Below are 72089 nucleotides of genomic sequence, written 5' to 3'. Positions count from 1 at the left end.
AGTGGCAGAAGCATTCTGATTCACTAATGGTGGGTGAAACTACCTAGTGCAGTGACTAGAAATGAATTGGTTTAAGTTTCATCCCATTGGAGGCATGTTCAAAAAATGTATAAAAAGTGATACATACAGATGGCTAATTTTTTTTAAAAAGATTCTAACAGCACAGGAGGATGAAAGATGAAGTAAAATGTTCTTCCCTAAGGCTGTTCCAAATCTTACTACCCAATTGGGAGTCTTTCCAAAAACCTTTCCAGGCATATACAGATATCTCTCTATGAATGATAAGGGATTTCTTACTATTGGTTCAAGTCTTTCAAAATCTGTATCAATTTCCTGTTGTTGGTTGCAAGAAATTACAAGTACAGTGTCTTAGAGAATAAACAAATGTATTACCATGAAGTTCTTGAAGTCAGAGGTCTAAAATGAGTTGGCAGAGCTTTCTGGGAGAAAAATTTCTTTATCTTTTTCAGCTTCTAGAGGCTGACTGCATTCCTTCTGAGTAGCCCCATATCCCTCTGCCCTCTTTCAGAGGAGTCACATGTCCTCTGACTCTGATCCTCCTGCCTTCCTCTTTTAAAGACTGTAGTGATTACTTTGGGACTACCCAGATAATGTAGAATAATCTCTTTATCTCAAGATCCTTAAATATGATCTGCAAAGTCCTCTTTGCCAAGCAAGGTAATTTGTTCACAGGTTTCAGGAATTATAACATAGACATCTTTGGAGGGCCCTTATTCTTCCCACAGTAAAGCTTTTATTTTCATTCAGATCCTATACTTTTCTTATTTTGTTTATTCCTAATTATGTTATCTATCTTTGCTGTCGTTGTTATGGCTGACTATTGTTCATATTCAGATTTTCATCTAACATGGGTTCTTTGGAAATTTGGAAAACATTGATTTTTCTCTGGTGACAGGGCTTTCTAAAGATCCTCAATTAAATGCAGGAAATGAACTGCCCACCCCAAGAACTCCTAAATCCAAAGAACTATTTCCTGGAAATATTTGTCCTTTTATCTTCATTTGGACTTGTCAGCATCAACTGATGGTTTCCTCCTGCTTGAGAAGCTTTTTTTCACTTGTTCTCAAAACGCCTTTCTCTCTTGATTCTCTCTGCTTCCTTTGTTGCTCCTTCTTGGTATCCTTTGTCATTCTACCACACCCTCTCTACATTTGTGTGTACAGTATTTGCTTTGCTAATCTTCTCTAGGTGTATTTATTCTCTGAATAATCTCCAGTCTCAAGCCTTTAAATACCACCTCTGTTCAGAAAACTTCTAAATTTATGTATCCAGCTCCAAACTCTTCCTTTAATCCCAGATTTGACAATTCAGTCTCTCTCTTTCCTTTTAACAATCTCTTCATAAATATCGAATCGGCATTTTAAACTCACATGTCCAAAGCAGAATTTTTGAACTTCTTTACCACCACTCCTACTAAATAATCCTCTTCCCTCCCTCGTCTTCTCCAGCCTAATATGACACCCTCTTTCACCCTCCTGATTAGGAAATAAACACACACTCACGTGTGCATACACACAAAACATATTTGCCTCTTCTTTTCTTACATCCCCTTCCAATTCAACATCAAATGTTGACAGTTCTACCTTTAAAAATATTCAGGGCCTCACCATGTTTTAAGCACCTCTAATCACTAACATGCTAGTCCAACTGACCATTATCAATCACTTGGATTATTGAAATATATTCCTTTTTGTGTTTACTCACTTATGTCACTCAGAGTGGCTCTTTCAAAACGTTTAATAGACCATATCACTTCTCTGTTAAAAACCCTCTGGCTTCTAATTTATTCAGACTAAAAATTCTCCACATTTTGATATTTTGGTAGATTTGGTAGATTGGGAGGAAGGACATTTTCTGCTTAGATGGCTACAGGGAATGTGGTGTTTTTGGAGAGAGATGTTTCCTACGAAATCTAGATAGTAAAGGTAGTATCCTGTGAAGAGGGTTAGCGTGTAAATGAATGATCTGTTAGGCAGAGTGGAAATGACAGATGGGTCAGAGGAGAAATTAGGAGCTTGTGCTTGGATTGTGACCTACGGTGTCAAGAACACGAAATCTGGTGGGAGTGACATTTCTGAGAGTCCAAATTTAACACAGGTTTCAGTTTAGACTAAGGCTTCATAGACTCGGATTTAGGCTAAAGGAATCAAGGCAGGGCTGTTTGTATACTAAGGGGAAGCCTTGGGGACCAGCATATTAATGGCAGTAGGAAAAATAGAGAATCCCAGATAGAAGTAAAAACCAAGGAAACAGAATTGGTAACAATGAATACAGCAACCCCTTTCTATCTGCTGATTCTCCAATCAATGCCAACTGATGGAAGTTCTTAGATTCATTTTATTTAATGGGATCACTTCACTTCTAAAATGAGCTATTCTTACTCATTTATTTACCTTTTGAATTCCTGTCATCTCCGTGATCCTTCCAAATCCCTTTCTCCATATTAATTTTTTATTGAAGTTTTTTTATTTTAGTAACAATTTGTTAATGAAACTTCCTTTCTTCAATAAACAGGGGTTAAACAAGACAGTAAGGCTTCTTCCGCTTGGGTGTTTTTTAAGGTAGCTACATAACCTCAGTACTTTGTAAGGCCACAATGTTCTGTCTATGTGTAAGAATGTATTTTGGTCAGTTCATAAACTTTTAAGTCATTAGTACATTAGGACAGTTCAATTTCTCATGACTCATATTCACAAAAAGATCAATTCCTGTTAATATCTTTAACCCCATCTCCTGGACAGCAAGGGCAAGGTTTTCCGTGGCAAAATCTTTTTGCTTTTGTGTGATAGTGTTATGTTTGAATATTCCATATAATTATCTTTGGCCAGAGATATCATTTCACTTGTATCCTTTTATAACTTTTCTTAATTATGATCTTAAAATAAATGTCTTACAGAGACACCATCAGAAAAATTACCTGTATAATGATGCCTTAGGTCTACAAAGTGGCTTTGTTTATTTATTTATTTTTGGTGTACAAACCATCTGTACCCACATTATCTCTTTGGTCTTCAGAAGAACACGGTAGGCTACATCTGGATCATCACACCTGTTTAAAGAGAAAAAATAATAATCAACAATGTTTAGTAGCTGGGTAATAAGCATCAGCAACAATTCTAGAACACAGACCTTCTGATTCCTAGTCTATGGTTCTTTTCATTTTGTGATACGATGGTCATTAAGGAATTAAACAGGCAAATCCATGAGAATATATAATTTAGAATATGAATAATTACATTGTATTATAATGTATGATATTGTAATGTTATGATATTCATGTTTTTGCCCAATGGAGATTCCTTTTCAGTCGATATCCAATCAGAAAATTATACTTTGTCATCATGAAACAGAGGATAAAATTTCTTCCCAGGGAAGCAGTGCTGAAAGACCAGAGAACACTGGGGCATCTGGTGAAAGAACAGACATCACTCAGAGTAGAGACCACCAAGCAGAGTGTTCGTACATAAAACTGGTGACAGGTATTTTGCAGAGCACAGGGAAGAAAATCAGAGCCCCACAGACAATACAATAGTTAATGACTCTCTTTTAAAATGAACCTTGTGTAATTGTAGAAGTAGAAACCAGGTATTTTTTACAGTGTTAAATAAGCTTTCTGCTAAAAGTAAATGGCATTCAAGCACAGACATGTGTGACAGAACAGTGGAGAACACGTACACAAATCAGCAGCAGCAACAAAAGAAGAGAAAAATAGGTACCAGATAGAAACAGAAACAAACAGGTTAACCTCACGGGGTTAAGAAGTTCTCCAATTCCTGAAGAATGGAAATCCACATCTGTTGGTAATTTAAATATATATGATATTCAGTATATACTTACATTTAGCATATCATATATATCATATATATTATGTATACAGAGAGAGCAGTGATTTCTTGTGTGTGTGTGTGTGTGTGTTTGTGTGTGTGTGTGTGTGTGTGTGACGGAGTCTCCCTCTGTTGCACAGGCTGGAGCGCAGGAGTGCAGTGGTGCAATCTTGGCTCACTGCAAGCTCCGCCTCCTGGGTTCTCGCTATTCTCCTGCCTCAGCCTCCCGAGTAGCTGGGACTACAGGCGCCCACCACCACGCCCGGCTAATGTTTTGTATTTTTGGTAGAGACGGGGTTTTACCATGGTCTCGATCTCCTGACCTCGTGATCCGCCCGCCTCCGCCTCCCAAAGTGCTGGGTTACAGGCGTGAGCCACCGTACCCGGCTGAGAGTAGTGATTTCTACGTGTACATTAATTATGTGTTTGCAATTGGATGAGATAATTCAGCAGAGGATTTGCTATATAACACCCACTTGGAAATTAAGTTCCCTTAATTTAGGATCCTATGTGCAGGTTGTGCACTGCAAATCTCTGAAGGGCGCCATTCACATAGACTGTGCTAGGCATAGACTGTATAGTGAATGACCCCCATCTGCTTCACTGTATTTCAGCTGCTGTTATGAATGTAAGCCTTATCTCATCATCCTCTGCTCAAATTAACTTTGTGTGTGTTGGAGAGTGTGTATTTTCTCATCCTTGTTTCAGCTCAGTTGTCATCTCAGAAAGACTTTTTCTAAACACTTGATTTAGTATCCTTTCCAACCTCATTCAGTCTGTACTTTCTTACTCAGTTACATTGTCCTTGAAGGACTTCCCATTACCTGAAATTTTCCTACTCATTTATTTGTGGTTATTGTGATTTTCCTGCCCCATTAAAGTCCAAACCTCTGTGAATGAGCAACAGCTGAAGCTGAAGTCCTTGCCACCTAATAGGTACTCAACAAATATTTGTTCAGTGAAATGAATGAATACAATATCAAATAATGTTTTGAAGATTAATGATATAATGAATGATATCAATGATATAATGATAGAAGATAATCTATCAGGAACAAAGTGTCTGAAATTTACTAAGAAATCTATGAGTTTGTTTCTTTTCTTTGTTTTGGTTTTGGGTTATTTTTGGCCATGTTCTGACATTGTAATCACTTCTTTATATACAAGCTCAACTCTTTAGCCCTCTTTTCCTTCATCATGTTTTCCTGGGAAAAAAATTCCAATTCCAGTTAAATCCAACTCTTCACATACCCCTCTCTGCTGCACCTACACATCTGAATGTAGCTGGAGAAAATCACACCATCTTGTGGCTTGGTCTTTTTTTAAATTCATGACTTAAATACACATAGGGCCCTTGAACTGTTCTCTCTAGTTCATTTCCTCTCTCTTCTACTATTCCTAAATAATTTAATTTCTTTTTGTCTTCTAAGAGCACCACCACCAATTCTTTCTTTAGTTGATCATCTCTTTTTATTGAGAAAATAAAAGTGATCAAAAATTCCTCAAGCTTCCCTAAGATACTACCTATCTCCATCTGGCCTGGGTTACACTTTATGACTGTGGTACCAGCACAATCACCTATGGACCCATAATCAGAAGGGACTGCACTCACTTTATGGCTGTGGGACCAGTGCAATCTCATAGGGACCCAGACTCAGAAGGCACTATGTTCAGGGTTTAATCTTCTGTGGATCCCATCTTAAAATAACAATTCTTAATACTTTTGTCTTTGAATTTGTGTTTTGTGTGAAGTCCAATATGACAACAGAGCACCCTTGAGGGACTTGGAAACAGCTCACAGGTCCTGCCTTGTACTGCTGCTCTGCCTCGCCCAAATGGGTTCTTGTTCACTCAATCTCTGCCCCAGCCTTCCCGTCCCCTGACAACCTCCACATAGGGCTGCAGGTTCGGTTGGACTGATGGTCTGAATTCTGCTGTCACCCTCCATGCCAGGAAGAAGACCTGGGCCCTAGTGCAGGGTGGGTCAGGGTCAGGCACATCCCTGTGGGCATCTTGGGGCAAGGCAAGGAAAGCTGGTATGGCAACTGGACAGTTCATGCAACAGTCACCTAGGCAGGGGCCTCTCGCCCACTCCTAATCCAAGTCCTGAGCACATCTTGGGGAAAAGATGTGGTCTCTTCAGGGGTTACCCATTCTGAGGGTTAATTTTATATGTCAAATTGGTGGGACCAAAATGCCCAGATATGTGGTCAAACATTATTCTGAACTTTTCTATAAGAGCGTTTTTGATGCAATTAGCATTTAAATTGGTAGATTTTTAAAGCAGATTGCCTGCCATAATGTGCATGTGTGCATCTCTTCCAATCAGTTGAAGGCTTCGATACCACAAAAGACTGACTCACCACAAGTGAGAGGGGATTCTTCCAGCAGATTACCTTTGGACTTGAACTGCAGAATCAGTTCTTTCCAGGTTTCCAGCCTGGGAAGGAAGATTTTGGACTTTCTATGCTCCATAATTTCACACACACACACACACACACACACACAATTTACTTGTTCTGCTGCTCTGTAGAACCTTAACTAATATGCCCATCCACTGTAGTTGGGACAGCCAGCTCCTGAGGGAAAGATTGACTTCCCTTAGCCAGGGCCCTACATTTTCATTTTGTATTTGGATCACAAAGTATGTAGCCAGCCTCAGTCTGTCCTGTATAGGCTCTGTCATTTATCTGTTGTTTCTACAGATGAGTCTTTATCTAAGGCTAACCTCACCACTTATGCACTATATTCCATTTACTCTAATCTGCTCAAAGACATTGCTTCAACAATTCTTTCAACTTTCTTCTACGTGATTTCCCCTCTCTGACTGAATTATACCCATCATCATGCCAATTTGCTGTAATTTTTCTCATCTTTGAAAAAATTCTCTTCTGGTCCCATATAATCCTTTGGCATGCCTCATCTCTCCACTGTCCTTTAGATTAAAGCTTCTCAATAAAGTGGTTTATACTGCCTGTTTTGACTGTTTCAGATTCTTCCCTTGGTCTACAGTTAACTGGCTGGCATGGGGTTTATTGAGTTATTCTGCCGGTCTCTAAAGTATTAGGAAGGTCCATAGCAACTCTCACTCCACTCAGTGCTGATGATCATTCCTTCGTTTTAACGTGCCTACTTACATTCTGCAGATGCTGTCACAAGACAGGCAGAGGGAGCCAGAAAGATGGAGTGTGCACCATTACACTGAATATTCTACAAATACCAAACGTATGGGAGCACACTGGCAAGGATATAACAACTATCATCCATAGCCAAGTTGTTATTATATCCCATCTATGTATCTTATAATAGGATTTGACAATTTTTGTGAAATAGTCTAGAATGTCAAATCTTTGGGGTTTTTAAAAAAATCTTTTTAGACAAAGAGGAAATAAGTCAGTTATTCCTATATATGTAATAAATAGCATCATATTGCTACCTGAAAGGGATATGGATGCAGACCCCAAGAGAGGGTTTTTGGACCTCGTGCAATAAAGAATTTGGGGTGAGTCCATAGAGTAAAGTGAAAACAAGTTTATTAAGAAAGTGAAGGAACATGAGAATGGCAATTCGAGAGGCAGAGCAGTGGCATGGACTGCTCAACAAAGTATACTTATAGTTACTTCTTGATTATATGCCAAACAAGGGGTGAATTATTCATGAGTTTTCTGGGAAAGGGGTGAGCAATTCCTGGAACTGAGGGTTCCTCCTCTTTTTGACCATACAGGGTAACTTGCTGATGTTGCTACGACATTTCTGAACTGTTATGGCACGGCAGGGAGCGGGGAAGAGGGAGCATCTTTTAGCATACTAATGCATTATAATTAGCAGATAATGAGCAGTGAGGATGACCAGAGGTCACTTTTGTCAACACCTTGGTTTTGGTAAGTTTTGGCCAACTTCTTTAGCACATCCTCTTATCAGCAAGGTCTTTGTGACCTTACTTTGTGCCAACCTCCTATCTCATCCTGTGACTAACAATGCCTAACCTCCTGGGAATGCAGCCCAGCAGGTCTCAGCCTTATTTTACACAGCTCATATTCAAGATGGAGTCGCTCTGCCAAACACCTCTGACACTATCATAGTCTCTGTTTAGCTGACATGTTAGTGCTTTCTAAAAAAGAATAGCCTGCTAAATGAATTGAACTTTCCATTGAGACAAATACAGTAGGCATCAGCAAATATTTTTATGCCGGAACTACTACTACTGTCGTTTTTACTTTGAGTGTAATGTTGGTTTTCTGTATTTTTCTATGTGCTGGAAAACCTAAAGCTATAGTTGATTTTGGACAGAAGATTTTTTTTTTTTTTTCTTTTTTTTTGGCGGAGTCTCGCTCTGTGGCCCAGGCTGGAGTGCAGTGGCCGGATCTCAGCTCACTGCAAGCTCCGCCTCCCGGGTTCACGCCATTCTCCTACCTCAGCCTCCCGAGTAGCTGGGACTACAGGCGCCCGCTACCTCGCCCGGCTAGATTTTTGTATTTTTTAGTAGAGACGGGGTTTCACTGTGTTAGCCAGGATGGTCTTGATCTCCTGACCTCGTGATCCGCCCGTCTCGGCCTCCCAAAGTGCTGGGATTACAGGCTTGAGCCACCGCGCCCGGCCTGGACGGAAGATTTTTTATGAGCGCTTTATAATGAGACATTTATTCCAGGAAGCCACATGCCCCAAGTCTTCAGGTCTCAGAGTTTGTGTTTACCATTTGTTTTATATTGAAGAATAGCGGTAATGAAAGTACATAGAAATCAGACAAGCCAAGCTAAAAGCAGCATGAATACATGGAAAACTACAAAAGAACATGAAAGAAGATGAGTCAGTGAGTAAGAAGCAATCTGGCAACATAAAATCCACCAAAGACAAACATACGCATGGCCTCGGAGAACAAATAAATATTTGATAACAATCAGTTATGAAACCATCTATCCTTAGGAGAAAAATTCCAACTCAATTTTTTCTCATCTCTTTTCTCTTTTTTATTATGTTGTTTATTTTATACTTGAAGAATTAAAATCGTGCTGTCAGCATTGTAAAATATTCCTTATATATATGTATTTTTAAATACAATAGATTTTTTCAGAACAGTTTTAGACTGACAGTGAAATTGAATGGAAGGTACAGCAATTCCTTATATACTCCTTTTACTCACATATACATAGTTTCTCTGCTATCAAAATCCCATACCACAGTGGTACATTTGTTACAATCACAAGACTACATTTAGGACATCATTATCACCCAAAGTCCGTGGTTCATATCGACGTTTATTCTTGGTGTTATACATTCGATGTGTGTTGACAAATGTATAATGATATGTGTTCATTGTTATAACATCATATAGAATAGTTTCACTTCCCTAAAAATCCTCTCTGCTCCACCTGTTCATCCCTCCCTCCTCTCTAACCCTTGGCAACCATTTATGTTTTTTCTGTCACCATATTTTCACTGTTTCCACGCTTTTTCCAGTGTCATATAGTTGGATTCATACAGTCTGTAGCCCTTTCAGATTGCTTTCTTTTACTTAGTCACATGCATTTAAGGTTCCCCCAGGTTTTTTCATGATGATAACTTATATCTTTTTAGTGCCAAATAATGGTTTATTGTCTGAATACACTACAATTTATTTACGCATTCACCTACTGAAGGACATCTAGGTACATCAGTATGCAGGTTTTTATATGCCATAAGTTTTCAACTAATTTGAATAAATACTAAGGAGTACAATTGCTGAATCATATAGTAATAATATGTTTAGTTTTGTAGGAAAATGTCAAACTGTCTTTCAAAGTTGCTGTATCATTTCGCGTTCTCACCAACAGTGAACAAGTGTTCCTGTTACTCCATATCCTTGCCAACATTTGCTGTTGTCATTGTTCTAGATTTTGGTCATTCTAATAGTGTTTAGTGGTATCACTTCCTATATTTCTATAATTTGTTTCCCTGGCATTCTGCATTTGCCTCTTAGGAATAGACAAAGTTTGATTACCCAGGTTTGAGCTTTCTTTTTTTTTTCTCTCTCTCTATTTGAGCCTTTTTTCCCCTCTCTCTTCAAATATAACTATCTTAGCCTGAACATAAGTAAATAAAAAGGTAGGTAACTACATTTTCTGACACTAGTATTGACAAGGATGGAACAAATCTTATCCTTAGCTTAGCATACATTATATTTCATCTACATGTCCCATAACAAGATTTGGCAACTTTTCTGAACTAGTCTGGTAGGTCAAATTTCTCATTTTTTATTTCCTGAGGCAAAGGGTGAATAAGATGGAATTTGATCTCTTTCGATAATTGCTTTCTTTTTTAGTCAAGGACTAGTAATGTGTTGGTGATAAAACTTTTCAAATGTAAATACCTACAAGAGGTATAACTTACGTTTATTAGCTAATTTAAAGACAGCAAGTTAGTGGTCGGGTACAGTGGCTCACACCTGTATTCTCAGCACTTTGGGAAGCTGAGGAAGATGGATCTCTTGAGCTCAGGAGTTAGAGACCAACCTGGCCAACATGGCAAAACCTCATCTCTACAAAAAAATTAGCCAGACATGGTGGCATGTGCCTGTGGTCCCAGCTAGGGCTGGGAGGCTGAGGTTGGAGGATCACTGGAACCTGGATGGTGAAGGTTGCAGTAAGCCAAGATCGTACTACTGCACTCCAGCCTGGGTGACAAAGTGAGACCCCATCTCATAAAACCTCAAGCAACCGAATGTCCTATTTGATTACTTAAGTAATGCTTTTTCCGTCAGGAAAATTAAACAACAGCATATGACATATCTAGCTATCTATCTCAACCATAATCTCACCAAATCTTTGCTTGCTATTGGCTTTGAATGTGTATTCTTCTAGTTATTGCTGCTTTGATTTGTATATATGTGCGTACATTTTTTGAGATGAAATTATATGGTTTTATTTTGATATTTCAGTTTATGCATTACTTATTCCAAGTCAAATGTCATATACTGGAATGCTTTGTCCAGTCACAAATTCCAAGGATATCTTGCCCTAGCCTATCCAAATGAGCTGCCAAAAACCATCAATATAATCTCCATTTAAATTATTTCTAATTTCCATTTTTGCTTTTCAGTTTCCCAATCAAACTATATTGAACAAGTACATACTCTTACAAGGTAATTTAAGAGACACTTTTAAGCTTCTTTCACTAACTCTCATTATAATGAGGAAGACGGTCCCCTTTGCACTTTCTCCAAAGCTTACTTATCCCCCGCAATCCATGCAATAAGGCCTTATACTAAGGTACATTAAAACCCTTGTTATCGTCTAAATCTCTGTAATCACCCCTGAATCATCATTCACATAGTTCATATAGCTCTGACTCCCTTATACTCTGAAAATGCTGAACAATCTTCACCATTTTAAGCATACAACAACTCAATTCAGAGCAATACTTTTTAAAAGCCACCTAACAAAAATACCAGAGCACAAATCCCCCCTTTATGGATTTCTATTTACTTTTCACCAGTTTAAAACCTTTAGGGGTACAGCTTCACATGAATTCTGTGTCCAGTGCCCTTAATAGGCAGATTGCTTCAGAATTTGGCACAAATCATGCCACCGTTTCCATGGACACAAGTTACCTTTTCCCAGATTACTTTTGTTTTGTTTGGTTTACCACCGACGTCACTATGTTGTGATTCGCTCTGTATACATAAGCACATCTCTTGCCCAAGTAGAATTCAGTTTCATCTCAGGCACAACCACCTGCAGTTTTAAGAAGAGCTGTGTTCTCCCTTTGGTTTTAGAACCCCTATTTATAGTCAAGAAAACTGGCCTTGGCATTGGACTATAGCTTTCCAGAAATGTTTTAAAAGTCCTGTTTCCAGTAGACTGCCACAGGTTCCAAGATGGCAGGGAGAGCAGATTTTTAAAAATTATTTCTAAAAAATCATACTTTGTATTTTTTCTATGACTCGTTTTGTTCATGCAATAATATGAGATAACCTTATATTGTTACAATATATTTTTATTGTCTGCATATTATTTCACTGTATTAATATATCAGAGTTAATTTTAGCAATCTCTTATTGATGGACATTTTGATCATTTACACTTTTAAAATTATGTACAGTTGATATCCTATAGTTGATTTTGTGCACATTCCTGATTGTTTCCCTACTAGAAAATTCCTTGAAGTAAAATTTCTAGGTCAAAGAGAATGAATTTTTTAAAGTCTTTTGAAACATAGTGCCAAATTATACTACTACAAGGCTGTGGTATTACAGTCCTTTGAGAAGTGCATGAGAGTTATCAGACAATATTTAAACCATCACTTAATATTTTTATGGGTTTGTAGAATCAGTCACAGAAAAAAACACCAACATATGGGAGAAAAAAAAATTGAGTTGTGGGAGGTGGGTAGGGACAGAAAATGAGTACTGGAGCCTTAGTCCAACAGATCATGCAATTGGTCTTTAGATTACAGAGAAAATAGGCTCTATATGCTGTTTACAATTTTATTATGTTCTTGAATTCCTGTTAAAATCTTTCTTCTAACATTCTCACCTGCAACATCATAACAATCACATTGTAATTACCTAGAAGTATAACCAAGCACCCTTTTTTCTTAAAAATAGTTGTTTCTTTTTTCTCCTTTTCTTGTTTTTCACACGTACTCACACCTTAGCTCTCAGGAATGTGATTATAACCTTTGCTCCTTGTGCACCAGGCACTCCTTACACCCCTAGCTTATATAACTATATGTTTCCTTCAAAGTTTCAGAGAGGAGATCTTAAAACAACCCAGGTGCCTATGAAATTCTCCCCCATCAGGAGATCACTTCAAGGTTGTGGTTAATTTACAACCTGGCTGTGCCCGCCATGGCACCAGCCTATTCAGCGGATGGGGCGATAACTCAAGATATGTCATCAGAACCAGTCACTTAGACCTGTACTGCCTCGCCCCCTTCTGCATCTCCCTCATGCCAAACTGCCCTTTTTAAGCTCTTCCTTTCTGCCCCAAGTTTAAAGCAATTCCATTAAGGCAGGAGCCTGAACCAGTTCCCCATTGCTAGCTTTGGCAAATAAAGTCACTTCCTTTCTATGGAATCTCGTCCTTGTTATTTGACTTCTCAAGCAGTGAGCGGCTGAACCTGCATTCAGTTACAAAGCAAGGATATGGGCACTCGTTCTTAAATTTTACTATTAATAAGCTAAATTCTGTGGGTCTCTCATTGTCCTCTTTTCTAACATGTTCTATCAGTAATGAAGCTATTTAGATAAGATGGTGGTTAAGAGTCCATTTGGCTTTTGGGCAAAAGTGAGTTGCTGTTGGAATTCAGTGGAGATTATGCCCTAACATAATGCTTCCCTTAGAGTGGGGGAAAATTTTGACAATTATCACTTTGGAATGATTTGCACAGAGAGCTACCAGAGAGCTGGTGTCGGATAGCTTTGCAATAATATGGCTGTCACAAGCCCCAAACCCCTCTGTCATCTATCTGGAATTTTCTTTTCTTTTCTTCTTCTTCTTTTTTTTTTTTGAGACAAACTCTTGCTCTGTCATCCAGGTTGGAGTGCAATAGCGAGATCTCAGCTCACTGCAACCTCCATCTCCCGGGTTCAAGTGATTCTCCTGCTTCAGCCTCCTGAGCAGTTGGTACTACAGGTGCTCACCACTATGCCCAGCTAATTTTTGTATTTTTAGTAAAGACGGGGTTTCACCATATTAGTCAGGCTGGTCTTGAACTCCTGACCTCGTGATCTATCCGCCTAGGCCTCCCAAAGTGCCGGGATTACAGGTATGAGCCTCCGAGCCTGGCCTTGGAATTTTGTTTATTTACTTCTTTCTCTTGGACCAAGCCAAAATTTAATAATAAAGAGAAAAAAAGATAGGAGTAAGAACAATATACAACATTGGGAAATGTGCTTACTTTTCAATAACTGTGCTTAGTGTTTCTAATTTTCTGGTAAGTTGGTATAGAAGTGTGCAAAATTTTTGGTTTCAGTGTTGATCTAGAAATTGCAGAAGAAAGATGAAAAGAAAAGTATTAATCCAGGATTGGAAGCCCTCACTGACAGGAAAACCCACACATGGCAGGAGAGAGGAAAACATGGTATCTCTTTATTAGTAGTGAGTATGCCTGTGTGTAGCCACCTTAGGTGACTGTTTGTTGTCTTTAATAATGAAAAAAGAAAGTATGTGTCCATATTGAGACTGCAACATAATTATTCAATTTGCAACTTTTTACCAGGTTACATGTTTTAGGTATTCTCAAACAGTGCCAATTCACATTCCGCCTGAGTATTTTGCCAGTTACTTGATTTTTGCCAAACCCTGCTTACACACACACACACACACACACACAAATAGTTCATATTAATTTAATAGTTATTTGCTAATGTACTCTTTTGAGAATAAAGAGCTGATCTTGCCATTGCACATAATGCTTTTAGGAAACACATTTAACACCTTTAAGACCTGGCATTGTTCACTTTTCACCAGGACAACATGACCAGTTAAGAACAAGTGGCTAGCTCTATCTAATAAATCAGCCAGATGCTTGATTTGCTTTATAATATTTTAGGAAACATCGCTTCTCTCCAACCAGGTTGCTAGGGTGATATGTGACCTCTGTCTTTAAAATCTTCCTTGAAGCTGTGAAGCCAAAGAAGTGAACTAAAGCCAGCAGGACTGTTTTTAAAAGAGTGAAAGCACAAGAATAATTTGAGATGAAAGGTTCAAGGAAACCAAGAAAACTCTAATAGAGTAATAGTTGATGCTCTTTTTTTCCAAATTGACAAAACATCCTCACTTAGCAACAAGTCTCATGGTAAGCAACTGATTTATCTATGTTCTGTTGAACTTTTGAACTAGATACTTAATTTTTCAACCATAATAGTTTAATTGAAATGTTAGACATATTACTCATCTGTGGAATGCACTTTGAAAACCCTATTGGTAATTCATTTGCCTCAAAAGAAAAATAATGAAAATAATGCAATTAGTATGATTTAATATTTATTTTATGAAACCTTAAAGTTTATCGCTGGAGAAAATCACCTGAAAACAATAGTAAATGAAGGGAGAAATGTATTTTTCCTTTTTTCTGTGAAAAGTACCTATTCTGCAAGTCAAGGTTTTAAGAAAACAGCAGAATTCAATACATCTTTATATTATGTATTTCTTACAGAAAGAAACAGCTATTGAAATGGCTAGGTATACTCTTTTCTTTTCAAAAATTGATAAAGTCCAAACCCAAACACAGATTTTCAGCTACAGAGTTCCTGTAAAGCGTATCTAAACTCAGTATGGAAACGAATGAGTTTTGGAAGTATTGTTAGCTATGAGTACTATCAACAGATTTCCACATGGTACCATGCAGAAATTAATTGGAGAAAAAAGTTCATGACCATAAACAGCATTGAGAGAACTTTTTTAAAAAGAACAAGAAGCAAATAATTTATTTCTCTTTTCAATGTAAACTGTTAGGGAAGCCCTGTCATGGTACCTCTGTGCTGATATAAGGGCTAGTCCTTGTGCTTTGAAAACGCAGTACTTTCTTAGTCCAGGCTGGTAATGACTATTATTGTCAATCACAAGGTTTTTGGCCTTCTTGGTCTTAAACTGAGCATTGTAGCAGAAAATTATGAACAATATTTTGAACTACAGAAGAACGGCTTGTGAATATTTTCTACTATAAGAGATAAACAGAGAAATTTTAGAGCCTCTGAAATTAGCCAAAAATCAAGGTGACTGTTCTCATGGAGTATTGCAGTCATCATAGAATATTAGCAAAGTAGATGAATGAAGAAGAGGGACTAAAGGGAACCAAAATAAAGGTATTATGCACTACTAATTATGTTACCCTTTCTCTCTCTTTTTTTTTTTAAGACAGAGTCTTGCCCTGTCATCCAGGGTAGAGTGCAGTGGCACGGTCCCTACTCACTGCAACTTCCGCCTCCCGGGTTCAAGCCATTCTCCTGTCTCAGCCTCCCAAGTAGCTGGGATTATAGGCACGTGCCACCACGCCCAGCTAATTTTTGTATTTTTAGTAGAGGCAGGGTTTCACCATGTTGGCCAGGCTAGTCTCGAACTCCTGACCTCAGGTGATTTGCCCGCCTTGGCCTCACAGAGTGCTGGGATTACAGGTGTGAGCCACCATGCCCAGCCCCCTTTCTCTTTTTAAAAAGATCTATTACTGATACCACAAAACTTTTTCGTTTATATTGAATTTGAAGTTAGATATGTTTGGAGTCCATATGACTCAGTCTTTACGTAGAATAGTATTCGAAAAGGCACAGGCCAGAAAGCCAAAAATAATTAGAAACAAATATTAACACTTATTTGATAAAAGCTTGATATTAAAAAAAAGGCAACAAATTGGTAGTTAACAATACTTCCAAAACTCATTCGTTTCCACTCTGAGTTTAGATATGTTTTACAGGTACTTTGTAATATTTATATATATTATTACATATGTAAATATATATCATATACATGTAATATGTATATGAAGACAGAGTCTTTCAGATGCTCTCCAAATACTCATTTAAACCCACCTGTATGGTTTTCTGTCTTTCTTCTCCCTCCATGTCAACCCTTTATTGTGTAGATAAACTTGGCCTCTTAGCTCTCTTCATTGTACAGGTTCTGCTTCATACAAAAAGTAGGTAAATAAATACTACTACTTGATGTAGGGATTGGGGCACATATGTGAGTTAATAAAGACCTGAGCTAGAGGTATGGGGTGGAGGAGGCAGTCTGTCAGATAAATTAATACACATCATTACTCCTCAACCATTCGAACAAAATTATTATTTTAACATGATAAATACAGTCAAACACTTTAATATCATGCTTTGCTGTAACGTGAGTTTGGATGCTATGTGACTGTCAGTAGGCATGCATCATTTATCTAGCAGCCATGCCCAAATGGGAGGAAACTAAGGTATGAGGGGTTGTTTGGAAGCAACTGCTTCGTTATTTTTTTGGAATGGGACTTTCTCAGTTCAATGTAAGGTCATTCACGTACTCTATAAGTTTTACTATTATACAGTTATAACATGGCAATCTAATTGATAATAATATTTCTACTTACTGTTTTAATAGCATAACACATTTTAAGAGACAGAATTTTGTGTGTCCCATATATATTGTTATAATAGAATACTTCATATGGATTGTGTGAAAATAATGTATAATACATGCTCATTCTAAAGAATTCAAATAATATAAAAAAAGAAGTAAAAAAATTACCACAAGTCTTATTACCTACTAACTGATACAAATATTAAAAACCATTTCCTAGACAACATTATAATTGAACACCCTAGGGAGAACACCATTCTTTCTGTGTAATACATTTAACTATGTTTCATTAATAATAAAAGGATTTTTAAAAAGAATGTCCTCATATATAAAAGATAGGTATATAAAAGATGATGTCTAAACCAGATGTATTCTTGTGCATTTTATCTGGCCCACAGGGTAATAAACTTCCATTATAGGTTTTCAGCTTAAGAAAGGGCCTTCTGTCTGTGTGAGTATCAAATAAAAGTAGAGCAATAGGATCTGAATTTATAGTCTGGTTCACACAGCTCCTCTCAATAAATCTTTTCTGTTGATAGCACAAAATTGCAAAATAAGGAACCCCTCCAGGTATTACAAACAGACACAGGCTTCAAGTGATAATAGCAATAAAGATTCTCATGCCCAGGAATTAGCAACTCAGCTAAACTACAGCCCTTACAAAATGGAGCTTGAGTTGGGCCTCTTTGGCCTGGATGTTACATTTGTTTCAATGGGTTTTTCTCCAGTAGTGTAACCCTGGCATGAGTGGTGGGGTTGAGTGGGGTAGGGTGGTCTTGGATTATTTACCACCTGTTTGTAAACCTTAAGGAAATGAATTATATTTATATATCTTCTTGTGAAAAGTGTCTCTTCATGTCATTTGCCCACTTTTTAATGGGGTTATTTCTTTTTCTCTTTTTTTGTCTAAGTTCCTTATAGATGCTGGATATTCGACCTTTGTCAGATGCATAGATTGCAAATATTTTCTCCCATTTTGTAGGTTGTCTGTTTACTATATTGATAGTTTCTTTTGCAGTGCAGAAGTTCTTAGTTTAGTTAGATACCAGTTATCAAGTTTTGAGAATAGAGGGTGGAAGGAGGGAGAGGATCAGAAATAATAACTATTGAGTACTAGGCTTAGTACCTGGGTGACAAAATAATCTGTACAACAAACCCCTGTGACATGAGTTTACCTATCTAACAAACCTGTGCTTGTACCCCTGAACCTACAATAAAAGTTTAAAAAAAAAACAGTAGCAAGAGTCACTAAAGAATATTTGTGTATATAGAGGCAAAGGTGGATAAAGTCAGTTATTTTATTTAGAGCAAGAGGAACAAAGGTCTTTTGTTGTTTTTGTTATTTTATTGTTGTTGTTTTAAGACAGTATAGCATGGAACAAAAAGAACAGTGACCTTGACCTCAGACAACAGAGTCTCAAATTATGTCTCTGCTGCTATCCAGATGTTGATATATGTGAGTAATTTAGTCCTATAAGCCACTGTTTCCCTATCTCTAAAATGAAGATAACTCTTCATTAAGTTGTTATGGCAATTAACTACAGCAAACAAATGTTAAATTACCTAGTTCATCTTCACCTTTGTCTCTTTCTTCGTTTCTGATTAATCCCAGTATACTGGTAAGAAAATAATATGACATATATCAACAGTGCAGAATTTAAATCAGATTATACAGATGATCATGTAGGATCCAGAAAAATAAACTACATCTCCCACCTCTCAAACTATTTCTGTGTCCTCTGGAATATGTTATTTCTTTCAAAGGATGCTATATTCCCCTTCAGTCACTCGCAAGAGTGAGTCCTTTTCTAACTTCCTGGTCATGAAGACTGAATTTAGTTTCACAGCATGAAAAAGGAAAAAGTCTTCTGTATTTCTCTCAGATACTGAATCTAGCTGCTTCTAAGGAAAATAATTCAGTGTTTCTTGATGAGTGAAGTTAATGGATGTGTTTCTACTACTATTCAGGAAGTGAAGGTCCTAGATTATTCAATAAGAGGCAGGGAAGCTTACTGAAGTCCAGAGAATATGACCACCAGCAGGTTAAAGATACTGAAAAGAAGAAGAAGAAAAAAAAGATGTGTGGGCTTTCGAATTTCTGAATAGTAATCATCACAGTCTTGCTGGGTTTGGGGAAGAACACCTGCTTAGCTAGGTTTGAACTTTTTGTAGAAAAGTCCAAGTACTATTTTTTAGATGATCAACATATGAAATCTTGTTTCTGTATCTGGACTTAAAACAAATAGCATTTAGGGAAGATTCATTTGTCAATGAGAAGTTAGTCTACAGGATGAAGGTGAGTGTGCAGAGACTAGAAATTTTGGGGAATACTTTTGTATTATACATATCCGCCACTCATTGTAATCATCTGTTCAATGCTGATGTTTAGAAGTTTGGAATTGCTAAGTCAATCTTTAATAATATTGGTAGTAGAGGTAGTAGTGATGGTAATTATATTTGTGGTGATAAGTGTCGATTGCTGCAATTTTAGCACTTACTACCTAAGGTATCCTTTTAAGAGCTTTCTATACCCTAGTTTACTTAGCCTTTACAATGTCTAACAACAGTCATAATACAATAGTTGTTATCATCAATTGTGGGCTTTTCATATGCTGGAAACTGGGCTAAATTCCTTATACACAGAATCTTATTTAACTTTCATCTTAACTTGATAAAGTTTGTATTATTTTCTACAACATGGATGTGGGAACTTATTTTCAGAGGTGTTAAGTAACTTGCCATAGGTGTGAATATATTCTATGTGTTTACATAGTTTGTAATTGGTGTAGCTAAGATTTAAATACACATCTAGATGATTATACAGCCTGAGCCAGGTTTTCATCATTATTTGCTATTACATGATTTAGACATGTCTTATTATTGCTGATGCCATTAATAGTAGTTAATTTTTATTTGGGGCCTGCTCATATCAGACATTATACTAGACACTTATTAATGCTCATAACCCTTATTACAATAGAAAGAATCTCTCTCTGATGCTCTCCTATCCTCCTTTCACCTGCCAGAGAGTGTCCTGCCCCATATCCCAGAAGAAAAAAATGCTGCACAGAGAGGCCAAAAAGAATCTGCACCGACAGGCATTACTGGGTTTAGTTCGTACCCTTTTGTCCAATCATATTTCCCTATGGTTGTATGTTTCAATCATGCCTAAGTGAAAAAGCTACCATAAAAACTCAAGAGGGCAGTGCTAAGAGAGTTTCCAGACAGCTGAACACATGGAGGTTCCTGGAGGGTGGCGCACCCAGGGAGGGCATGGAAGCTCTCAGCCCTTCCTGCTATGCACTGTGTCCTTTATAATATTCCTTATAATAAACTAGTAAGTGTAAGCGAGTGTTTCCCTGAGTTTGGTGAGCCATTCTAGCAAATTAATCAAACCTAAAGAGGGAGTTATGGGAACCCCATCTTGGAAGCTGGTGGGTCAGAAGTTCTGGAAGCCCAGACTTGTGACTGGTGTCTGAAGGGGTGGGATGCAGTCTCAAGGACTGAGCCCTCACTTGCCAGATCTGATGCTATCACCAGGTAGATAGAATCAGAATTGAATTGGAGGACACCCAGCTGATTTCTTTTTTTTTTTTTTTTTTTTTTTTTTTTTTGAGACGGAGTCTCGCTCTGTCGCCCAGGCTGGAGTGCAGTGGCTGGATCTCAGCTCACTGCAAGCTCCGCCTCCCGGGTTTACGCCATTCTCCTGCCTCATCCTCCCGAGTAGCTGGGACCACAGGCGCCAGCCACCTCGCCTGGCTAGTTTTTTGTATTTTTTTAGTAGAGACAGGGTTTCATGGTGTTCGCCAGGATGGTCTCGATCTCCTGACCTCGTGATCCGCCCGTCTCTCGGCCTCCCAAAGTACTGGGATTACAGGCTTGAGCCACCGCGCCCAGCCCACCCAGCTGATTTCTGCTGCAGAATTGGTTGCTTACTTGGTGGTGCAGAGAACCCCACACAATGGGTCACAGAAGTCTTCAGTGTTGATGATTGCTGTGGTGGTGGTGTGAAAGCGAAGCAAAAAAGTGGCTTGTGTTTTTTCCAAACAAGTATACAGACACCTACTGTCATGTTGAAATAAGTGTTAGTTAAATCTCTAACATCCATAAGACAGTCATATTAGTTGTGAAATCACCAAGCTGCGCTGATGTATGTCAACTTACAAAAAAAAAAAAAACCAAAAAACAACAACAACAACAAAAAACACCCACAATTTATACATTTGGAAAAGAAGACTTTATTTCTTATAAAAAACAATCCATGGTCAGGAGAAAGTGACTGAAGTCAGTCTCCTGTCCAAAGTAAGCTATAGTTATGGCTGATGAAACAGGGGTTACAGTTTGTCAGTGTCTGTGCTGGATGAGTTGTAATTGTTTTAATGTTGCTGATCACGAGGCCAGTGCATGTTTAACTTCTAGAGAAAAAGAAAAATCTTGCGGCAGTCAGAACATAGTTTATTCTTCAAGTGTAGGAGTGTGTGACTTAACCCTTGCTTGGCATGGCATTAGGTCCTATTTATAACTTGTTTTTCATTGCCATAAAGAGTCTACTCTGTGAATCTTATGATCTCTGTTTTAACATTAATGCTGGTCAGTTGTTGCATCTGAACCATAAAAGGGAGGGGAGTTATTATGAGGTGTGTCTGACCTCCTGTCTTTGTCTTATGGATAGATTGCAAAATTTTTCTCCCATTCTGTAGGTTGCCTGTTCACTCTGATGATAGTTTCTTTTGCTGTGCAGAAGCTCTTTATTTTAATCAGATCCCATTTGTCTATTTTGGCTTTTATTGCCATTGCTTTTTGTGTTTTAGTCATGAAGTCTTTGCCTAAGCCTATGTCCTGAATGGTATTGCCTAGGTTTTCTTCTAGGGTTTTCATGGTTTCAGATCTTACATTTAAGTCTTTAACCCATCTTGAGGTAATTTTTGTATAAGGTGTAGGGAAGGCATCCAATTTCAGCTTTCTGCATGTGGCTAGCCAGTTTTCCCAGCACCATTTATTAAAGAGGGAATCTTTTCCCCATTGTTTGTTTTTGTCAGATTTGTCAAAGATCAGACGGTTGTAGATGTGTAGTGGTATTTCTGAGGTCTGTGCTCTGTTCCATTGGACTACATGTCTGTTTTGGTACCAGTACCATGCTGTTTTGGTTACTGTAGCCTTGTAGTATAGTTTGAAGTCAGGTAGCATGATGCCTCCAGCTTTGTTCTTAGGATTGCCTTGGCTATGAGGGCTCTTTTTTGGTTCCATATGAAATTTAAAGTAGTTTTTTCCAATTCTGTGAAGAAAGTCAATGGTAGCTTGATGGAGATAGCATTGAATCTATACATTACTTTGGGCAATATGGCCATTTTCACAATATTGATTCTTCCCATCCATGAGCATGGAATGTTTTTCCATTTGTTTGTGTCCTCTCTGATTTCCTTGAGCAATGGTTTGTAGTTCTCCTTGAAGAGGTACTTCACATCCTTTGTAAGTTGTATTCCTAGGTATTTTATTCTCTTTCTAACAATTGTGAATGGGAGTTCACTCATGATTTGGCTCTGTGTTTCTGTTATTGGTGTATAGGAATGCTTGTGATTTTTGTACATTGATTTTGTATGCTGAGACTGCTGAAGTTGCTTATCAGCTTAAGGAGATTTTGGGCTGAGACAATGGGGTTTTCTAAATATACAATCATGTCATCTGCAAAGAGGGACAATTTGACTTCTTCTTTTCCTAACTGAATACCCTTTATTTCTTTCTCTTGCTTGATTGCCCTGGCAAGAACTTCCAATACTATGTTGAATACGAGTGGTGAGAGAGGGCATCCTTGTCTTGTACTGGTTTTCAGAGGAAATGCTTCCAGTTTTTGCCCATTCAGTATGTCATAAATAGCTCTTATTATTTTGAGATACATTCCATCAATGCCTAGTTTATTGAAAATTTTTAGCAAGAAGGGCTGTTGAATTTTGTCAAAGGTCTTTTCTGCATCTATTGAGATAATCATGTGGGTTTTGTCATTGGTTCTGTTTACGTGATGGATTACGTTTATTGATTTGCGTATGTTGAACCAGGCTTGCATCCCAGGGATGAAGTTGACTTGATCGTGGTGGATAAGCTTTTTGATGTGCTGCTGGATTCAGTTTGCCAGTGTTTTATTGAGGATTTTCCCATAGAAAATTCTTGATAATAAAGGATAATTAGGAAAACATAGTGTACTAAATTTAAAAATGGATTATGTAACTAGATAAACTAAGTGATTTTGGTGCTGGCATATTTCGGGTCTCTTAGAGTAAGAAAGCTTAGCTTCTTTGGGCAGCTGACATTTTTTTTAATTTTTAAAATTTATTTGCTTATTTATCTATTTTTTACAGATGAGATCTCTCTCTTTTGTTTAGCCTAGAGTGCAGTGGGGTGATCAGAGCTTACTGCAGCCTTGAATTCCTGGACTTAAGTGAGCCTCCTGTCTCAGCCTCCCAAGTAGCTAGGACTACAGGGAAGCTCTACTGTGCATGACTAGTTTTTAAATTTTTTTTGTAAGATATAGTCTCATTTTTTTGCCAAACTAGCTGCAATCTTTAATCTATTTTATGCCCTTTGTCTAATCAGGAATTCAGCTTTCTAGTTGTCATAATCAGACTACTGACCCCAATCTTCTCCTCTTACTCCAACTCCACTTCTGAATTCCACATTTTCCATTTCACTGTTTTCTTCTCAGTCCATTCTTCAATGGGATTAGCATTAGGGAAGTCCATCCAAGGCGGGTTGTGAAAGTATACAGCTTATTGCAGGTGACGTGGGGATCTGCTGGAGCAAGGAGGTAGGTTGTACAGTTTGTATTTATTTTGTCTACTCTGAACTAGATTTCCCCAGTTCCCTGCTTTGGTCAAGAGCTGCAATAAAAAAGTATAATGACTTTATTGTGTTCTCCAGTTGCCACATACACACTTACAATTAAACCAAGCACCATGAGTCAAATGCCAGCTTGTGTGTCATTCTTGTTTGCAGCCTCTTCTTCTCTCCTAGCTGGCAGATTTAATAGGTCCCTTTGGAAACAATGTTAAATCCAATGATTTTATTTCTATCATTTGACTAAATGAATAACCCAGGAACTAGCAGTTTAAAGAGATGTTTCAAACATGATTGTGACAATAAACAGATTACTCAGGAATTAAAAATACCAAGGAAGACAGACACACTTGCTCCTATAAAAGACTGTTCTGATCACTTTGCGAATCTCAATAATGAGGAGGATAGATGCTTACTAAAAAGGCAAAGTCTAAAATTGTAATAGACATCGTTAGTTGCCCTAAATATCCATTACCCTCCTCCTTTAGTAATTTTTTAAAACTCTGATTTTTTGTTAAGAGTGTATGACAGAGAGAAGTTTCCACTTAACAGCCTCTCTAGCAGATAGGAGTAATCATTAGACTGAATGTGGCAAACAGGATTAGTCAGGTATTGCCAAAACAGTGTTGTGTAACAAGCTCCTCTAAAATTCCATGGTTACAAGTATAAGCATACATTTCTTACTCACATATCTGTGAAGTCTCCTGGAATTCAACTAATATAGAACTGATTTAGAACTTCCGGGCTTGGCTATAAGCTATGGATAGGGTTCAGGTCAGCTGCCTGTGTCTCTTATCCTGAACCAGCAGTTCTCTAAGGCATGTTCTTCTCATGACAAAAGACAGAGAACAAACCCAATTACACAGGCACTGTTCAAGCTTCTGTTCATATTACATTCACTAATATTTCACTGGCCAAAGCAAGTCATATGGTCAAATCTAAAGTCGAGGAGCAGAGAAATATTTTCTGTCTGCTATGAAGCCAAAGCAAGTTACATGGTGTATTAGTACATTTCAGCACTGCAATAAAGAACTGCCCAAGACTGGGTAATTTATAAAGAAAAGAGGTTTAACTGACTCACAATTCTGCATGCCTGGGGAGGCCTCAAGAAACTTATAATCATGGCAGAAGGCACCTCTTCACAAGGCGGCAGGAGAGAGGAGAAGCATGCCGGAGCAGGGAAAACTGCCTTATAAAACCACCAGATCTCGTGAGACCTCACTCACTGTCATGAGAACAGCATGGGGGAAACCACACGATGATCTGATCACCTTCCACTGTGTGCCTCCCTTGACACGTGGAGACTATGGAGATTACAATTCAAGATGAGATTTGGGTGGGGACACAGCCAAACCATATCACATGGCCAAGCACAACATCAATAGAAAAGGGAATAAACTACTCCCATGAAGAGGGATGGGTAATGAATATTTGCTGCCCAACAATCTAACCTACCACAAAACCTAAGTAAAAGTCTTATGGGTCAGTCTTCTTTAAAAGCTATCTGGCTCATGCTCTTTGCCCCAGTGATGACTATAGTTCTAGTTGTCATCTTTGCTCATGAGACGAAGGCTCAATGCCACACCTAGAGATGGCAGAACAACAAAGCAGAAAATGGGTCTCTGAGATCTTTAAACAGAGCCACCACTAGCCCTGTTTTCAAATCCTCTGAACTTTAAATGATAGCCTGAAATTGACCATGTTGGAAGTATGTATATTACATAAATCACGAGCACTCCAAGTCAGGGCATTCCCACCCTCCTGCAGAAAGTCATTTTTTAAATGTTCACCAGAACATTCTGAGAGGCTCTGTTAATGGCATAAGTGTTCTGAGGATAATTCTTGACAGTAAAATTATTGGCAATTGGCTTATAGACAAGATGACTATCCTATATTATATATGTAGTATATATATAAAATAATTACATTGGGACAGCATATATATATATATTTTGTACAGCAAACATATGTAAATATATAAAAAGTGGGTGCTGTTAATAATTAGACTGGAACAAAAATATAAGTGTATTTGCTGTTTTGGGGGATGAATGAAGTGGAATGGAGAGAGTGTAGCAGCTAGGGGAGCCCAGAACAATGGTCAGAAAACAGACCATGTTGGGAGGCAATCCTCAGCACATATTCACTTAGGAGCAGATGTGATGTGGGGGAGAAATAGTTCCCCTCACATATGAGATGCTAGTGGCCCTTGAAAGAGTTATATAAGTATATCCCAGCACTGTTGACATATTGGATTGGATATTTCTTTGTTGCAAGGGACTGTCCTATGCACTGTAAGATGTGTTAACAGCATCCCTGACCTCTACACACTAGATGCTGGTAGCCTCCCATCTCCCAGTTATGACAACCAAAAATATCTCCCAACACTGTCAAGTCACCCCTAGGGAGCAAAATTGCTTCCTTCTGTAAACCAGTGTTGTACAATGTAAGGGAGAAAACAAATCTAAAAACAAAAACAACGACAAACATGATTTTTTCGGTGCCAAAAAGAAAGATATCCCTTCTTTTCTCTTACATCATTTTCTTTAAAAACAAGTAATTGCAAATTCTTTCTCGGTCTTTTTTATTTGGATGTAAATCTTCCAAAAAGCTAAAAGCATCCTAACAGTTTTATTACTCAAGAGTGTTTTTCCTGAAGAAACTTGGACCCCTGTCTTTGAATACACATAGGGAAGATAGTACCCCTATATTTCTGTCTATAGGAGTTTAACTAGGTTCCTGGCTCTCAGTCGTAATTACCAGCACAGCATAGCACAGCACAGCATAGCATAGCATAGCATAGCATAGCATAGCATAGCATAGCATAGCATAGCATAGCAGAATAAGACATTTTGGATAAAGACAATCAGCCAACACAGATGTCCACACAGTACCAAGCAAATTTAGGATAAACTATGTAGAGCAAATGGTTCTGTCAAGTCCTCTTACCAGTGGGCAAGTTGTCCTTTGTCTTGAGAACATACATGCAATGGGTTGCATCTGCCCTTTTTTTTTTTTTTTTTGAGACGGAGTCTCACTCTGTTGCCCAGGCTGGAGTGCAGTGGCCGCGATCTTGGCTCACTGCAAGCTCCGCCTCCCGGGTTCATGCCATTCTTCTGCCTCAGCCTCCCATGTAGCTTGGACTACAGGCGCCTACCACCACACCAGGCTAATTTTTTGTATTTTTAGTAGAGACGGGGTTTCACCGTGTTAGCCAGGATGGTCTCGATCTCCTGACCTCGTGATCTGCCCGCCTCGGCCTTCCAAAGTGCTGGGATTACAGGCTGGGATTACAGCCCCTGCGCCCGGCAGCATCTGCCTATTTTTATAAAATGGTGACTTCTTTCTGTTCTTACAATTGCTTTAGCAAATTGCCTGTGATGTGCGTTACAATGTGGTTTAATGTTTATCTAATAATGAAATTGCTTATTTTCTACCTTTGTGGAGAGAATTCAGTGGACTGGCAGAAAATTTTATTTTTATTTTCCCCAATGAGAACATCAGGAATGAGAAGGAATTGGGCAAGTGGAAGCAAAATAGGACATAGGGGTGAGTACAATTGTGTCACCTTCAGAGGTAATAAACACAGGGAGCACTAAATCCTAAGTATAACTCTTTCAAGGCCCACTCTCATCTTACAGGTGGGGGGAAATGTTTCTCCCGCACATCAGGTCTGCTCCTAAGTGAAGATGTGCTGAGGACTGCTTCCCAGGTTTGTCTGTCTTCTCACTGTTTTTCTGGGCTCCTCTAGTTGCTACCCCTTCTCCATCCCACTTCATTCATCCCCTAAAACAGCCACTTAAACAAGACTATTAAGTGTTGTAGATTTTCTGGAGAAAATGGTATAGGTGATACTGAGGAGGAATGCAACATTATAGCACAGCACAGTCACCAGTAGAAAACTAAATACCATGCAGTGTAATCATTATTCCAAAGTTTCTTCCTTGCCACAGGGACTTTTCCACTAGGCAGCTTTTTCTCTCTTCATCCCTGGATTTACACTTTGGACTTCCTATCTCTAGACCAATGGCCATAAAAACTGTCTGATACATCATTTTTGTGTGTGACCGTTTTTACTTCCCACAGCGTCTAAAAATACCATTTATCTAGGCAGGTACTATGCTTAGTCCCAATTGTGACAAAATGAAGCAGTTAGCAATATAAGCAAAGTAAAGGGGGTGCAATTAAGAAATGCCAGATATTAAATTTAGGATCCTGAGATAAAATTGATTTTGAGAAGAGAGGAGTGTCATAGCAAGTGGAGAAAATAGTGAAACAGGAGAGTATAATATATAGAGAAGACCGAATTCATAAAGAGCTGACAGTTACTCAGAAGAAAAGCAGATACATGGACAATAATTAAATCACCTCAATGGCAGAATCCAAGATTGAAGATTCATAACATTTTATGACTGAGACCCCAGTGCTTCATGAACCCTCTTGATTCTAAAAATATATTTAATTCTTTAAGAAGGCTTGTTATATGTTTGTTCATAGATTTGATCTTACAACACTTAATTATTTATCACTCGCTTAGCCAAGCACCAGAATAGACACTAAGGATATACTGATGAATAATTTAGATAAGTCTCTGCCTTCATGGGGATTACATTTTAGTGGAATGCTCTCAAGAGATTCCATAGCTCCATCTTGTCACACATATTCTTAAAGTGAATGCTATAGTATTTTAATATAGCTTAACTTTTTTTATAACCAATAAACATAAATGAAACATTATACAAATATAAAGAAGTAGAAGAAAATAAATCTCCTTCCCAGAATAGTCTTAAGCCTCTACAACTTACCAGTGTTGGACACCTTCCAGGCTTTTATTTATAGGTTGAAGCTTATGATCATTTTTTGTAGGTCAAAATGATTGATTAATGGCAGTTTTATATGGTTAGACTTTACATATTTTCCTTTATATCCACAGATTACTATAAGAAGAAAAGTTTTCTTTAAACCTTCTGTTGGAATGAAAATTGATTTTTGTTAGAATTACATACTTATATCTAAATAATCAAAACACCTAAACAAATGTAAAAATCACTTGAAACAAACTCTTTTGTAAGGAAAGACTGTGAAATCAGAAATTCCTAATATTAGGGAGTAAAGTGACATGAATGAAAACTGACACTATAATATATAATATATAAGTATGTTCAAATAGCATTTTACAAATATTAACCTGATCTTAGAGGAAAAGATTAGCACCAAAAAAATTACAAGGAGAGTGAAGAATAAGTGGTGTCAGTGTAACAGTTCCAACTGATTTCTACAGAATACTGAAAGTATACATCCATCTCTTTGAATATATGGTTTGTTCATACTTAGAGGGAAGTAAACTGGCTTTGGCGATTTCTGCTACTCCCTATATTTAATGGCATCACCTTAAAATAGTGGATCTATACATGTACATTTTAGCATTGAAATAGGAAGCACTATTTCTACCATGGGTAGTAGAAAAAACATAAAAGACAGTTGGAGTTAAAATAGGAACAACAATAACAACAACAAACAAGTAAATCTAAACACGTATTTCTGGGTCCTGGAGAATTTTCATGGGTTCTTCGGTCAGTTCAGGGAAGTTCCTGTTACTTCACCTGTTTTATGATGTAGTAGTTGCTGTTGTTTACCCATACCACAGTTTCCTGTGGTACGGGAAAAGCAGAGGCTAATTTTCCTAGTAAAAGAAAAGAATTCTACACAAGTTACACACAGTTGAGAGCTTATTATTTAGTTTGCTACTTTTGTTGTTGTCATCATACCAGCAAGCTGGGCTTGAGCAGGAAATGATTATGACAATTATTTGCAATTACCAGAAAAGAGAAAATGATATGCTTCTGTAACATCTAGCTTATCTAACACACAAATCAAAGGAAATATTCAAAAGACTTTAAAAGTGACAATACTTAAAAGCATTAGAATTAAAGAATATTATCGTTTCATAGTAAGATGAAAAATGACCTTGGGAAAATAACAAATATATTAAAATATAGAGAATTTTCAAAAACAAACTCATTTTACTATGAGATCAATATAGGCATAATAGGAGTTCCAGAATGAGAGAAGAGAGCAAGAAATTGATATGCAAATAGAAGTACCCAAAACAATCTTGAAACAGCATAAAGTTGTATGACTTATTTCCTGGTTTCAAAATTTAACTACAAAGCTACAGTAATCAAGATGGTGTGGTACTGACATAGGGTAGAAATGCTGATCAATGGAGTAGAATTCCAAGTCCAGAAATAAATCCTTACATTGATAATTAATTAATATTTGACAGCAGTACCAAGAGAATTCCATAGGGAAAGAAGTCTTTTTAAAAAATGTTGAGACAACTGTATAGCAACATGCAAGGTAATGAAGCTGGACCTCTGCCAAACAATACACAAAAAGTATCTCAAATTGAATCATAGACAGAAATGTAAGACCTAAAACTATTAAAATTCTAGAAGAAAACTTAGAAATAAATTTGTGACTTTGGATTAGGCAATGGCATCTTAGACATGATACCCAAAGCCCAAGTGAAAAGAGAAACTAGCTAAAGAAACTAGCTAAACTGTACTTCATCAAAATTAGACAATTTTGAGCTTTGAAGAATACCGTTGAGAAAGTGAGGACAACCTACAGGATGAGAGAGAGCACTGGCAAATCCTCTGTCTGATGAGGACTTTTATCCAGAATATGGAAAGAACTCTTACAACTCAACGATGGAAAGATAAATGGACATTTCTCTAAAGCAGATATGCAAATGTCTGATAGGCATAGGAAGAGATGCTCACCAACATCACAGGTCGTTAGAGAAATGCAAATCAGTCCGGGTGTGGTGGCTCATGCCTGTAATCTCAGCATTTTGGAAGGCTGAGGCATAAGGGATCATTTGAGGTCAGGAGTTCAAGACCAGCCTGGCCAACATGGTGAAACCCCATCTCTACTAAAAATATAAAAAAAAACCAAAAAACAAAAAAAAAGAACCTGGCCTGGTGGCACACACCTGTAATCCAAGCTACTCAGGAGACTGAGGCATGAGAGTCATTTGAACCTGGGAGGCGGAGGTTGCAGTGAGTTGAGATTGCACCACTGCACTCCAGCCTGGGTGACAGAGTGAGACCTTGTCTCAAAAAAAAAAAAAAAAAAAAAATAGTTTTAATGCAAATCAAAACTACAGATGGTACCACTTCATGCCAATGACCCAAATGTCCATCAGCAGAAAATGGATAAAATGTGGTGTATCAATGCAATAAAATAGTAAGTGACAACAAAAATGAATGAAGTACTATTCGTTTTACCACATGAATTAAACTTGAATATATACTATTGAATGAAACCAGTCATAAAAATCTACATATTATATGACTCCATTTATATAAAATGTCCACAAAATAAAAATTCATAGAAATAGCAACTAGATTAGTGGTTGCCAGGGGAAGGGAGAGGGAGAAAATGAGGAGTGGCTGCCAATGGGCACAGGGACATTTGGGGTGATGAAAATGACCTGAAGTCAGAGAGGGGTATTAATTGCAAAACTCTGTGACTATATATTAACCACTTTAAAAGTGTGAATTTTACAGTATATTACTTATGTCTCAATAAAGCTGTTATAAAAAATAGATCTTCACCTGCTTGCTGGAATAAGAGTACAATGAGAATAATGGAAATGACTTTTTAAAATCAGGCACTTCAAAGCTTTCTGTGGCCACCTGAAATTGATACAGTGAAAATACCAGTTTATTGTATTGACCACCATAAACCCTTCATCACCCACCTAAGTGATTAGGAAACCATTTCTTTGCCACTTATCACTATAATCCTGGAATAGTGTGTATTCAGGGTAGTAAACACCTGTTTTATCAAGAACTTAAGTGAATATGATAACAAAAAAAGTAAATTTTCCAAAGTGAAAAAGGCATAGCAAAGTCAGCTAAATATTTTTGTTGAATTACCTGTGACATCCCTCCCTCTCCCATTTCTATTTCTTTTGATTACATGTCAGGATTAGAAAATCACAGCTACATATAGGCATCTGAAATTGTCTGTCTTGTGGGAGGACAAGAAACAAAAAAACTTGGGTTTTGGTAAAACAGAGGCAGAAAAAGTGGACATATATAACTTAAAGGACTCAGGAATTGAAAGAAGAATCTAAATTTAGGCACCTGCTGCCTAAACCCCGGGAAGACAAATACAGTGATCTGAAAAGTGGCAAAGCTTCTGACAGAGACCTGTTATGATAACAGAGTTAGGTTCATACAAGAAACAAATCTTTCCACCATCATGTTCTAATAAGTCAAAAAAGAAAACTCTAATAAGAACCAAATTGTCCTTTAAAAAAAATCATTAAAGTTAGGGTAGGAGATAATCTGTCACCATTTTAATCAGGATACACAATAGAAAAAAAGGAAAATGTGTACAAAAAGTGATAGAAAAACAAATTCAGTGAAAGATGCTTGGTTAACTCTAGGAAAAAAGAGAGGTGAGACCAGCTAATTGGAGAAGAGGACTGCAAATTGGTTAGCATTGAGTGTGGGAAGGCTGTCAGCAGACTTGAACAAAGACCAAGAACAAATAATTATAAAGTCCAAGATCAGAGTGAACCTCTTTTGCCTATTTCTTTTCTCTCTCCTGAATTGCCACCAAACTCTTGGCTCTACACTGTGTACAAACATACAACAAAGGTGTCTATAGAGACTGCCCAAGCTGCTGTTTCATATATTCTCTCTCTTTTTTTTTTTAATTTTAGGGGGAAAGATCTTATTTTCATTTACCTTTAACAATGTTCACTGTATCTGTAGGGAGAGAGAGAGATTTTGATTTTTTTTTGCACATACACATGATACTTAACTTACTTTAAAATAAATTGAAATAACTTCACAAATTCCCAAATAAAAATAGTATGTTTTGATGGTATATGTATTTTAAACTATAGATTCTGATGAACCTAAGCATTGATGAGGTTAATAATATACCAAAAAACCCTCAAAAACCTACTTTCACAATCTGATGTTTGTGGTTGTTTCATTTTGTACTTCATAAATTCAACTTTATAATATTTTTGCATTTCGATTCTAAATGATTCAATATTTTAGCAGGTTAGTGCTTCTCTTCAAAGTTTTACTGTGGATTCGGATAATCTTTTTTCCCAATAAATCAAATACCAAATAGGCCCAATTATTTTCTCATTTAACGATTTTTTTTAGGTATAGAAGTATCTTAATATGCTATATAAACATTTAAATTAGATAATGGAATTTCTAAAGCTGTTGTACAGCATCTCGAGACAGATTTGCGGATTTGTCACCACAGTCATCCTCTTTATTAACTTACAGTTTAATAAGTTAATATAGTTTAATCATGAGTTCCCTGTGTTTCCTATTCAACAGAGGTCCACGTTAAACAACCTAAGCCTAAGTCTTAAAATAATTACCAACTGTATAATGGTCAAAAGTACCACTGTGGTTTACAGCATTCTGCCAAGTGCTTTATCAGCTGAGTTACTGTGTCACCAGCAGGCTCTCTGGGCTATATTAACCATCCTAACTTCCACTCAATGTGCACATGGGAACTCTCAAAACTGTTCTGTTAAAAGAAGGGAGATTAAATAAATATTATTTTAGTGGATATTTAAATAGCACCTATTGGTGTCTTTAGTGACTTTAACGGCCCAAAATACTTCCATGGGCTACCCGAAGTTCTGAAGAACACACTAAGGAAACACTGACCCACAGCAGCACCAATGACACTGTCCTTGAAGGCAGGGGTGCAAATGAGATCACTCACATAAAGTGCCTTCAGTGTGTCTGGCAAATAATAAGCTTCCATTGTCGATGATGACAGTGATGACAACAATAACGATGATGATAAAATAACACTTCATATTTGTATCGTACCAATAATCATTATAATGTTTTCTAATTGTTAGGCTTCAATTCACTTGCTGAAAAGAGGAAGACTAGATGCTGTTCCTGGATTAGATGGGAAAATGGGCTGAAGCAAGGTCCACACCAGTGCTGCTCTGATTTTGCTTCTTTGCCTTGAGAGAGGCAAAGAACATCATTTCAGGGAGGCACTGAACATCATTCATATCACCTCCACCTGCAGAGACCACAGAGGCCTCTGCAGTCCCTGCTACCTGGTATCCAAGCACCCAAGACTAATCAGAGTTGCCATGCCTGCCAAAAACTATTGCTCTTCTAGACCTCTTATCTCAAGGATTAGGGAATTTAGATGGAAGGTTTTCCAAGCTAACATCTAAGAAAATGGTATGAACTTTGGAACTAGAAAATTTAGACTTATATGACAGATCTCCTGACACTTTTTAAAAATACATACCTACCTACATACACAAGGAATAAAAAAGTCCAAAGAAAGTAATTACTAAAGTGTAGTTGATGGGGAATAAGTAAGTAGTAGATATATAGATTGTATATCCATAACCCTGTATCTAAAATTCTGAGATGAGGCATATTTAGAAAAATACTAATATAACTTCATATTGGATATAAATATAATATGGGTATATATGCTACATATTATTTACTACCCCCAGTATGGTCTGGGGTAGCTGTCTGTAATCAAAAATATTAATGTTTCTATAGCAAAATGCATGACAATACCTGCCAAGTGGGATAAATAAAGACCATAATTAGCCTCTTATGAGTTCAGGTGAGATCAGTAATGATTTATAAAGGATTATAAACCTGTATTTAGGATGTAATACTAGGAACAAGAATTTTCATGGAAAATGTAAAAGAATATAATTGTAATATCGATTTTGTCATCCTTTCTATCACCATCCTCACAAACACTTCTACAGTGAATTTGAGAGTAGTTAGTGCCAGACTGGCCACCATCTCACCTGTAAAAGTTATTATCCACTACTAAACAGTCCTAGCTTTTAACACTTTTGAGAACGTGTCTAATTTACATTGAACTGCATCTGTTGCATTAGCCTGACTTTGAAACAAATTATATGGAGTATAATAAAATTACTAAAAGTGTTCAGGATTATCCAGGTTCAATATTATGCTGACTAGCTCTGTTCAACCCCTTTAGGAAACCTATTGAGAGAAAAAGAGAGAAACCTAAAATCCCATAGTTGAGAAACTCTCGTTCTTTCAAATTTTCCCATTATCATTTATGATTTAGAATGCACATAATGGACTCCTTCTTCTGTCATGATTAAGTAGCTTCTACTGTATCCGACTGTTCCACAGGTAAACATTATAAATACTGAACCAAAAAAATGTAATGACCTGGAGGTAACTTGAAGGGGCTCCTACCAGCCAAAGTTGGAACTATTTGAGCTTCAATAATGCTAATAAAGGCAATGCATTAAAGCCAATCAAATGTGTTTACACCCATGAGTTGATCACTTTCTAACAATTAGTAAATAAAGAGATAGTATCAAACTTTTATTCCGTCTTTCCTAAAAGAACTGTACCATTGCATAACCAAATAATAGATACAAGAATGTATCTTTTCATTCATGTATTTAATCTAATAAATGTGAAAGAAATAATAGAATTAAAACGTCACCATTTTAGCAACCCCCAGTGAACTAACCAGCATTAAGCATCCGTGGTGGTGAATATCACAAATGAAGTCAGAGGAACACAGTCTATTTTCATAACTAGAGCTATCTTTTTAGTGTAAGTCAGATTATGTCTTCTCTCTGATCAATATCCACAATAACTCCTCATTTCACCAAAAGTGAAATTCAGCATCCTTACAAATACCTACAAGGACCTGTAACATCTGTCCTTGAATCGGCTCTTTGTTTCATTTCTGTCTGTTGCACTTCTGCTCCAGTGAATCCTTCCTGTTCATTTGACACTCAAAGTGTGCTCCTGCTTCAAAGTCTTTGCACTGGCTTTACCTCCTGCCGGCAGTCCTCTTTTCCCCAATAGTCATACAGCTCACTTCCTCACCCCTTTCACGTCTTTGCACAAAAGTCATCTTCTCCATGAAAGTATGCAACCATCCCATTTGAAATTGCATCCATCTCTTTTTTTCCCTCATGCCACAAGCACATGACTTCTGACCCTTCTCTGTATTGTATTAAGGTTCTAATCATTACTACTAATACAGTGTTATTGGGTTGAATTGTCCTCCTGCCTAAAAACATACTGAAATAGTAGTCTCCAATACCTCAGAATGTGACCTTATTTGAAAATAAAGACATGGTAGATGTAAGTATTTCAACTAAGATGATGTTCTACTAAAGTGTGGATGGGTTGGGGGGCAATCCCATATGACTGGTGTCTTCATAAGAAGAGAGTGACTGGAACACGGAGACACAGGGAGAACATCCTATGACAAGGCGGAGGTTGGAGTTATGCAGCTGCAAGGAACACCAAAGATTGCCAGCTAGCCACAGAAGCCAGAAAGGGGCGAGGAAGGGCTCTCCTGCAGGTTTCGGATGGAGCACGGTCCCACAGACACACTGATTTCAGGCTTCTAGTCTCTAAAACTGTGAGACAATAAACATCTGTTGTTTTAAGTCACCCATGTTGCTGTGCTTTGTTTTGGTAGCCTTTGCAAACAATACATGTATCTATATAGTGTATCATTACTATATATCTCATTTTATTGTTCTTATTGCTATTGCCTGTTCACCTCCTATTGCTGACTCCCCGCCTTCCAGAAGGCCAACATCAAATGAGTAGGGATCTTTTTGGTCTGTTATGTAAAAGAATCCCTAGTACACACTAGATATTCAATAGATATCTGTTGGTTAAAATAATCCTCATATATATATTTCTTCATCATTTAATTGAATTGCTTTTTGTGCTTTTGCCAGCTTTTTATTTTTCTAATCTAGTGTTTTATTATTCACAGTAATGGGCAACATAGCTGGCAGGAATACACACACACACACACACACACACACACACACACACACATTATTGGAGACAGGGTCTTGTTTTGTTCCCCAAGTTGGAGGACGGTGGCATGATGATGGCTCACTGCAGCCTCCAACTCCTGGGCTCAAGCGATCTTTCCAACTAAGCCTCCTGAGCAGCTAGGACTACAGGCATGAGCCACCACACCCAGTTAACTTTTAAAATGTTTGTAGAGACAAAATTCCCAATGTTGCCCAGGCTAGTCTTGAACTCCTGGGCTCAAGCAATTCTCCCACCTTGGCCTCCTAAAATGCTGGGATTATAGGTGTGAGCCACCATGTCTGGTTAAATAACCACTAATGCCCAATTTAACATCTCTTCCTGAATTAAATATTACTAAATAATTGCAAAAAAGTAAAGAGGGTGACTGTTTATAATTTCATCTCATTTCCCCTAGCCATGCTTTTGTGAAGATGCTATTGAACAAGTAATCAAGTCAGACACCAGGAGAGAATAGGAAAAAGATAATCAGCCTTTGAGCAATGGAGACTTGAATGAACATAAATTGTTTAACTCACTAAGCAAGTGTCTATAAAATAAATCATTATTCATAATAATCTTCTAAAACCATTAATCCAAATCTTAATGACTTCTGTCCACCAACCCATCCACAGTTCTCAACTTTCAATTATTAAGAACATTCAGTTATTTCTGTTTAGGAAAGAAAAATTTCTTGCTTCGAGTTCAATAGTTTAAGAGCTCCAAATTAGTTTATCCAGCTTAACTAAACTCATCTATCAACAGCCATAAAACCTGTGAAGTTTGACAGTTATTGTGTACTTGCTAATGTAAGTTTTTCTAACAGGATAAAACACCTCCCTATGCATTTATATTAGCCCTTATCAGTGAGATTTTTCTCCCTTCAGCCACTAACATCAAACCTTGAAATTAATTGTGCTAGTGAAAGTGCAAATACCAATTGCTTTTAAATGAGATTAGTCTCCAGATTACTCCCCTTTCCCTTCTTCTTTTGTCCATGGTGAGACTGAGTGAAGAAAAAAGTTTTAATCATAAAATCTTCCCTTCCAAAAGCAAACTTTGATTAACATAGCTCTACTATGTCACAGTGCAGAGAAAAGGGATGATATTAGTGAGGAACATTCTTATTAGGCAGAAAAAAGGAGAATCCCTTAGAATAAAAAGTAAAGAGGAAAACAGAGAAAAGCAAAGGTGAACCAAGTTTTTTCATCTTTTCCATCTGCTATAATATAAAAACCTGGGAAAGGCACTCACATAGCACTAGAAAGATTCGAGGGAAGCTAAAAGCAGAGGGGGCTCGTGAGCAGATCTATATCTGAAAGTCTAAAGAAGGACTGAGAAGCAGAGTGCTATTGTACCAATGTGGAGTGGACACAACAGAGCTGATAGGGCAGCTTATCACATCTGAGTAGAGAGAAGGCCTGAGTAAGCCCAAGTTGCCTCAGTTCTTTGTTATCTATGTGAGGAGCAGTGTTTCATAAGTTCCTGCAGAGTTCCAGTGATGAATGTAAAGTTCTCCAATAGTTTCCACGTTTGGCAAGGGGCAATGTCATTGACTGCATAGCAAGACTCCACAGAGTAGACAGCCTAACCTTTGAACAAAACAGAGGATGTGGCTGACACTCAAGTAATGACAGTTTAAGTCAATGAGAGTATCAATCCTACCATGTCAGCCGGGGTTGGGGATTCTGGAGCTGGACTCTCAGGCCTTAACCTTGTTGAGAACAGAGCATACATGGTACATCAGAGCCTGATGTAACACAGAGACAAGGCAAGATTATTGTGCCTCAACTGGAGTTCAACAGGAAGCAGTAGAGGATATTTTGTGGACCAGCACTATTTCCCGCATGGCAAGAAATCACATCAATTTCCCGTAGGTGGATATCATCCAGGGAAGAAGGAGGGCATAAAGAATGCCCCATAGACATTCTGGATTTTTAATTAATTAAATACTTACCAGCATGGCTTATTACTTACAAACTTAGAGCTTTTGTATTTGTTTTCTTTCATTGTTTTCCCTTATTATGAACAGGAATCAATACGGAAAAGGTTTAAATCAGTTATAGGAACTGAAGACATCAATGTTATTATGCACATCTGAATCATATATGCAAATATGCTATTGTTTTTCAGAGACTTGGTTCTTTAAAAGACTAGGCTAACACAAAGTTTCAACGATTGAGAAGACTGACCTCAATTTAATAAGACAGCATATGAAACTACAGTATTGAAATAGTATAAAGTATGTTAATCATTCTATATGTTGGCCAAAAAATTAATTATCTGTGCACATTTAAAATATTCTTCAAAATTATTTAATAATTGGAAATACAGATACCATTTAGACTTCACATTTTAGAATAGAAAAGATGTATATGAAAACAACTTTATTGGTAGTGTTTAATGTTGTATAATGAGTCTGGAAAGGATTTAAAATTCTTTATATGGTAAATTACTCGTGTATTACTAGGACAGTGGAGTTAAATTGACAATTTGACCAATTCTCAATAGGCAATAGCATTTTCCTACAGGACTTTCAAAACTGTACTTAATGTTGAAGATTATAATCATAATTTGGGCATACAGTTGTCATTTAGTTATGATTTTCTAGGCATATTAAATTTTTTCTGTACTTCACAAACTAAACATTAAGAAGCCTGCGGAGTAGAAATGAATATAGATAGCTGGTAGATACTCTTCAAGTTTGAAATTAAAAGTTCCTCAAGAAAAATTTTTTCTTATTATATTTTTGGACAAAAGTACTGAGTTGGTTACACATAACTTTTAGTTTCAACAAAAAATACAATTCATTTGTTTATAAGACAACATGGAAGTGGAAGGTAATACAACTTTCTAAAATGAAATTACAGATTGGATTGACACTGACTACACAACTAAATAAATTAATCCAACATAAAATTATCTTCCATATATTATGAACTGACATTCAAATCCAGAAATCTTTCACATAAATTAAATTTCATGTTAACAAAATTTCTATTTATTATACATAAATAGTTATCATAAATATATTTTATATGACCCCACATTTGATCTTTCCTTGGTAAACAGTGAGAATTATTACATATGAAGACAGTGTATAAGGGACATTAAATCAGCTTTAATCCCATTATTAAGAAATCCATACAGAATTGGATTAAGACAACAGGACATCATGCCCAACAAATGACAAATGCAATACACCAACTTGAAATGCCTATTTGAAATAAGATTGTCATTAAAATCAGTTACCACATGGAAAAGGTGTAGTGGCATCCAACTAACAGCAAATACTAATATCAGTATGGTCAGCCTGTAGAAAACACTTCGAGATCTCTTTTTTATTCTTGTAACAGAACGTTTTACTCTCAATTCATGAACATCTGAATTTTCTTCAGGTTTTATTTCAAAGCAAGTGGGGACCCCTGGTATGAACTTACTGGAGGAAGAGAGCTGACTTCTTACAGAGCCAAAGTTTTCTGGAAGTATTCTGGAGTGGTTCTCTTGAGAAGGTCTTTCTGGAGCGGGTAACACACATGCTGTCTTCTTGCTATATCTCCTTCTGTGTTTTTTGATGAATGAATAACTCCATTTATGGCTGCCAGAGAGTTTCACCTGAGGCCCAATCTTTCTGGATGGATGAAGAGTTAAGTTGATCATCTCATTTTCTTCAAGTCTGTTTTCTTTGTTGGACAATCCACAGCTTATGCTTCTGCAGACACTTGTATGACTTACAGTAAGACAAACTAAGGGCAGAATATACTGAACTAGCAATAAAGAGATAGTAAAGGCAATTCTGTATGAATCAGATGGCCATGACTCAACACATAAATACCTGCTGCTCAGCAACGCTGAACCAAATGTTTCTTGAAGTTCCACAAGACTGTGAAACACTGGAAGGGGAGAACAGATGGCAAAACCTAGTGTCCAGACAGTAGCTATCAGAAAGTAGCCATGGTTTGCTGTTAAATTATTCGAGATGGGATGTTTTATCATATGATACCTGACAATGGCAATTGATATTAAAATTAAAGTTGAAACCAAAACTGACACACATTGCAGAAAAGGCATAATATGGCACATGACTTTGCCAAACATCCACTGATCCAGCAAGACAGATGTCAGTGTGAAAGGTGAGCAAAACAGCACAACCAAGATATCAGAAAAGGCCAGATTTCCTATAAGGAAGTTTACCGTAGTCTTCTGATTACGCTTTTTCATGAGAGCCATTAAAATAAGTAAATTCCCCATAAAGCCAAGAAGACTTACAAATGTATAGAGCCCAATCAGAAAATACTGTAAGTCATCTACACTGCTTTTATAGTCATCCCAGACTGGGAAATCAGAATTCCGAGTGGCAGCAGTATTATTCTCTGTGGCAAGTGTCTTGTTATAATATTCATCGAGCTCTAAATCCATATTATAGTCCTGCTTGGAATAAAAAGACATTTGTCATCAACCTAAAAAAAAATTACATGACTACTTTAAATTAATCTATTCAGACGGAAACTAAATTTTACAATCGGCTCCCATGACCTTATTAATCTCCTAAGAAAGTTTATGAAATCTTTAACTCGTTCCAAGTGCAGTGCAAATATCAGCCAATAATGATTATAGTAAGTTTAATTTTATCATTACTTCCAAGATGTATTAACTTATGTTAAGATAATAGATTGTATTTTTAAAATTTGTGTAGTAAATAACGTAAGGAAAGAAAAAGCAAATGTAGACAAGAACTTCAAGATATATGCTTTACAATCACTGATTAATATTATTCTCCAAGTCAATATACCTGGTACATAGTATAGTCGCATAATCTTACCATAAAAATTCTATTCATTTCTATCTCAATCTAGGCCAAACTTAAAAGTCACCTGTCCTGGTCAACTCAGCTGGACATGATCTCCTCTTCAGAACTCCTGTTAACATTCTGTTTACAGTTGTCTGATGCTACATATCATAATCTGCTCTCATTGCGTTATAATGCCTAGCCGTCTACCTTGTTTATTTACAAGCAATGGGAAAGCAGAAACTATCTCTTACTCACTTTGGAATCCATCCCAATACATGGCAGAGTAATTTTACCACTGCAGGTATTAAGTAAATGTTTATGAGAGAATAAAATATTCAAACAAAACTCTAGTAACAAATATCACCTAGCTCATACAACGTTCAAATTTAAGCGCCTTGAGAATAGGATTACTATCTCCTGACCTAGGAGCATATAGTAGGCACTCATTAAATCTGTTTGTCAAGCTGTACTGTTGACTGTGTAGATACAATGCTGAATGATGACATCTTTCTGTGACCAATCCTCAATCGTTTGGGATATGCCAGATTATCTCTGATTAGGACAACCACTGATGGACTAGCAGTGCTGTTGGTGTTTTTTTTTTTTTTTTTTAACAAACAAACAAATTTCACTTGCTTATTAATTTAAAAACTGTGTATAGATTTTGCCTTATGAATGAGTCAATCAATTCATTGTTCAAGGAAAACATTATACCTTAAACGTAAATGTAGAAGTGATATTAATATAACTTCCAGTAATAAGTTTTTTCATTTCAAATTAAATTAATGTCATACCTCAATGGCATTACATGTTTACCTCTACATATTAGACTTTTGATGCTACTGCCTGATGAAGCACTAAATTGCCCATAACATACCAGTAAGAGGCAAAAGGACCCCTTCCTCTCATTTAAAAAAAAAACAAAACACTTTTTTTTTTTCTTAGAAATAGGGTCTCATTCTGTTGCCCAGGCTGGAGTGCAGTAGTGTGATCACAGCTCATTGTAACCTTGAACACCTGGACTCAAGCAATCCTCTCATCTCAGCCTCCCAAGCAGCTAGGACTACAGGTACATGCCACTACATATGGCTAATCTTTCTATTTTTTTGTGGAGATGGGGTCTGCCTATGTTGCCCAGGCTGGTGTCAAACTCCTGGCCTCAAGTAATCCTCCCACCTTGGCCTCCCAAAGTGTTGGGATTATAGGCATGAGTCACTGTGTGCCTGGCCACTTTAAGTTTTTTTTTTTTAAACAAGAATTTCCTACAGAAAACACAAACCAGCAAGCAAATTAATTCCAATAAATACACTGTCATAGAGATTGTGATATACACATAGTTTAAAAAACACTTTTGTTACCTATTAATATATGTTGATCTACTTATTTCTAGATCTATAATTGAATAATTATACTAAAACTATAAAAATACATTTATTTAAATTAATAGTAATAACTGTTATCTTTAATTTATGAGGGACCTATAGGTCTTAGTTCAATAAATTTCCAAATGGCAAATACTACTGTGTACATACATTCATTACAAGTAAGTTTAACTTCAGTTCTATATATAGCAAGTTTCAAACAGGATGACAGAGTCATCCTTGTGCTATGAGAAAAGTTATAAGTTTTTCACAACTTCTACAAGTGATTCTGTGTTGACCAAATTATTTTCTGGAAGCTAACTACATCCTTTTAAAGGATAAGTTAATTCAAAGACTGAGGATTGCATTCATTCATTCTTAGACCCTAGCCAACAATTTACATTGATATTGCCTCAGTGAAAAAGAACACCTGGTACAAAAGTGACTCGCATGACCTACTGAATCATATTATTCATCATATTGCCTCTCAGCCTCTCAGCACCTACTCTGGATAGGTCAGCAAGCTTATAATCAAAACAGCTTTGACTGGTGCTTTTGCCTAATTTCCTGAGTTCTGATGACCCTCTGGCTCAATTCAGCTTATTCATGATCCTATTTATATTTATCATGTGTACAGGCTGCTTGTAACTGCAATCTTGCTTAGTTGTTCTTCCCTTGACTTACCTTTCTTGAATCAATCCTTTTCTTCTAACTTTGTGGTAGGTCAGTTGTTACTGATAGCCTTTCCTTGTACTTCCTAAGCAAGAACAAGAGAGAAATTAGACGGCCCCTTCTACAGTGGCTTTGTGCCTTTTTGGATCATGGAACTGTGGATGATACTTACTTACTTAGTGTAAAATTGCTGTCCAAAATTTTTTGAAGAAAGAGAAGATGCAGCACAATTTGTGGTAATAGAAACAACATAGTTTTGAGTCTAAAATTCAGATTTTTCTCCAATCCATGTGGTTAGATCTCTCTATTATATTTGAATGGAGATAAAAGTCTTAATTATTTTTCATTCTAGAAATAATGTTTAATAAAGCATGTTACACATAGTGGATGCTAAAGTAAATATTCATTACCAATCATTTTAGAAAAGCAATTTAACTTCCCTTGCTTTAAAATAACAGAAATGAATCATCCTGACAATGTGGGAAAATTCAGGATAGAGTATGACTATAAATTTGTGTGTACATACATATGTGTGTATATGTATCTTTATATATACATTTATAGAGAACCATTGAAATTATAGATGTTTTAAATGGCCCCAAAATGCAATGAGGAGGAGATACCTAGATAGACAACAAAGAGAGTTTAGCACTTTAAATTTTCATTTGGATATCTTCATTGATAAAGGCTATCACACAAGCAACATGAAACTAAAACTGCAAGATATATTGACAAAACATTTAAAAAATGTAAACGAAAAAAGAAGTATATCTGCTTCCACGACTGTGCAGTCTGCTATTAAAACTTTTATTTTAAATACATGCACATAAAATATTGAATGCATTAAATTATAAAACCACATCTCCTTAGTAAGAAGATGAAATAAATGCCATCTTGAGTATTCATTGAACACTGGAGAAAAAACTGAGGATGCTTCTTTCATTCCCTAAAATATTTGAGTATTTTAAGAAAGTACATAATTTGTATATAATTTTAAAGGGTAGACTCCTTCTATTAATGAATAGCTAAGAATGATTAGTTGTTCCTTCTTTTATTCATTCGAGAAGTATTTACTGAACATATATTTTGCTAGGTGTTCTGCTCTGCTCTAAGCATAAAGATGAGTAATGCAAGGTGCTATGCCAAGAATATTCTATGATGGATTAATTCAAGCTCACACCCTGAGTAACTGTAGATTGCTGAGATGTAAAAGGCCTCAAATTGGATGATGAATGAATTAATAAATGAATGGCATTCTCCTGACTGACAGTAGTATATTATTTCACTATAGCATGGACACTTGTATTATTGCCGAATATAATGAATACTTTATGTAGCTACTGATAGACTGATTAGCAAATTAAAAAAATTCTCTTTTAGCATTCATTCATTCATTCCACATTCATTTATTCATTTTATTTTGGTGCGACTGTAGTCAACTTTCTCCTGCTCTCCCTCTAGCCCCACCCCACACCATCTACCACATAAACATACACACATACAATACCTAATATATAGTCTGCACAAAATGAGCATGTTTGTGAATCTTTGTTCCAAAGAAGGAAGAATTTTTTCTTACAACTGAATGATGAATACTGCAAACGCTGGAGGCGCGGAGGAGGGGTGGGGGAGGGGTGGTGGTGGATATGTAGTTTTTTTAAAGTGCCTCCTGGTAGCCAGGGGATAATTTAAACATTAGGAAAATTTTGTCCAATCAGATTTAAGTCGAAAATCTAAGGTACAGGAACCCTCTTAAAATGAAAACACAAACAAACAAAAAAGCAAGATTTCTTTCCTTAAACTTACCTTTTCCCTTCCTTTTTCCTGAAAAACACAGTCAGCAGACCTACAATGGAAATGCAAATATGTTTAACAACCCTCTACTTCTCAACAAGTGTTATTATGAGTGCTGTACATTCTTATGCAATATATTTTATCCATTATAAAAGTAATGATATGTGTGAATCTTCTCAGATTGCTACAGAAATTATGAAATATAGCCAGAGAAAGAATATTTTAACATGGAATATTATTTGACAAGAAATCTGATATCGACAGCATGAAATTTTTGTCATACCTAATTACTATATTTACTCATTCTCTTTTATAATAGTTGTATCTCCCACCATCAGAATTTCCAGGCTGAAACACAGAACTTTAATCTCTGAGTAAAAAGTGTGAAAAATAAAAGTTCTTTATTAAACTATGGCAACTTATAAAAAATAATGTCTTTTCAGAGGTTTACTGGAATTTTCTTATAAACTCTTCTATATCTGACACCTAGACAAATGAAACCTTCTGAATAGATTTTAAGTATTTTAAGAAAGTATTTTAAGAAAGTGTTCTTAAGAATAATAGGAGGAACTTCAGGGAATTCAAAGGATATTACAAATCTGACTTGTACATTTAAATAAGGTTTATTTGTTTGAATAATTTCTTGCCTTATGAAAATATACATCACTCTCACAAAGGATGACAATCACACAAAAGAATAAAATATATGTAATTCTTTTCCTCCTGCAATGATACAATATCAACTATTGTCTATTTTGCTGTGCTCATGGAACAGCAGCATGATTCCATGTTCTCAAATATTCCCATGGTTTGTTCTTAAAGCCAGAATCTGGCACAATTTGAATTGGAAAGATAAATACAGCTCTGCTCAGCTGACAAACACACAGGCATGCACCACCCTCCCTTCCAAATTCTAACAGCAGAGTTTCTCTTCCCTTGAGAAATCTGAAATCTAAAATTGCATTCGAACTGCAAGATTCTTCTGAAAGAGCCTTAGGCTATTTTCCATGGTCTATGGTAAAACCGTTTTGGCTTTGGTCCAACACAACGCCTCAGTTCCTTTAAAAGATTAACTAAAGGTCTGTGAACTTGGAAAAAAGAATTCCCGTTTCTGGAATTCGAGTTCTATGGATGTTTGCTATTCTCGCATTTGTCATATGAAGACACCTCGCAAATAGGAGCGCAAACCTTGGAGCGCAGCTGACTCCCGGGCTCAGGTCAGCGCTGGACTGCGCGGCAGCTGGACGGCTTGAGTGGCGCCTCGCGGGCTGCGCCCCTGGCCTCGCCAGAGACCCGCTAGAGCTGAGCCCTGACCCGGGCACCCCGCGGGCTGCCGTTCCTAGCTCCAGACCAGCCGGGCTGCAGCAAGAGTGCGTCTAGCCTGGGGCAGCGCTTTGTCCATCCCCCGCCCCTTCCCCAGGAGGCTCCTTCGCAGATCCCCGACACTCTCCTCCCGGGTTCGGCCCGCGCCTGCTCCACCCGGGTGAGTTGGGAACTGGAGGGACCTGCTCGGTAGGAAAGAATTCAGCCCAGTACCCTCTGCGCTGTCTCTTCACTCCTGACAAGTGTCTGTTCCGACACCCTAATCCCCATTTTTCCAGCCGCACTCCCTTCACCTTCCCAACCCCGCCCTCTTAGGACCCCCGACAACGCCCTGGCACCAGAGACAGGGGTGCGGGCTCCCAGGGACCAGCGCAGACTCGCAGCCCGCGCGGGGACCCGCCACGGTCCCTGGGTGCAGGCCTACCCGGCGCGAAAGGGGTTGGCAGGGAGGGGCGGGAGCCCGTACCTCGGGGCGCCCCGGCCACTGCAGGCCCTGGGCTCCCGGGAGCGCGGCCCAGCGCGATAGCTCCTGTACCCCAGCGGCGGCGGCAACAGCAGGAGCAGGACCTGGAGGCGGCGGTGGGGAAGAGGGGGCGGGGGTTTAACGGCGTCTCGAGAACACGTGACTGTTCCGGGGACCCCCGAGACCCTGCTCCAGGGCGCCTGCTCCGCGCCAGCCTCTTCCAAATCCGGGGGCCGGGGGCATTCCAGACCTACGCCGCTGTTTGGGCGCTCTAGGGAGAAGCCACAGGGCCCCGGGATGTCGCCCTTTCACCCTGGCCTCGGGTCCCAGGCCGACCAAGTTAACTTGATGGGCAAATTGAGTTTTGCCAGTCCAGCCCTAAGCCCTGTGTAGTGAACTCTGAGAAGTCTTGAACTGGTGTGAGGATGGCTGTGCCCCTAAGTGCTTAGTATGCCTGAGAACAAGCTTCGAGTCTCAGGTTTTATCATTGTCGGGGGCGGGGTGGGGAGAAAGAAAGAAAAAAAGAAAAACAGAACACTGCTCCTCCTTTGCACCTTTTTGAAGTAAGGAAGAGTGGCGGTGGGGAGGCTCACCCAATGTCCAGGAGAGGCAAGGGAGTCTGCGGGGATGCGCCCAGCAGAATAGAAGGGAAGTTTCCCCACTCCAAGGAGTGGCAGCTGTGGGTGTGGGCAAGTGGCAAGAGCAGGGGAGTGAAGCTGAAATGAAATCAACGCTGCTCAAGACTATATTCAATAGCAAAGAGAAGACGAAGGGCTAAAAATGAATTGTCATAGGTTAAAAGAAAAAAAAAAAAGACGGGAAAAAAAGCCCACACAAAAGAAGAAGAAAAAACCCTATCCTTCTGTTCCTTCTCAACATGATTTCCATCTCTAATGTTTCCAAATCTGTATTGCGCAGGTTTGCTTTATTTTTAGCTAATCATTAGTTGGCAGGTACTTTAGGTGCGCGCGCGCGCGTCTCTCTCTCTCTTTCTCTCTGTGTGTGTGTGTGTGTGTGTGTGTGTGTGTGAGAGAGAGAGAGAGAGAGAGAGAGAGAAAGGAGAAAAGAGAGATTGGGTAGAGGTCTGTGTGTCTTTGGACATAGCTTTACCATGAGAAAGGGTATAGTTATTGTACCCTTTAATACTGAGAACTCTTATGTAACAGACAGCATCTCCTGCTGAGTAGAGAGTCCTGTGGGACTAGCTCTTTATAAACCGAAGAGAACTGTACCCCTTGGGAGCACTGTGACTTGTAATTCTCACATCTGGGGCAGCCATCACTGTTATACCAGAGGTCAAAGAAAATGTTTTGTGCGCCCTTTCTGCTGAATTTTAGCATTCAATACTCAGGGGATCTATATAGATTGCCATTTCATCAGTCAAAGAGCCATCCAAGAGCTTTTAAAGAACTCAAGGAAACACAGTTCCTGTTTTATTCTTCTGTGTGTTATTTCTGAAATATTAATATATTCTCCCCAAAAGCTTAACAGAATAGGCCTTCTGAGCAGGCACCTGGGATTCTGCAGTAGGGAGCAGGGGATGAAAGTGTCAAGAAGGAATAACCTTGAGAAATAAGGCTTGTTTTATAGACTTTCTTAATTCCACCGTCTCTGCGGTTAATGCAGTACAAATTGCCACATAAATTTCTATCCTTCCATCTCTTGCACAGTCATAACATGTACACTTCAAATACACATTGTCTTTAAAACAACTTCCAAGGGAACCCCATTGTGACTGTCTTTCAAAACACTGGTCTATGCTACAGGCTTTTGCATATTAAAAGTATAAAACAAATCTTATTTTTTCTTTTCCACAACTTTGTTTTCTATTTTGATGATATGAGCCTTTAGGATGAAGTTACTGTTATTAGAGTATTGAAAATAAAAGGCCACGTGCCTTTGACACAGAGATTGTAATTAACCTGACCATTTTCCCTTCCCACTGCACCCACAAACAAGTCTCAAAAAGGGAGCTGGCATTTCTTCTTTAAATACATGTGACAATACACAGTAGTAAGGACATCTGGAGTGGACAAGTTATGAAGAGATTTTTGTTTTGAGGACATTATCAATGTACAAATTTAGGCAATATGAGAAAGATAAAGAGAAAGATATGAAGATGAGGGTGCTTTTACCTTTAAATTTCCCAAGAGGGATTCGAGACTGATCATCGTTACTCTTTGTAGAACATAATAATTTTATTTTTATTTTATGGAGTAACTTTTAAGCGGAGGGGAATATCAGAACAGAAATAGTAATGTCCACCTCTATTTTATGTATTTTTCCTACTCACTATTTATAAAATGCTCGTTTGGGAAATTAAGTTGGATTTTGTGCATGTTACAAAATTAAACTGGCTATTGCCCTGTTATTACAGTTAATTATCAGTTACGAAAGAAAGGTAAAAGTTAAAGGTCACTTGGGACTCCTAAGACAAATTATTGAACAATAAAACAGTCGCCCAACAATTCCTGGAGTAACATTTTGCTGAGGCACATGACTGTGGTTTTTGTCAAAGCTACTGTTGCATTTTAATAACAGCTACCATTTGTGGAAAGCAATGACTAAAGTGCTTTGGTATAATCTCCAATGATATTTGATTTTGATATATTAGTTATAGAAGAAGTATGGGTAAATAAACTAGAGAAAACAGTATTATTTTACTTCATGCATTTATTTCTCTGAGGATTTCATTGTACTCCTTAAGAGTAAATGTTTCTTCATCCACTTTTCCTATCAGGGTAAATTTAAATCCTTAATGCTTAAAAGATGTGTTATCAAAATATTTTATGATGCTCTATGCTGCATTGATTTCTTTGAAATAGTAATGATTTGTCATACAAATCAATATTTAGAACTTAAAATACATGATTTTTTTTATTATTACTTTCAGGGAAAAAAAACTATTGAAAAAAAGTTTTGCCCAAAGTATTGTGTACATTGAGTCCATTTCCCAGAAAACTTAACGACAATTTTGAGGTCCTACAGGGGCATCATTAACATTTTATTGACTTCTGATAAATACTGTGCTCCTTAAGCAACACTTTATTTATCCTTTTGATGCTCTAATGATTTGACCTTAAAGCAGTGACTGATTTGCAGAAAGAATGTATAATTCTTTTTACTAGCAAATATCCATGTTAAAAATACATACACACATAGATGTGATACAAATGTATTTTATATGTTCATATGTCACATACATATTTTTATAATAGACACTTATCAGAATAACTGAGTTGTAGCCAGGCTTGATCTCAAATTAGTGGTGTGGCTTTAGACAGGCACTTGATTTTTCAGTCTTCATTTTCTTTGTCTGTAAATGAAATATTTTGAATCGAAGATCTGGAGTCCCCGTTGAGACCTGACTACTTACGACTGTATGCCATTAATGAGCATGCATTACAAACATATGTGTAGAAAAACCATCTTTTTAGATCTTCAGAAATATTTGATAGCCACAGACATTGTTTATTTTCCCTTTACATTAAAATTTACAAAGAAAATACTGATGTTAAAGTTTTCCATTATTATTGGCACATTCTCTTCCCTGCAGCTACTATTAACTATATTTTATTTATTCATTTCAAAAAGTTATGGCTGTCTTACCTATCACTACTTCATTCTTTAATTATATTGTTTTTCAGTTTTGCAGCACAAATATATATACAAGAAGAAGAGAGCATGGATTCCTTTGACAATATAACATTTTATTATGTAAATCCATATATAGGCCATACGATTATTTCTTTTTGTAGTTCAAAACTCCTCTGAGAAAAGATAAGTATCCTGTAATATTTTTTAAAATGTTTCCATTTCCTATCTATTTTTTGTAGTTAATATTTTAAATCTAGTTATAAGTCTAAATATAGCTTTACTATATTTAAGTGGAAATGAAAGGGAAAATGTTTATTTATTTATTTTTGGTATGTTGGTTTGTTTTAGTCTTTAAAAAGAATGTTTACAGAACTGTTCAAAGCATAAGCCCAGGATCAAAAGTTGAATTATATGCCCTTCAAAATGTATGTTACCACATTCTTAGTCTTACCATTCTCACAGGTAATACAGCTATTAAAATATGTTATTGAACAGGTAGAAAAAATATGAGACCGTTCCTCAAGTAGACATTATAAGCAGTTTCAAAGGAAGTAGAGTCCATATTCAAGTTTATACCTAATAGATGATGCAGAGCTAACACATAAGAATATCCAAAAATATGAGGCAGATCATCAGAAGGAGTGTATTAGTAAGCGAACTATGCATAAAATGTATATGCATAAAGTAGCAATCATCCATCATAGCTGCAAATGCTGAAGACACTTTTTTAATGTTTGAGATGAACAAATGGGCTTGATTTGTGATATTCAAAATTTTTGTAGTCCTACCCTAGTCCTAGTTTTTCAATCTTTCAACAAAACCTCTTCAGTATCCTATGATGTGTTAGATACCCTTCCAGGCTCTTAAGTTTAAGAGATGAAAAAAAACAACAACAGTCATTGTCAGTAAGAGATCAGAGTATAGTTGTAGATATGTGCAACTACATAATTAATGGCAATACAATGTGATAAGTTCTGCAACTGAAATAAACTCTAGGTTGATTTCTTATTTATATTCCTAGGTAATTCGTTCTTAAAAATAAACTGGGGATGTAACAGAGGGTTTTATAGCTGAGAAGACACTTGAACTGAAATGTGAAGGGTTAGTAAGAGCTAAACAGGCAGATGGAGGGGATGGAGAAGCGAGAAATGTTGTAATAGCATGAAGGTGAGAGAGTGTGTGGTATTCAGAATCATGCAAATGGTTTCGTATGACTGCAGTGTATAGGGTGGAGGATGATACTGAAAATGTTGATTAAAAAGGATGTCTTTGGTCCTTCACTTGAGACATCTGGATGGAAAGCAGCTAAAAGATTTAAGATGGGAAGTTGATATGGCTGGAGGGCTGTGAAAAAAGCTGATAGATTTAGACCATTTAGCAGAGAAATAAGTAGAGCTTGATAGAGGTGAAAGAACACACATGAGAGATATTTAGGAGATAAAATCACCGGCAATCTGAGACCAGTTGGATTTGTGAGTGAGAGTGAGAGAGAGGGGAATACACACATGGGACGATTCTTAGGTTCTGGCTTGAGGGAGAATGACGCTGCTGATCAGATCCATGAGCAGAGAAGCACAAGAGAAGCATACTGTCCAAGGAAACCTGAGAGGGGTCTGTACTTTTGGTGAAGATTGAGGGTTATGTACATGCAAGCACGTAATTGATGGCAGAGGGTATATCTGTGTGGTAAGAATGAAAAAAAGGAGTAGATTCAGATTGGGATCTCTGGTGAATTCTAGTAATTTGGGGGTTGGTGAAGGAAGAAACAGGACCACTAAAAGCACAAGTTTATTTGGGTGGCACTTGCAGGAGGTTGCATGACAGGAGTAGCCCCTCCTAGCAAGAGAACTTCTAGAGACAATGATGTGGGGCTACCACCTAGAAGGGGCAGAAGGGGAAAGTAGAGAGGAGACTTGCATGTCTGGGTGCTGTCACTCAGCCACAAGGTGGGGAGTCTCTGAGTCAGAGACCTCTGAAGGGAGCTGTGGTTTGGTGTCTTTCACAGCTACAAGATTTGTCTTATCTATCGTTAGCAGATGTTGGGTGGAGTTTCAAGGGGGCATTTAAGAAGGTAGGCTCTAAATGGGCTAAAATTAATTTATTTTTGACTATATTTAGAACCATTAGATGTGTGAGATTTTGAAGTGGTGCTGGAAGGCTTTGGACTAAGGGCCTTAGCCTGCTGTGAAGAATCAAACAGTATGCGGACCGTGTTAGGTTATCACCCATGGGTCATCTCTGGCCCATCTACATAACAGGATCCTAGGGAGAAAAACGCCTAAGAAGTAGACGGAAATAGTAGATCTTGAGAGAGATGATTGAGCAACAGCCAATGAAGAAAAGCCTGAAGTGTGGAGTTGATGAAGTCAAAGGAAAAAAAGATTCCAGAAACAGTGGGTGCTCATTTGAGTCCGCTGCTACATAAAGAATAAATATAAGAAAATCTGAATCGTGTTCACTGGCTTTGATTATTAGTGTCCTGGGCAGAAGCATTTTCAGGTGTGTCATATTTGAGGAAAAAATGAGGTGACAGTATATGTACCTTATCCTCAAAGAAGCTTGCCAGGAAAGAGAAGCAGCTAGGGAAGATGTGACTCCAGTGAGGGAGTTACTATGAGAAAGAGATGAGCGATTTTGTTTTGGTCTTTCTTTTAATCCTAAGCTAAGAAAAGTGAATTATTGACTAAACAGGTATTATAGTTATTTTATTGCTGTTTAACAAAACTTCCTCAAACTTAATGGAATACAACTCATGGATTTTATGCTCATGGACTGCGTGGTGGGACAGCAGCTCAGAAGGGCGCAGTGAGATAGCTTGTCTGTTACATGGTGCTTGGGGTCTAAACTGAGAAACCTCAGTGGGATAGGTTGACTCAAAGTCTGGGGTTGAAACAGCTGGGTTGGAGAATCTATTGCCAAAAGGAGGGACTTGAAAGTTAGGGGGTAAATACCCTATGGCCTTTAAATTATCCCAAAAAGAAGGAATCCATTGAGACTGAAGGTATGAAGTAGGAGCCTGGGAGAGGGTTGGAATTTCAAAATAGCTTCTAAGAGGAGAGAGATTGGTAATCACCCAAGCCAACACATTTCCGGGTAATATTTAAGGCTTTATGAGGTTTTGAATTTGCAGTTGCAATAATCTGCACAGTTGAGTTTTAACCTACATGCTATGCTAGTGGACAGTGGCAGCTAAACAATCTCATAAGATCAGATGGGTCATGTTATACCACTGACCATCCTTAGATATGTGTACTCTTCCTAGATGTATTTGTGTCTTGGCAAAGGAAGCAATAGCTAGACCTTAAACAAAGGAATGAAAGGAGGATACTTACCTTAGCAAAATGATGCTTCAGAACATTTCATACCACTTTTGCATGCACCTGCTTGTGCTTTTATGTAGGTGTACCAAAAAACAAACAAATACTTTCCCTTATTTATTTATTTATTTAGAGATGGAGTATCACTCTGTCGCCCAAGCTGGAATGCAGTGGCACAATCTCAGCTCACTGCAGCCTTCGCCTCCCGGGTTCAAGTGATTCTCCTGCCTCAGCCTCCCAAGTAGCTGGAATTACAGGTGCCTGCCACCACGCCTGGCTAATTTTTATAGTTTTAATAGAGATGGGGTTTCACCATGTTGGCCAGGTTGGTCTCAAAATCCTGATCTCAGGTGATCTGCCCGCCTTGGCCTCCCAAAGTGCTGGGATTACAGGCGTGAGCCACCGCACCCAGCCTAATTTTCTCCTTTCTTTAGAAAAAATTATACCTTCATAGCTTTTCTTCATAGGCCAAGTCTGATCTATTGATATTGGCCATCTGAAGTGTTGTGCTGTGAGAAAGCCTAATACCAAGCTTGAGATTTTGGGGAGTGGGAGTCAGGGGCAGGAGGAACAGTTAGAGATGTTTCTCACAGAAGATGAGAGCTGTGGTGGTGGCATTCATACTTATTCTTTTTACCAACTATTTTTATTTTGTCTCTTCAAAAGAAGATATGAAAGGAATATTAATAATAATTATTTAAAACAGTAATAGTAACAGTGGCAAAGCTCCTTTCATTATCTCATATAGTAAAAACATAATGTTATGGTTTTGTAATATAACATTACACTTTTTTTTGAATGTCTAAAGGGTATCAGACCATATGAGGCATGCAGAAAAAGATTTGGCTATTTACTAAATTTTAAGATCCTACTTGTCTAGAGCCTCATTGTGACAGAGTTTTTAAAAATGCCCCGAAATATGCAGCCCAGGTAGTGAAATGAGAACTTTACTGAAAGGCATTCACATTTCAAATCAAGATCAAGAGAAAATCCACAAAGAGTATTGCGTGTTTTCTGCACAAAGGAGATCATTGAATTGTCTGTGCACTTATATACTAACATTTTTAACTAAATTAATCATCATTTTTTTTTCTGCTAGTTTATGCTCTCCAAAAGTCAGATGAATAAAATGATTGTACTGACTATTTGATTGTGCTGATTAAGTCAAAACTCTTTACCAACTGTATTTCATTGGCTTTAAGATGTGGGCTTAGGCCGGGCGCGGTGGCTCAAGCCTGTAATCCCGGCACTTTGGGAGGCCGAGACGGGCGGATCACGAGGTCAGGAGATCGAGACCATCCTGGCTAACACGGTGAAACCCCGTCTCTATTAAGAAATACAAAAAAAAACTAGCCGGGCGAGGTGGCGGGCGCCTGTAGTCCCAGCTACTCGGGAGGCTGAGGCAGGAGAATGGCGTGAACCCGGGAGGCGGAGCTTGCAGTGAGCTGAGATCCGGCCACTGCACTCCAGCCTGGGTGACAGAGCGAGACTCCGTCTCAAAACAAAACAAAACAAAACAAAACAAAACAGAAAAGATGTGGGCTTAAAAAGCATTTTAATATTCATTTGCTATTGATAGTATGCCATTGCTTTACTGAAAACATTTTTTTTTCTTGGTGGTCCATACAATAAAATTGCTCCTTACATTCTTGGGCATCAAAGATCCAAAGAAATGCAGCAGGTAAGTCACAGAAAGAAGGAAAATCCAGACATACAATCAATTCATAGAAGATGAACTGATTCACTGACATGCTTCATCATAGTTCTACCCCCATGGAATTTCCCCCTTATCAATGTCATCTACATTTTAGTTTTCATGTGTAGTATTTATGCCTATTAAGCTTCTTCTGCGTGACAATTCATGATAATTTACCTGTATCAAGGCCTCATAGCATTTCAGAAACTTTAACCCTTGTAGCAGAAATTCCTCAGAAGACAAATAAAGTAATTAGTGTGTTTCAATTCCAGTAGCAAGCATATCGTCATACTTTTATTTAAACAGTTACTGAATCATGGAATTTAAAGGCTGAGCCAGGCCATAATATTGTTCCACTGTTTTGAATATAAAACTCAGATTTACAGAAATTTAATGAGTAGATCCTATCCCTCAGTTTATATGACAGAGCCAGACTGTTGTCCAAGAGAACATGAGAATAGGTCATTAATACCATTCCCCTTGGTTTATAGGTCAGGCTGTTATGAAACTACAGAAAGAAATATACAGGATTGAAGAAAAACTTCTCCCTAGCAAAGATGAAGTTTTATCTAATTTGAATCCCAGATAGGAAAGTATGCAGCTGATTATTCACTTAAGAGTAGAAAAATAAATGATCTTAAAATTGGAATGAGGAAAGTCTTTAAAAAATATTTTCTAAGAAATTCAAACTACTTTGCATATTTTAAATCTTCTATAAGACCACATTATTGGAGAATTTTATGTTGCATTTGGCCATTGGACTATTCCTAATTTCTCTATTTTTCACATTGGAAAGAATCCTAGTACATGATATCTCTAAAGAATTATATAATTTTGCCGCTGAGCATTTCTTTTTTTTTTTTTTTCCCCAAAACAGAGTCTTGCTCTGTTGCCTGGGCTGGAGTGCAGTGGCACGATCTCAGCTCATTGCAACTTCTGCCTCTCGGGTTCAAGCAATTCTCCTGCCTCAGCCTCCTAAGTAGCTGGGATAACAGATACGCACCACCACACCCAGCTAATTTTTGTATTTTTAATAGAGACAGGGTTTCACTTTGTTGGCCAGGCTGGTCTCGAACTCCTGACCTCATGATCTGCCTGCCTGCGTTGGCCTCCCAAAGTGCTGGGATTACAGGCATGAGCCACCGCCCGCGGCTGCTATTGAGCATTTCAGAACTTCTCTTTGTACCATAACGTTGTCATAGAAAAGAATCTTTGAGATCAGTGATCTTTCAAAGATTGGTATTTGATATTAATAACTCAAGAATGCAGTTTCACAGATTTTCCTTAGGGAGAACACTTCATAAAAATTGAGTTAATAAAATGATAAAATACAATGGCCATAATAGTTTAGACCTCTTACAGACATGCCTTCATTAGTATTCTTGGGAAATAGAGAAAGCATAGCACCTGAGTCCAAATTATATTCTCAAGTCCAAAATATTTGCTGACATAATAAAAGTTTCTACATAAAAATATATTCTTAGTAGAGAATTAAATTACGTCATTTGTAATTCTTAGAGCAGGCTAAAGATAGCAGATTTGGTGATCAAAACCACAGGGAAAACTTCCTTCTGAGAATAGAATGTGACTTCAGGCAATAGAGTAGGCAGAGGATGCATAGAAACCTGAATGAATATTAGTTATTGTTCCCTGAAAGAGGTGAAATTCCTAAATTGGGCCTTAAGTTTTCATCCTTGGTTAAAAAAAAAAAGTATGTGTGTATGTGTGTATATATATATATATATATATATATATATTTGTGTGTGTGTGTATAAATGAATCTGTTGTCATTTTACTCTGCTTAACTATTAGAGATTTTTATATGTATGCTTCTATCTGTTGTTATACACTAATAGTAGTCATTACATAATCATGATATTTTAATTCTTGATTACAATCCCTTTCCAACTATATAAAAATATGTCTAGTGACACATATTTTAGAAAGTTTTCTTGGAAAAACATCCAGAGATTGTGTTCATCACTATCTATATAAATGAGCTTATACTGAACCTTAAATATGTTTATTCAGCATAACAATCAGAAAAAGAAAAGTTTTTTTAACAGTATAAAGTTCAGGTGAGTCCATTTGTCTTGGAATTTTATTTTGATTTTAATTAGAAGAAAGACTGCCATTAGAATTGTTTTGTAATCTTTATAAATTCTCTAGGCAGTGCCCTCTATCTTTATTAGAAAGACTTCTTATTTTTAACACTTTTATTTGGAAGAAGTTCTACTCATTTGCATCAGTCCATCGTCTACATAATATATGTGTGTGTGTGTGTGTGTGTGTGTGTGTGTGTGTGTGTGTGTGTGTTTTACAACGTTGACTTTTGAAACTAGAATAGAATCAGGTAAAACATCTCAGATCAGTGTGTCAGTAACTGGCCTGAATCATCGGGCACCATGATGGGGTTGGCCGCCTTCAACGTACTCGGTGTACGTTCTATTTTTTTCTACATAATGTTCAGTACTGTAGTACTAATCACCGAGAAAATTGCATTGACTCTTTTCGACCACCAGGGAAATATTCAGTTCATGGTTCTCCCCTAAAAAAACTAAAAAGCTACTTAGCTCTGGGAACAAATCTGACTTAATGCATTTTCTCAGTGGGCCAAAGAAAGGAGGGCCGATTGTCTGCCTTGACTTTTTAAAGCTCTTCTCTTAATTCACGTATAAACTGAGGAAAACAAATTCTCGGCACTGGCGTGAGAGTTATTTGAGCGTCACAAAATAAAATATTAGTGCCATTATTGTGGCGAATTTCATGTTTCCCAGCGAGCCTTTTGATTCCCGGTTTGGGCTGGCGCTCGAGCTCTCCAACCGGGTACGACTTCGGCCACAAGATGGCACTGACCTGCAAACAAAGAAAACCACAGTGGCACCGACTTTTTCAAGCCTTGGGAAACTGCCCTGCCTTCCCCCTTCCCCGGAGTCAAGGACTGTGGGGATAAGGGCTTCCTTTCCCCTGCGCGGGGCGTCTGTGTCGAATAATGTGTGGCTTCTGTTGGATTGCTTTTCTTTCCAAAATTCCTAGGCAACGCTTCCCCGAGGTGTGCACCTTTGTGAGGTGTTTGTGGGGCGGGGGGAGCTTCAGGCGCTACTCGCGGGACGCCGTCACGTGATCCGGGATGAGGTGGAGTTCGGCTTTAAGGGGGCGTCTCTTCCTAGCTTCACCAATCTTTAGGATCTGAGCAGGAGAGATACCAGCGGATCTTCCCCTCTCTACTCCCTTCCATTCCCACCCTTCCTTCTTCAATAAGCAGGAGCGAACAAGACAAATTCCAAAGAGGGTAAGTTGCGAGTTTATGCCTTTCCAGAGACTTTTGCGAAATCTCTCATTGACAAGGTGAAGGATGAGCGGGGAAGAAAAACGACGCCAGTGTCCGAAACTGGCTCTGGGGGACCGAGGTGTGGTCTCCAGTGCAAGCAGGTCGCAGGTTGCTCCAAATCACCGGACCGCTCGCGGGCTCCTGCCGAAGGGTATGGGGTCGACGCGGGTGAAAGGAGAGGGTCCCCTACGCGGAGTTCGGGCTTTCCCACCACCTGCTCCCGGGGAATTTCTGGATGGGTATCCAAGTTTTCCTCTACCCAGGTTCTCTTTAAAAGGTCAAGCACTGGGAAGGTGCCCGAGTTCGTCTATCCCGCACCCGCTCATCTTCCGTATGTGTCTTGGACTGACTGGAGGCGCTGGCTCTAGCCGCACCGGAGTTTTCGCGGAGTAACTGGCTGGGATGAGCCGGAGAAGGGTGGGCTTGGTGCGTCGCCCGCCGTCGCCCGGGTCCCGCGGCAGGCGTCGGGCTGGGAGCGGACGGAGGTGGGAGGAGCCCTCGGCGCGGACCCCAGAGCGCAAGCCCACCCCCACTTGCGGATTCCGCGCGTCTGGGCTGCAGTGGAGCCGCGCTCCCCAATACTGAGCGCTTCGAGTGTGGAGCTGCGCCCGGGTGGACACCCGAAGATTTTAATCATCGGAGTTCTAATCGGGGAACTCTTTAGCTCTTTCTTTTAGAAAAGTAATGATGGAACGTGGCTGGGTTAGGAGATTGGGAATGCACAGGAGGTGGAGGTGACTTGATAGGGTGTGCCGTTGGTTCCCAGGTAGACTGGAGAGATGCGAATGTTTTAAGGTCTGATACTGGGCCAAAGACAGAATTGAGTAGGGTTTGGTATCTGCTTGTTTTTGGTTGTTTGTATCTTTTCTCTTTTGCCAGTCTCTTATCACTAGTAGAAAGGTTTCCTGATGAGAGAGAGAGAGAGAGAGAGAGAGAGAGAGAGAGTAGTAGGGAGTCAGGAATGGAGTAAATTTCGGGCGATTCACCTAGTTACACAATATGAAAAAGGTGGGTGGGTAAGCGTGCCAACAGGAATTTTGACTGAACATGTCCCATTTCCCATTTCGTTGTTTGATAACTTCTGGAGCACAGGAAAAACCTAGAGGAGAGGAGCAGAAGAGAGTGTTTCCATGTACACACACTAACACACACACACACACACATATTAGAGCACGCATTGCTTCCCACACTCCCCATCCTATAAGAGGGCATGACTGGTGGGATGGCACACACAGGCAGGGGACATGTGGAGCTTGTCTGTCAGGTCTGCAACAGAAAAGCAGTAGCTGTTAGTCCTCGACCCTGGGCAGGCTCTCTGGCGAAGCAAGCGAGGCAGCGGGAAGCTAACCCGACCCGGTTCCCCACCCAGGACTAAAAACTGAGTGCTCTTGGGTGACTACTACTTTATTAGTCTTTATTGTCTTCAGGCAGCAGTCTGTTGAACAAGCCCTCCCCAGCAAGGAAGGAACAGAGAATTATGTAACTCATTTAGATAAGCTACCAGTAACTTTGGGAGGCTGTATGTCACAAGGCTGACATTTCTTTTCCAACACAAGTGAGGTGAACAGCCAATCCTGAGTATTTCAAAAAATTTGTCTGCAGCAGGTTATGATCAGGGAGCTGTATTTTCAAGTAGTAACAGCCCTGCGAAGAGCAAGCAATGAAAGGGCAGCATTCTAATTGGAAAGAAAGAAGAGGAAATTTCCCTCTGCAGGGGGCTAATTTGCCAATTGGTGATGTATGTAATGTCTCTGTGTTGTCTCTATATGCACATGGCAGCTACACTGAGACTTAAGTCTTTAATTTTTGCAGTTTCTGTAGCTGCATAGCTTATTTTACAAATTAGATTACAATAGTAAATACCAAATTATTTTATTTTGCAAAGATAAGGTATGTAAATTATCTCTTAGTATTGTTATTTTCTGACAGTTATTCTTTCTTGAAATTATAGTAAGGTACACTGAAAATACACATTTTATCCAATGCAGAATTGGTTTACACACTGGAATAACTACCAAATGTACAATTAGTAAAACAGGCTTGAAAACACCTTAAAAAAAATAAAGTTTTCATTTCTCTATAGCTAAATTAACTTCTACCTGGTAAGAAAAATGCTTCCTCATTGGGCATGCCTATTAAATACCGTTTCAAAAGTGTCAGACTAGAGCTTTTACCTGAACTCATCTGTAAGAAAGCTATGTTTGTAGCCTGTACTTTGCAATAATTTAATGTCTGTGTGAATTCTTATATGTATTCATTTTTGCCCAAATCAGTCAGTGGGTAGCATATTTCTGTTTCTTTCTCTCCATGGTATACATCTTGGTCTCTGTCTCTATTATTTCTTGCCAAATTATTGCACTAACTTTCTAATGAATCTCCCCTTTTCTTCTCTTTCCTTAAATGTGTTGAAAACAGCAGCTAGAATAATAATTTTAAATCCAAAGTCATATAACTTCACACCTTTGCCAAAGACTCACCAGAGGCTCCCCAGCTCTCCCAGGATTATAGGCAAAGATCATTAAAAAAAAAAAAAAAAAAGGCCCTGAAGTCTGTACCCGCCTCTTTAGCCTTCCCAATTAATTTCCTAAGGGTCCCTCCCTTATTTATCCCACTTCTCCTTGCTACTTAGCACACCAGTTACACACAGGCCTTAGGGATGTTTGTTCTTTCCCTATGGGATGCAATCCCCGAGATACTTGTGTGGCTTCCCTACTCACCACTCCTCTCAGGTCTTAACTTACATACCTTCTTCTCAGACAGTCAGAGGCCATCTTTTACAGTCGAGTAATAAATTGCAGCTCCCCCAAATCCCAGTTTCTCTCTCTCTTTTTTTTTTTTTTTTTTTTGAGATGGAGTCTTGCTCTGTCGCCCAGGCTGGAGTGCGGTGGCCTGATCTTGGCTCAGTGCAACCTCTGCCTCCTAGGTTCAAGCAATTCTCCTGCCACAGCCTCCCGAGTAGCTGGGACTACAGCTGTGCTCCACCCCGCCTGGCTAATTTTTGTATTTTTAGTAGAGACGAGGTTTCACCATGTTGGCCAGGCTGATCTCAAACTCTTGACTTTAGGCGATCCGCCTCGGCCTCCTAAAATGCTGGGATTACAGGTGTTAACCACCTCACCCAACCCCAGTCCCTCTTTCTTGCTTTGTTTTACTTCATAATACTTATTATCATCTAGCATACTATATTTTTTACTAATTTTCTTCTTGTCTTTCTCTGCCCATAAGACTAGAAACTCAGTGAAAAGGTTACATTCTCTCCAGTAAAACCATGCCTAACATGAAATAAATGTTTAATTAATATTTGTTGAATGAATAAATTTTCTTTCAGAAATAATTTTTTTACATAAAGGGTAATATTTTCCCCTATATACATGACCTAGGAGCACGGCTGTTGTGATTAGCATACATTTTGCATGTTCAAAGACTATGATGGAATTGAGCTATTGATGTTAGGATTAATTTACCCAAGAACCTACTATTCCAACCATGCATCAGTTATATCAGTCAACACAGTTTTATTTTAAATCTTATACTTGCAAGGTGCTATGAAGTATGCACAATGCCTACATCAAAGATGTTATATTAAAAATGAGAGGAGCCAATTAAGGATTCTAGGAACTAAATGGTGCTTTGAAAGATGGGTAGAGTTTGTATTGATGGTGGGAGAGAGAGAACACCCAGCAATAAAAATGGCAGAGGTGGAGATGCAGAGCTATATTTGGTAGACTGTGAACAGACTCGCCTGCCTAGAACAGTGTATTCACATTCACATTGGGATTATTAGAGTAAAGTGTGGAAAAGGTATAATGCAGAGGTCTTAATGTGTCAGGCTGCGGAATGTACTTAGTATTCTCTCTCTCATGTGTCTCAAACCAGGGTCCTCATTCACTTGTTGGTACTTGGTGACAAGGATAAAAAGCTTTTCCCTGCTCTGCTAGTTTTACTTTAAATAATGAAGGGAAACTTATAATTAATTCATAAGTCATGTTTAATATCTCTTTAGTAACTTAAATAGGAAATACGATGCTAAATTTTCTTGAATTTTTAAAATAAGAGATTTCCAAATAATTTGAAGTTATTACTGCTCCTTTGAGATTGTTTTCAAACTCTGACAATCACTGATCATTCTCTCTGCCTTTGGAATTCTTGAAAGAAAAAGTGTCGTTATCACATAAGTATTAGGGAGTCATTACAGGTTGATGCATAGAGGAAGAGAGAGCCACGTTTCTAATCACATTCATACCTGAAATCATTCCATTACCATTATTTAATATTTTCATTCTGACTTCATTATAGCAACCCTTACTTTATTCTTCTTAAGTTTTATAAGGCCAAATCATGGTTTCATAATATTAAATTAAAAAAAAAAAAACATGTTCTAGAAAGCAAAAAAATTAAAGGAAAGGTTCATTAGAGGCATTAAGTAAAAGGCAAATGCATTTCTGGCTTATTAAGTTTATTATCTTTCTTTCAATGGAAGTAACTCTGCACGATTTTCTTTATTGGTCTTATTTGAGAAAGAAAAGAATGAAATTCAGTTTCTTAATACAAGCATGATGGCCTGTTAATTAACATAAGAAACCCTGTCTCACATATTAGTAATCTAGGGAACATCAGACTTATTTTTGAAAGGAGTTTTTAAAATAATGTCAAACTTTTTAAAACTCTACAAGTCTGTGATTTGTGTTAATAAGAGAAAAATATATCACAAAATACTGTGAAAAATCAAAATTACAACTAAAACCTAGATCTTTGCACTGGACACACTATAGTCTGGTGGGTAGGAAAGATACTTACATAAATAATACCTTAGAAATCCTTGAAAGCTTCTAACGTATTAATAAAATAACAGACTCTTAAAGTTAGAATCTCCTACACAGTACAGGAACTGTCTGAAATGGTCTTTCATATGGTGGTTATCAACTTTTGTATATGGAACACTTGCTAGATTTCCAGGCATATAATTCCATTTTATTAAACTTTTGTTCCTCATAATGATGTGATTTAAAAAAAATAATGTACACCTCTTGGCCCTACTTTTAACTTGTACATATAATTAGATGTAACATTCTAAGCTCAACGCTGTGTTCTACATGGTACCCATTAAAATACGAGAAGACATCTATACCATTCCTACTAAGTATTTTCCAGATTAAACATTGTGTAGTCTCTCAATAGTCATTCATGGCAAAGTTTTTTGATGTTTCACTGTATTGATCATCTTTTGTTGAATATATTTGTGCTGAATAGCATCTGCCCTAAAAAGCAGTCCAGTGTATGTATGGTGGAGCTATTGCTACAACTTGACCTTGACACTAATTCTTCCATTTCTATAGCATATGGAAGAATTAGGTAATTTATTTTGTTTTGCTTTGTTTATTTTTCTTATGTTTTAATCTGTGCATTAAGTGGTTTTTATACATTCATATTCTTACAATGTTTAGGAATGTGCTGTTGTTACTGTTTATGTAAGACTTGGGGCATAAGATTTATATATTCCTCACTGACTTATAGACCACTATGTTTTACTAAGACTTGTTCTGTAAGCAAGTCCAATTAAAAATTTTATTTTTTCTTTATTCAGTGTGTTTTCACTATTTCTGCTATTTTAGAAAGATGTTTACAAGATTACATTTTGTTTATTTCAGTGTTTTCACTTTAAAGAGTTCTGTGAGTCAGAATTCATTTTGACTGCCCTCAATAAAATTAGTAATGCAATTGGTCATTTTCTCTTTACAGATTGTTCAGTTCAAGGGAATGAAGAATTCAGAATAATTTTGGTAAATGGATTCCAATATGGGGAATAAGAATAAGCTGAACAGTTGACCTGCTTTGAAGAAACATACTGTCCATTTGTCTAAAATAATCCATAACAACCAAACCAATCAAAATGAATTCAACATTATTTTCCCAGGTTGAAAACCACTCAGTCCACTCTAATTTCTCAGAGAAGAATGCCCAGCTTTTGGCTTTTGAAAATGATGATTGTCATCTGCCCTTGGCCATGATATTTACCTTAGCTCTTGCTTATGGAGCTGTGATCATTCTTGGTGTCTCTGGAAACCTGGCCTTGATCATAATCATCCTGAAACAAAAGGAGATGAGAAATGTTACCAACATCCTGATTGTGAACCTTTCCTTCTCAGACTTGCTTGTCGCCATCATGTGTCTCCCCTTTACATTTGTCTACACATTAATGGACCACTGGGTCTTTGGTGAGGCAATGTGTAAGTTGAATCCTTTTGTGCAATGTGTTTCAATCACTGTGTCCATTTTCTCTCTGGTTCTCATTGCTGTGGAACGACATCAGCTGATAATCAACCCTCGAGGGTGGAGACCAAATAATAGACATGCTTATGTAGGTATTGCTGTGATTTGGGTCCTTGCTGTGGCTTCTTCTCTGCCTTTCCTGATCTACCAAGTAATGACTGATGAGCCGTTCCAAAATGTAACACTTGATGCGTACAAAGACAAATACGTGTGCTTTGATCAATTTCCATCGGACTCTCATAGGTTGTCTTATACCACTCTCCTCTTGGTGCTGCAGTATTTTGGTCCACTTTGTTTTATATTTATTTGCTACTTCAAGGTAAGAAAACTTTTTTTTCTATCATTTTCATTTTTTACCTTCTTTACACAGAATTCCTCATCAAATGAGTGTTTCTATTTAAATTTGTTTTTCTTCCGTAGATATATATACGCTTAAAAAGGAGAAACAACATGATGGACAAGATGAGAGACAATAAGTACAGGTCCAGTGAAACCAAAAGAATCAATATCATGCTGCTCTCCATTGTGGTAGCATTTGCAGTCTGCTGGCTACCTCTTACCATCTTTAACACTGTGTTTGATTGGAATCATCAGATCATTGCTACCTGCAACCACAATCTGTTATTCCTGCTCTGCCACCTCACAGCAATGATATCCACTTGTGTCAACCCCATATTTTATGGATTCCTGAACAAAAACTTCCAGAGAGACTTGCAGTTCTTCTTTAACTTTTGTGATTTCCGGTCTCGGGATGATGATTATGAAACAATAGCCATGTCCACCATGCACACGGATGTTTCCAAGACTTCTTTGAAGCAAGCAAGCCCAGTCGCATTTAAAAAAATCAACAATGATGATAATGAAAGAATCTGAAACTACGTATAGCCTATGGTCCCAGATGACGTCTGTTTAAAAACAAGCACAACCTGCAACATATTTTGACTACCTGTTCTCCCAAGGAATGGAGTTGAAATCATTTGAAAATGACTAAGATTTTCTTGTCTTGCTTTTTACTGCTTTTGTTGTAGTTGTCATAATTACATTTGGAACAAAAGGTGTGGGCTTTGGGGTCTTCTGGAAATAGTTTTGACTAGACATCTTTGAAGTGCTTTTTGTGAATTTATGCATATATTATAAAGACTTTTATATTGTACTTATTGGAATGAAATTTCTTTAAAGTATTACTATTAACCGACTTCAGAAGTACTTGCCATCCAATACTGCCATTAGATTGGGTCATCTTGATTAGATTAGATTAGACTGTCAATAGATTGGGCCGTCCTTATTTTAAGATAGGCATCATTTTAGTGTGTTACAGTAGTAACAGTATGCAAAAGCAGCATTCAGGAGCCAAAGGAGGGTCTGAAGTCAGTCAGAAGTGGTTTGAGGTTTCTGATTTTTGGTGTTTTTTTGTGTTTTTTGTGTTTTTTTTTCACCTTAAGGGAGGATTTAATTTGCTCCCAATTGATTGTCACTTAAATGAAAATTTAAAAATGAATAAAAATACGTACTTCTCAGCTGCAAATATTACAGGGAATTAGGGCACCCACAAGAATGAAGAGAGAAAGCAGCTCCCTAACTTCAAAACTATTTTGGTACCTGACAACAAGAGCATTTCAGAGTAATTAATAAAGTAAATTAGTATTGCTGCAAATAGTTAAATTATATTCATTTGAATTGATGGTCAAGAGATTTTCCTTTTTTTTTTTTTTTAACAGACTGTTCAGTGTTTGTCAAGCTTTCTGGCATAAATATGTACTCAAAAGGCATTTCCACTTACAATATATAGAAACACAAAAGGTGTTTTCCTTACAGCAGTGCCTATATAGTGACTGATTTTTAACTTTCAATGTCCATCTTTCAAAGGAGATAACACCAAGTACAATGTTAAAAGAATATTCACTTCACCTAGCAGGGAAAAAATACACAAAAACTGAGAATACTTCATATAGCCCATTTTAACATGTATAAACTGTGTGACTTGTGGCGTCTTATAAATAATGCACTGTAAAGATTACTGATAGTTGTGTTATGTTAATGTGCCTAATTTCGTGTATCTTGTAATCATGATTGAGCCTCAGAATCATTTGGAGAAACTATATTTTAAAGAACAAGACATACTTCAATGTATTATACAGATAAAGTATTAAATGTGTTTGATTATAAAAGGGCGGACATTTTATTAAAATCAATATTGTTTTTGCTTTTTCTGAGGAGTCTCTTTCAGTTTCATTTTTTCTCATCCCATGACTTCCCTCCCATGATGTTCCCAAAGCATCCTGTATCTGCTTGCTAATGAAGCATAACCACTGATGTGATATAACCATCGATGGCTATACAATGGTTATAACCATTGATGTAGTATAGCCATTAATGGCTTAGTCTCCCTCTCTTGCTAGATCGTAAGCTTCTTTAAGGCAAGAATTGTTTAACATGACTGTCCCCAGTGCATATAGCACAGTGCAAAGACTTAGAAGCATTTTCAAAATATATTTCCAAAACAAATGATTAATGACCAAGTTTCCTTCCTTCTTGTTGATAATCATGTTGAACTCATGTCCTGCAGTGTTCTTGGATCCTTCCTCCTAAGTTAATCTTTGCCAAGAAGATGTTTTCTCTTTTATTGTATTATTTTCATTTCTAAACTAAGCAAAAGGGCATTTTAGATTTTAGAAATTTGCATTATCAGTCCTGTAACTCAAACAAATATCACACTTTTTACATTGAATGGTAATATGAAATCAAATTATAGCCTAAGAATGTCCTTTAGTTAACCAAATTAAAAAAAAAAAAAAAACTCCGCTGGGCACAGTGGCTCACACCTGTAATCCCAGCACTTTGGGAGGCTGAGACGGGTGGATCACGAGGTCAGGAGTTCAAGACAACCCTGTCCAATATGGTGAAAACATGTCTCTACTAAAAATACAAAATTTGGCCAGGTGTAGTGGCGTACGCCTGTAGTCCCAGCTACTTGGGAGGCTGAGGCAGGAGAATCGCTTAAACCCAGGAGGCAGAGGTTGTGGTGAGCTGAGATCATGCCACTGCACTCTAGCCTGGGCAACAGAGCGAGACTCCGTCTCAAAAAAATAAAATTATAAAATTACCTTTTAATACTTATTAGAAAATATAATTTTTCGTTACCCAAGCCTGAATTTTTGAACAACTTGATGTTTTTTCTGCTTTTGGGGACAAATGGGAATTTATTTCTTTCTCTGTCTAGATAATATGGAAACAAGTTGTTACTTGGGAAGAATCTTAATAAGTAAGTGCTTCTTTGTCATACATTTGCTGAAAAGGCCATTTCTAGAATTCTCATTCAGCTGTGTATGTTGAATGAGAATTCCTTGAGTTCACATAAATAATGAGCTGTGTATGCTGAATGAGAACTTGAGTTCACATAAATAATGAACCAAACATCAAACTCTTCTTTTGTCCAAATATATTGATGAGCTACTAATAAAGTCAAGGGTCAGCTACAGATGCATTGCAGTTCAAGAAGAAAAAAAAAGGCCATATTAAACATGACTGTGGAACGAACCACTAGGTTTTCTTAAACCCAAGAACAAAAAAAAATTAAGTTAATAGAAGAGTATAATTATAATATGGCTTATATGAATTTTAAGCAAATTGATAATAGCTAGAATATTTAAACTAGTATGTGCCAAGTACTGTGTCAGGTACTTAAGTACCTGTGAGGACTAATGTTATTGCCACTTCACATAAGAAGAGACTGAAGCTCCAGTTGAAATATCTGTATGAGGAACACATTGAATAATAGGTAGAGCAGGAATCAAACCCAGGTCTGTCCAATGCTACTAAACTAATGACTGAACTATACCTGCAACAGTTTAGAAAAGAATTATTTTCTTCTCTCTTTACAAGTTACAATCTTAGGGCGTAACACTGCCATCTACCTTCTTTCTGATTTTAGCTGCAGAAGGAATGCAGTGAAGTAGAAGAGTTGAGAGAAAATGGTCATTTTGATTATATGTACCCGTTATCTCCCTTTCTGAATTAAACAATTCTGCTTAAAAATAGAATTTCGTTATTCGCATTAATTTTATTTCTGTACTGTTAACTTTATTCTCTTATTTCGTTTTTACATATTCCAAGAAAGTGTAAGTACATATTATACTGAAATTTATCCCACAAATTCTCAAGGAAATATAAATACATACTGTAATTTCAAATGTTGACAGTCAAATAGAGACTTTGACAATTTAAATATCTACACAATAATAGTGGTGGACAGAGGCATTTTAAGCTGGGGCTTCAGGAATGTCTGGCCTTGTGTCGTTACTGCAATTCAGAATTTATGGGCACTGCTAAGTGTTTGATCACACCAGGGTTGCTTTCCTCAGCAATCAAGGATTGTGCTGGAATTAAGGTAGTTTCTCAATGAGTCTTGAATTCTTTGATAGTCTCCATATTTTCTTTGTCTACTTATTGCCATGGTCCTTCAAACATGTTGGACTTAAGTGTCTGAGCAGGTGAGAGCAGCTGGTGAGAATGAGAACATGACTTACCAGGGCAAATTAGTAAGATTTCTCAAATTGTGTTTATTCCATGATTCGTTTATTAATGTATTTTTGTGTACACGTGTGTGCACAGGCTGCACATTATGTGGCTAAGAATATATATATTTGTATATATAGATATATGGCCTATATAATTCTACAGTGAGTTTGTTTTCATTGCTCTTCATTTCTTGATCTCTTATCAAAGCTATTATATCTGTAGTGCTTATCACAAACTACCCTACGAAGTAGTACTTTTGTTTTTCTCATTTCACAGATAAGGAAATTCAGGCATGAGAGATTATATAACTTGCCCAGTGTCACTCAGCTAGTAAAAGATAGGACTAGGATTCAAATCCAGGCAGTTTGGTTCCTGAGTCTTAATATAACAATAAGTTTTTAACCAGCACACATTAAAACTCTTCCCCACACGCCAGCCTCTGCCTGAATTCCTCAACCTCTGCGTCTCGTATCTTTCCATTACTGGATCCACATATGACCCCATCTGCAGGCCAGGTCTGTTCTGAGCCTTAATAATTTCAAAAAAATAAGAGATGTTTTTAATGTCACCCTCTGAGATCTAAGACAAACTTCTAATCATGGTTGTTTAGACATAGTTGCAGAATTGAGACACAAATCTGTTCCATCCAAAAGTTATCACTGCAAAGCTGCAGGTCTTTATTTTCTCTGTCATTTTGGTTTACACATCCTTATTCTTCTAGTTTCCAAGTCAATGCCAGAGTCATCTTCTGGGAGCATTTTCCCAGTAAATGGCTGGGGCTTTGAAACCTGACTAGTTTTGATCAACTTTCTCTCCTTTGGAGTCTACAGTATTACTTTACATGGGCCCATATTCTAGCCCACAGACTAGAAAAACATCTATGAATTCAGTTTTAGATAAACATTGCTGCCTATCTGACTTCTAAATATTGAATATTATCTGGGAGATAACATAAAGGGCTATCAGTTGAAATTGTTGACTAATGGTGAACACTATTTTATTCAAGTCAAAAAACATACTGAAGCAAAGTAATTGATGAAATGACACTACGGCCCTGTCACCTAACAGCATTATATTATGGTCTGTGCTTTTTGACATAGCATTTAAATACATTTTATTATAGGACTACTTTTGTCCTAAATAGCATTTCTCAAGCATCTTTTTATTTTGTCATCGGGAGTGAAAATTGTGAATGTTATTTGTATTTCTGGCTAATCTGTTCTATGATTTTATTATTGAGATTCAATTGGCATACTAAAAAGTGACATACATTCACTTTTTAAAAGTATATAATTCAGTAGTTTTTAGAATATTAACAGAGTTGTTAAATCATCATCCCTATCTAGCTCCAGAGAATTTTCACTACTCCAAAAAAAAAAATTCCAAGTTTTGGTTTCTGGTCTCATATGTAAGGGGCTTGGAAGTTGTCACTTTATCCTAACAAGCAAAAACCTGAACAAACTGAAAAATCAACAACTCTTCTTAGATCTTTCAGAAAAGTGAGGTCAGAAGGAAAATCTGCTGCCCCCAAAATTAGAGAGACAGACCAATATAAAAAAAAAAATCACAATTCACTGTAGCAGAAATCCCTAAGAAGAAACTTCCATTGGAACCAACCAGTGCCTGAGTAGGAGACCTGAGTGGTTCCTACAATAGGACAAGTGTGAGCATTAAAAACTCCCAGGGAAACCAGTCATAGGGAGATCCCCCCACTTTTGTGAGTTTTACCCCTAGGAGTTCAACTACATTATCACAATGGATATTGGAGAAAAATTCCATGTGCTTCTGGCAGGGAGAGGAGAAAAGAAACCAATTCTCTGAAATAGACCAAAGCATTCTGCTCTTCCTAACAGGTCTGCCCTCTAGAGACACTATTTTACTATAGTGTAAGCTGTTACAGTTTTATTAGCACTTAAGTGACCTGGCAGAAGAGAAATATCCAATTCCTGCCTCCTGTAGTCATCCTGTTTCACTTCGTGAGAGAGAAAACTGAGAAGCGCTTCTGAAATTCTCAGTTCAAAGGCTTACTAAAAGACTGAGGACAAATCTTAGTTCTGTAGAATGCTTTCCCATCCTCAATACCTTCCCACTACATTACTAAAAGCCTTTCTGTAGCAAGTCTATTCCCCAGCACCTCATATCCAGCCATCAAGGAAAAATTACAAGGCATACTAAAAGACAGAAAAGCACAGTTTGAGGAGACAGCAAGCATCAGAACCAGACTAAGATATGGTAGGGATATTGGAACTATCAGACCAATACTTTGAAACAACTATAATTCACATGCTAAGGGCTCAGATGGATAAAGTGGATAGCATGCAAGAACAGATGGACAATGCAAGCAGACAGATGAAAATTCTAAGAATAAAA

General features: G+C 37.7%; 2 protein-coding genes across 11 annotated transcripts; one reads left to right on the top strand and one right to left on the bottom strand.

The window, feature by feature from the left end:
- Nucleotides 1-38754: 38754 nt before the first annotated feature.
- Nucleotides 38755-47102, bottom strand: NPY5R (neuropeptide Y receptor Y5). Of its 9 annotated transcripts, none has more exons than XM_074040698.1 (5): nt 46393-47102; nt 45217-45256; nt 43583-43714; nt 43423-43495; nt 38755-41013 (listed from the first exon to the last, which is right to left on the bottom strand). In XM_074040698.1, the coding sequence occupies exon 5, from the start codon at nt 41002-41004 to the stop codon at nt 39667-39669; it is 1338 nt and encodes a 445-aa protein (XP_073896799.1). In that variant the 5' UTR covers nt 41005-41013; nt 43423-43495; nt 43583-43714; nt 45217-45256; nt 46393-47102; the 3' UTR covers nt 38755-39666. The 9 variants fall into 9 exon arrangements, with proteins under 9 accessions (XP_073896799.1, XP_045248942.1, XP_005556266.1 ...); XM_045393007.3 differs by having other exon boundaries at nt 43587-43714; XM_005556209.4 differs by having other exon boundaries at nt 38755-41016; nt 46994-47102.
- On the top strand, nt 46152-67411 carry NPY1R (neuropeptide Y receptor Y1). Of its 2 annotated transcripts, none has more exons than XM_005556213.5 (3): nt 46152-46687; nt 64671-65520; nt 65622-67411. In XM_005556213.5, exons 2-3 carry the CDS (start codon nt 64822-64824, stop codon nt 66072-66074), a joined length of 1152 nt encoding a protein of 383 aa, XP_005556270.2. In that variant the 5' UTR covers nt 46152-46687; nt 64671-64821; the 3' UTR covers nt 66075-67411. The 2 variants fall into 2 exon arrangements, with proteins under 2 accessions (XP_005556270.2, XP_005556269.2); XM_005556212.5 differs by lacking the exon at nt 46152-46687 and adding an exon at nt 58778-58892.
- Nucleotides 67412-72089: the final 4678 nt, after the last annotated feature.

This window comes from Macaca fascicularis, chromosome 5 (assembly GCF_037993035.2).
Source record: "Macaca fascicularis isolate 582-1 chromosome 5, T2T-MFA8v1.1".
NCBI lineage: Eukaryota > Metazoa > Chordata > Mammalia > Primates > Cercopithecidae > Macaca > Macaca fascicularis.
Note: the sequence above shows the minus strand (reverse complement) of the source record. Positions and strands in the feature narration are given on the sequence as shown.

Coding starts and splice junctions, on each gene's coding strand:
- NPY5R (XM_074040698.1), bottom strand. CDS start 41,004: ATGGATTTAGAGCTCGATGAATATTATAACAAGACACTTGCCACAGAG.
- NPY1R (XM_005556213.5), top strand. CDS start 64,822: ATGAATTCAACATTATTTTCCCAGGTTGAAAACCACTCAGTCCACTCT. Junction 65,521..65,621: donor TATTTATTTGCTACTTCAAG/GTAAGAAAACTT, acceptor TTTCTTCCGTAG/ATATATATACGCTTAAAAAG.